This window comes from Leptodactylus fuscus, chromosome 3 (assembly GCF_031893055.1).
Source record: "Leptodactylus fuscus isolate aLepFus1 chromosome 3, aLepFus1.hap2, whole genome shotgun sequence".
Taxonomy (NCBI): Eukaryota; Metazoa; Chordata; class Amphibia; order Anura; family Leptodactylidae; genus Leptodactylus; species Leptodactylus fuscus.
In genome coordinates, this window is record NC_134267.1 from 121,480,772 (window position 1) to 121,552,860 (window position 72,089).

General features: G+C 42.5%; 1 protein-coding gene across 2 annotated transcripts; it reads left to right on the forward strand.

The window, feature by feature from the left end:
* The first annotated feature begins 1,991 nt into the window (after positions 1-1,991).
* CGA (glycoprotein hormones, alpha polypeptide) lies at positions 1,992-28,327 on the forward strand. 2 transcript variants are annotated; one of them, XM_075268273.1, is made up of 4 exons: positions 14,295-14,338; positions 17,842-17,948; positions 24,745-24,932; positions 28,036-28,327. In XM_075268273.1, the coding sequence occupies exons 2-4, from the start codon at positions 17,849-17,851 to the stop codon at positions 28,111-28,113; spliced, it is 366 nt and encodes a 121-aa protein (XP_075124374.1). In that variant the 5' UTR covers positions 14,295-14,338; positions 17,842-17,848; the 3' UTR covers positions 28,114-28,327. The 2 variants fall into 2 exon arrangements, with proteins under 2 accessions (XP_075124375.1, XP_075124374.1); XM_075268274.1 differs by lacking the exons at positions 14,295-14,338; positions 17,842-17,948 and adding an exon at positions 1,992-2,245.
* Positions 28,328-72,089: the final 43,762 nt, after the last annotated feature.

A 72,089-nucleotide genomic window follows, 5' to 3' on the forward strand; every position in this document is an offset into this window, starting at 1 on the left:
TTTTCAAGCCCCACCATTTTTGAGCAACAAGCACAGTTAGGGCTAGTTCACACGTGGGCAAAGGGGCGGATTTTGACAGCGGATTTTGCTTCAAAATCCGCCCCTTTACAATGGTGGTCTATGTAGACCGCCAGGCTTTTTTTTTTCCGCTAGCGGTGGGCTGCCGCTAGCGGAGAAAAGAAACTACCTGCCCTATCTTCAGTCGGAAGCCGCGCGGGCTCAGCCGCGCGGCTTCCGCCCCCGGCAACTCCCTCCTATGTCGGCTCATTCAGGCGGGTTTTGACAAGAGAGAAACGCGACTCGCCACGTCTCTCTTGGTGTCAAAACCCACGCGGGCAGTTCACGTGTGAACTGACCCTTACTTTTGGTGCTTGATGTGCTATTTAAGCTCTGTAATGTCAGAAGGGTAGTGTCAGGCAGGGGGTGTGATTCAGAGCTTCAATCAGAGGCAGTGTCAGAGCTCAGAATCACACCCCCTTGTCTGCTCCTGCCTGACACCACCCTTCTGAAAGTACAGAGCATATATAGCATATCAGTTAGAACAAATAGCAGCAGTGATTGCTCAGAAGCGGTCGTGGGTGCAAGAATTCCAACTGTGGCTGAATCAGTGCAGCAGCAGCTATTAGTTGATGTAAAGAGCTGAACTTGGAGGTGGTGAAAGGTTCTCTTTACGTTACTTGCCATTTGCTAACAGTAGTTTCTATGTAAAGTATTCCTCTCATTGTTTTTCTTAATACATAAAAACTTTGCTAACAGTAAAAGCAATGGGATATTCTATTACAAGTCAAAGCTCTGTTTTCTCATTCTAAGCATCAAAATCTGGTGAATATAATGACAGGTTTAAGACCTATGCCCATGGTCATATTATGGCTCTGTGCTGTATGGATACATAAAAGAATACCCATAGATACCAATCAATCCTTCTGTTTTCTAAAACTCATAAGAAAAATGGAAACTAAAATCCGATTGATTCTTATGGGCATTTGCTCCACCTTTTCTCCATTTCAGTTTTCTATGAGACCGACAATCTTAAAATATACAGGGTACAACCCATCGAATATGTTTGCGACATATTATACATTTTTGAAGTCCGAGTTATATCTTCTAGAAAAGCGACTGCAGCAAAAAATCTCCAATGGTCCACCCAATACATCTTTCTAACAAACATTTCAATACTACAAAGAAAATTTGACATTACAAGTCTACTGGGACTGGCCTGCATGATATCAAAGTAAGCCGCAAATTTAACCTCTAAACCAACTATGTAACGTATGCGTCACACCAAGTCACACACCAAGAGTGACCACATCATAGAAACTACCAAACCATAGAGACTACTTATGCTATTCTAGAGAACAGCATTATAACAAGATGCAGATTCTCAGTAGGCCTTCTGTAAAAGTAGTGCAAAAACCTTATTGTTGAAGAATTCTTCACATATCGTAGTACCTGTCACAATGGAAACAGCAAATGGATTATGTGCTTTTTGGTGTAGGTTCTTCAAGGACTCATGCTTAAAGCAGGCCCACTGGTTCCATGTGCCATGCGTTCACTCTGCACTCTCTTGTGCGACAACTGCTTGTCTCTTACATCCAGTTTTGCTTCACTAAGGAAGATAAAGAAGGCAAGGCTGCAGAATTTCCTTATGTGAAGCTCAGACAGTAGCAGTATAATGCAGGCTGGGCACAAAAACGCTCTCAAACCAAATGCTATTCAGCTTTTTCTTCGTCGTTGTGCAGTACTCCATTCACAATTCTTAAGGCCATTTAGCCCCCAGGTGTACTTTGTGCTTCCAGTATTTTCAGTCTACGTAGCAACATACTCAAAATTGTCTTATTTTTGCATTTTCTTTCCAAAGGCGACAGAGCCATAGTAGTTTGTGCAACCCAAAGTTTCAACTTCATTAATGGAATATTAATGGATTCCAATTTATTGCTGAAGGCATATACAAAATGTATACTTTTCCCTCCTCTTCAATTACTTCCTAGGAGCAGGAACCATACGTATGAAGCAAGCTGGTCTATCCTCTTCTGTTTCCTGATCTCCTGATACTGTGTCAGAGAGAGGTGGGGCCACATATTTCTGGTCTTCAGCTGTTTCCATTACACACAGGGCTGGAAAGGATGACGACCTGAATGGCAGAAGAACATGATAGCTGGGGAAACTGCAAGCAAGGCAAGGTCTGAGGAAAGAGCTGAGAGATTGCAATGCAAGGAAGAGCAGGAGGATTTCTTTTTGGAAAAGGGTGAAAAGCAGTCTTTCCACTTTACAAATAAAATTTCCTGATTTTCCTCTAGACTTCAGGTGCAGTGTTCAGGAAAGAGCTTGAAAGAATATACTGCTTGTGAAGGGGTTATTTTAAGGGTTGAAATGAGAGACAGAGGACTGCAGAGTAGGCAGAGAGGGAGCAATGAAGTGAAAGAGCTGAGCTGTAAAGGAAGGAGTGGTTACACTGTAGAAAAGGAGGAACACGAGGGAGGGGCTGCATGACATAGTGGACGAACACAGAGGGGGCAGAAATACAACATAGGCCCAAACGGTTAACAGGGAATGGAAAACCAAGATTTCCCCCCAAATCAATAGTACTTAAAGTATCAAGTAAACCACATCCACTATTCCTATATCCCATAATTTGTGACCACTTCCAACTCTTATATGTTAACTGGATCCGAGAATTGCTAAAACTTGTGAAAACACAATTTACACAAGGTCAATTTTCACTACATTCATATCTATTCCTCAACACTTTCAAGTCTCTACAATGCAGTTCTAACTTTTATGCCAACACGAACATCTAGAAATAAAGAATGGACTCATTTTTTAAGAAGTACAAATGACTTAGGAGTTGTTTTTAGAGGGTTGTATATATGGACCATAGCCAACCCTGGATATTTTTTGGAAAATATGGAAGTAGTTCCTAGACTGGGCAAGACCAGAAACCATTTCTTAATTTCTTGGTGGGTCTGGCAAAGTATAAGGAGGAGCATATTGAACAGCTATAGAAAGCTGTGTATCATATGCATCATCATACGTGAAGAATCATTAGCTCAATCCATGCATCCTTTTACGCTGGCAAAAAGGATGGCTTTAAAAAAAACAACCCTGTAATATAAGTTAGGGGTTAAATATATTAGGTTAAATATAATAAATATGGGCACATATGAAATACGTGCAGTTTATGGAGCCAATGGAGTTACGTGGCATGACTATATGGTAGAGAATCAAGAAGACATTCATGACATTGTGTCTAATGTATTGTATGGAGGCAATGTAATACAACACCTCTGGACTTTGCTCTAGATATTACATTGTTCAACTATCTAGTGTGCGTAAGTTTTAGGTCTGATAGATCCATATTGCTACAATGGTGTGTGCATTGTGTTTTGCGCTCTCACAAATATTAGACAATAATCACACATTCTAGTAGAGATCCTTTAGCTACCGATGTAACCAGACATATTAGAATGACTGTGCCGCATTTTATTCAGAAACACTGTGTCTGGCTGAGATAAGTGAGGACGCAGCTTCAGTATTTTCCAGCAGCTTTCCCTTCTCCGCTCGCTGGCAGTGAACCACAGAGCTGTTGCAGCTTGTCACTTCAAACAAGCTGCTTGTTAGGGCCATATTGCTTCACAACCAGAATTAAAGAGCTGGGGTTGTAAACTGGCATGTAATATCTGGCCAATATCACAGGTTGTACATTGAGCTGATATGAATATCTTGTACTGTATCTCCTTTCAAGAAAACCTAAATGAATGGTAAGAGAATATGACAAACAATGCAGCAAAATTCTATCTGTCACATTGTTCATTGTTATATCATCACACAGGGAAAGATTGTAATTTATGGATTGAAATCCTTGCACAAAAGGCTTTCTGATTTCAGTACTAACTAGAGGTACAGTATGTTCACAATTTCTGTTCTGCACATGTCTATGTATTACCCTATTATGTGTGAAAATACTTATCTCCTCCCTCTCTATGAAACAACAATCACTGAAAGGGCAACTTAAAAAAGCAATTTTTTTTTTTTGTAAATGAAAGCCTTGTTTTTGTTTTTTTACAAAATGAGTTGAAATTTTCATTGGTATAATACCTATATACATAATACACATACAAGATGTATTAGAGCTGAGGTCCTCAAAATTTTCAAACACGGGGCCATTTCACTGTGCCTCAAACCATTGGAGGGCCAAAATATAGTTTCAAGAAAAAATTAAGATTATTTGCTCCACAGTAGTGCCCCACACAGATATGCTCCAAAGCAGCCCCCCCACAGTATTATATGCTCCACAGTACGCCCCCCCCCCCCCCAGTATTATATGCTCCTCAGTTCACCCCCTCCCACATAGTATTATCGGCCCCTCAGTACACCCACCCACACTGTATTATATGCTCCTCAGTACACCCCCACACTGTATTATATGCTCCTCTGTACACCCCTCCCCACACACACTGTATTATATGCTACTCAGTACGCCCACCCATACACACAGTATTATATTCTCCTCTGTACGCCCTCACACAGTAATATATGCTCCTCAGTACGCCACCCACACACACACAGTACAATATATGCTCCTCAGTATACCCCCCACTGTTTTATATGCTCCTCTGTATACCTTCCCCATACACAGTATCATCTGTTCCTCAGTACACCCACTGTATTATATGCTCCTCAGTACGCCCCCTCCCACACAGTATTATCTGCTCTTCAGTACACCCCTCACTGTTTTATATGCTCCTCAGTATGCCCCCACCCACACACAGTATTATATGCTCCTCAGTACACCCCCACTGTCTTATATGCTCCTCAGTACCCCCCCACGCATAATATTATATGCTCCTCAGTACCCCCCCACAGTATTATATGCTCTGTAGTACACCCCCCACTGTATTATATGCTCCTCAGTATACACCCCACACAGTATTATATGCTCTTCAGTACACCTCCTAACTATATAATATGCTCCTCAGTATGTCCCCCCCACAGTATTATATGCTCCTCAGTACACCCCCCCCACAATATTATTATATTCTCTTCAGTACACACCTACACACACACTTACACACATACTTGCCTATGAAGAGCCGCCAGGTGTCCTCCTTCAGACTGCGGGTGCGATGACAGTATTCTTAGCTTTAAAGACTAATATCATGTTTGTAGCCCATATAGACTTTGAGATATCATCGGTTAAATTGGAGGTGCATCTACTCGCACTTTCAGGTTTAAAAAGTGTGCAGGAGATCATGAGCAGCTGACAGTGCAGGGAGAGGAGAAAAATACATTATCAATCAGAAGTATACATGCCAGTTAAACCCTTTATATGCTGCGATCACTGCTGACTGCAGCACCCAAGTTGTTTCACAGAAAATAGTAAATGCAGACTTTCTCCCTAACTGGTTAATGGAAATTTATTTTTTTTTAAAGTGATAATTTCGTGAGAGTTTTTATGTAATTTTAATATGACTGTTAAGGGGTTAAAATTATTACCATGATTTACTCCACTTGTGAATTTTACTTAAGAGGAAATTGAAATTTACCATAAAACTAAGAGAATCTTGGATGGTTTCCAACAGTACTGTACACATTTTACAATTAAAGGGAGTTTATCACCTTCTCCAAGCATAATCAGCTGACACCACTGTATTACAGAGCACTATATAGTAATAACATTTACGACACTTTTGTAGATTTGAAGGAAAATAACTTTAAATTCTTATGCAAATGAAGCAGTTGGTGCACTGGGGGTGGGCCTTCAGCCCTGGGTGCATTGCTCTTGCTGTAATGCAAGGTGGGGGGTCTTAGTGGCAAGTGCAGTGCTCCATTCAGCTAAAGACCTGTCCCCATTGCTTGAATTGTCTTGTTCTTAGGGATGAGCAAATCAATTCACAACAAATTGGAATTGAACTTTCCAAAAGTTTTGTTTATTTATGAAACTGAAATCTTTGTGATTTGTCTTAGGCAAACTAATATGACCATCACGACATGCATTGCAAGTTCAAATACAGAAGAGACAGAGGAGAAGAATCACACGTGCTTTGTGATGTTGGCTGGCTTCTGACATCACCAAACAGCCTCTCAGCCAATGAGTGGAATGTGGCGACGTTACAGTGCTGATGTCATAGACACAATATAAGATTTAAGCAGCGAAAGGCAGCCATTATGTGATGTGTAAGCTGAGGGCAAGTTGTGCATCATCATCACTGCATGACCCAAAGCAATTGTCTCAGTTTGCTACTGGACAACAATGGCAAAATTGCAATAGAACTACAGGAGGGGGACTAATGGAGTGAAGTTTAGTTAGAGTTACCGTATATACTTGAGTATAAGCCGACCCAAATATAAGCCGAGGCCCCTAATTTTACCACAAAAAAACTGGGAAAACTTATTGACTCGAGTATAAGCCAAGGGGGGGGGGGGGAATGCAGCAGCTACTGGAAAATTTCAAAAATTAGAATGGTGGGAGTTTTTGGGTGCAGTAGGTGCTGGGTGCTGGGGAAGCGGAGGGGGTGTTTTGGTTGTCTGTCTGCCCCTTCCCTGAGCTTGAGGACTGTTTTTTTTTTTCCCCACTTGGAATTCAGCCTGGCTGAATATATAGGGTATCTGCAGTGCTCCTATTAATCCCTTCATGTCGGAACAGGAGCAGTGCAGATACTCTATATTCAGTAGACCGGGCACTGTCAGACACAGGGATACCTAATGTGTATGTTTCACAGTAATTTTCTACTTTTATATGTATTCTAGGGAAAGAAGTGATTTAGAACTTTTATTTATTTTATTTTATTTTTACTATTTTATGAGCCCCCCCCCCAAAAAAAAAAAAATTCATAATAATTTTTTTTTTTTTTGCTTGACTCGAGTATAAGTCGAAGGGGGCTTTTTCAGTACAAAAGTTGTGCTCAAAAACTCGGCTTATACTCGAGTATATACAGTAATCAATTTTAGGCAGAAAGGTATAAATCATAGGCGTGAGGAGGGGGAATTTCTCCACTGTGCTGTGGTGTCAGTGTGAATCCAGTTGGCAATAATTTTGTAAATTTTTTTTGTTAATACAGCATTTATTTTTAGTGCAGTGTTTTGCTATTGACCATTACTATTGCTGTATATTCCTGCACTGTGATCTGTGACTGTCCACAGAGTGTCATACATTGTTTTTGTTGACAGTCCTGTTAATGAATTAAAAAGTGCCATTAAAAAAAAAAAAAAAATCCAAGCTGAGTTGTGGAATGTTTTCTAGTTTAATACTTGCTGACTAGGTTAACCTTTCAGTGCATATAGCACTTTGATAATTTTCTTGAAATAGTTTTTTGTTAGGAAAACAAAACAAAAAAAGATAGATGCAGAATCAGAATTCTTGTCAATTTCTATTATATAAGTTGCATTCAGTAAAATGACTGAAAAAAAAACAGGGTAGGGAAAAGCCTGAAGAAGAAGGAAACTCTTGTGCAAGTGTGAAGGTTGTAAATATATGATCACAAAAACATTGTTATCCTTAAAACTAAATTAAGTATAACTAGTTATGTTTCAAACTGAATATGATATTACGTGACACGATGACGCCAGCAATATCTGGATATAGCTATGATATGCCTTCTTCTCCCAGGTTGAAACTAAAATCATATGTCCATGCTGGCATCTTGTAATCCATTGTTGTCTGAGGAGACAACAGTCCTATTCCAGCTGATTTGAGCTGTCTGCTTTTGGCTGGAGACAATGGACATATACAGTGTTGGCCAAAAGTATTTTCTTCCAGAAAATGATTGCAATCACAAATTCTTTGGTATTATTATCTTCAATTAATTTGTCTTCAATGGAAAACCACAAAAAGAATTGTCAAAAAGCCAAATTGGATATAATTCCACAGCAAACATAAAAAAGGGGGTGGACAAAAGTATTGGCACTGTTTGAAAAATCATGTGATGCTTCTCTAATTTGTGTAATTAACAGCACCTGTTACTTACCTGAGGAACCTAACAGGTGGTGGCAATAACTAAATCACACTTGCAGCCAGTTGAAATGGATTAAAGTTGACTCAACCTCTGCCCTGTGTCCTTGTGTGTACCACATTGAGCATGGAGAAAAGAAAGAAGACCAAAGAACTGTCTGAGGACTTGAGAAGCAAAATTGTGAGGAAGCATGAGCAATCTCAAGGCTACAAGTCCATCTCCAAAGACCTGAATGTTCCTGTGTCTACCGTGCGCAGTGTCATCAAGAAGTTTAAAGCCCATGGCACTGTGGCTAACCTCCCTAGATGTGGACGGAAAAGAAAAATTGATGAGAGATTTCAACGCAAGATTGTGCAGATGGTGGATAAAGAACCTCGACTAACATCCAAACAAGTTCAAGCTGCCCTGCAGTCCAAGGGTACAACAGTGTCAACCCGTACTATCCGTCAGCGTCTGAATGAAAAGGGACTCTATGGTAGGATGCCCAGGAAGACCCCACTTCTTACCTAGAGACATAAAAAAGCCAGGCTGGAGTTTGCCAAAACTTACCTGAGAAAGCCAAAAACGTTTTGGAAAAATGTTCTCTGGTCAGATGAGACAAAAGTAGAGCTTTTTGGGAAAAGGCATCAACATAGAGTTTGCAGGGGAAAACAAAGAGACCTTCAAGGAAAAGAACACGGTCCCTACAGTCAAACATGGCGGAGGTTCCCTGATGTTTTGGGGTTGCTTTGCTACCTCTGGCACTGGACTGCTTGACCGTGTGCATGGCATTATGAAGTCTGAAGACTACCAACAAATTTTGCAGCATAATGTAGGGCCCAGTGTGAGAAAGCTGAGACTCCCTCAGAGGTCATGGGTCTTCCAGCAGGACAATGACCCAAAACACACTTCAAAAAGCACTAGAAAATGGTTTGAGAGAAAGCACTGGAGACTTCTAAAGTGGCCAGCAATGAGTCAGGCCCTGAATCCCATAGAACACCTGTGGAGAGATCTCAAAATGGCAGTTTGGAGAAGGCCCCCTTCAAATCTCAGGGACCTGGAGCAGTTTGCCAAAGAAGAATGGTCTAAAATTCCAGCAGAGCACTGTAAGAAACTCATTGATGGTTACCGGAAGCGGTTGTTCACAGTTATTTTGTCTAAAGGTTGTGCTACCAAGTATTAGGCTGAGGGTGCCAATACTTTTGTCTGGCCCATTTTTGGAGTTTTGTGTAAAATGATCAATGATTTGACTTTTTTTCATTCTCTTTTGTGTTTTTTCATGGCACGCAAAATAAATGAAGATATTAATACTAAAGAGTTTGTGCTTGCAATCATTTTCTGGAAGAAAATGAGTATTATCTGACAGAATTGCAGGGGTGCCAATACATTTGGCCAACACTGTAGGTGTTGGTGCCAAAGTGGTTAACATTTCAAAGAGCCAATACAATACACCAGGTCAATGAATAGACAATTCAAGAGGACATCTCTAAGCACTGGTGGAAAAACCAGTTAGGCTGTGATAAAGCATGAACAGATAAAATTCAATTAACCCCCAGCCCTCACACACTTAGTGGCTGGGGGTGGATGGAGCTCAGAGCTAAGCCAAAGCTATATACTAAACTAGGCCATATGTATATACTGTAATACATGCATGGGATTATGAAGATTGAAACTATAAAAACATTCCTGTGTATTGTAAGCTTTTGACAATGTACCAGACATCACGACAAGATGGCCTCTATACTGTGCTCAGGTGTAGGCCTGAACATGTGGATACAAGGAGATTCTACAGGGTTTCTCATGAGAGCATGGGAGGGCCTGGCACTCCCACAAAAAGCGTCATCACAGGAAGCCACGTCTCAGGAAGGGGTGTCGCAGAAGGTCACTGCCTTCCTGGACAGTGGCGTAACTATCGGGGTAGCAGCTGCCACAGGGCCTGGGACATTAGGGGCCCCGTGACAGCCGCTACCCCTGTGCCGGGTCAGACTGTCCTCATTTTGCCAAAGCAGATGCACTGGTCAGGGGCATGATCGGGATCTAACCAATATATATATAGAGAAAGGACATACCGGCGGACACCATTTGCAGCTTCAGTATTAGCTAATAGCTGCTTGTAATTCATTCACTTATCTGCAGAGCTATGGCTGCTTTCCTATGAAGTCTCGTCCCTGCTGCCCGGACTTCCTTCCTCCCCCTTCCCTCACAGTGAGACGTCTCTCACTTCGTAGTGTGTGGGGAAGACAGGAGCCGTCTGCTGTGATGCTTCACTCCTCTGGAATATGTGAGTATATTCTTTTAGTAAAATATATATGTTTAATATGTATATATGTGTACAAAATAAACACTGTTACTTACCTCTCCTCGCTCCGTACAGGCATTGGGCCTAGTTGTCTGATGTCACATGACAAGTGCAGGGGCCACTATGGGGCATAATACTGTGTGCAGTAGCCACTATGGGACATAATACTGTGTACTGGGGCCGCTATGGGGCATAATAGAGGGCGCAGGAATGCGGTGGGGGGTCAGTCGGTCAAGGTCATCGGTTTTGGTTAGGAAGGGGGGCCTCATGTCAAAAGTTTGCCACGGGGCCCCGTCATTCCTAGTTACGCCACTGTTCCTGGAAGTAGTGCCCTAGAGCTGATGTCACAGAAGGGGGATACCCTGACCAACCAATCAGACTCATGATAGAGATTGCTGTTGTTTACTTCCTGTATTTGGATCTAAAAACCTGCACGTGTGTAATAAAGGTCCCTTTGTGTGCACTGCTGAAACTAAGAGAGGAGCTTATGCCAAACTAGTGTGGTGTGAAATCTTCATTGCTAGCAACTTAGTCTTTGAATTTGGCCAGCCATAGTCACTCACAGTTACTGGACAGGTGACCACAAAGGCCCCTGTTTCTGACACAAGTGCTAACAGTAAGCATGTGGGTGGCAACAGCAACAATACTTATGGTTTTGGTGGTGCTACCAGTAGCCACAGGATTTTGTATTTCCTGAGAAATAAGATGAAGTTTTTGATTATTTAGCTCACACATCTCAGTCACAAGAAGATATTGCATCCGAGAGTGATGTGATTATGACTCAGGCTTCTGTGTGTATACTGCGATGCAGAAGTATTGCAGTATATTGTATGAATGAATAAACAAGCATATATTCAAACCCTCTAGGAGGACTAAAAATGAAAGTTAAAAATAGTAAAAAGAAAAATATTTTAAAACTATGAAAAATTCAAATTAAATAAAAATAAACAACAAAAACCATTAGAGGTATGTCCCAAAATGCCAAAGCTATTAAAGTAAAAAGTATTTATCCAGGATCAGGAACAGTATAATGGAAAAATAAATCAAAATGCAAATTTAGCTTTTTGGGGGTCACCTTGATTTCCTTAAAAAGGAGGCTATAGAAGACTTAGGGTCAGGGTACACGGAGTCTTTTGGCGCAGATTTTGAGGCTGAATCCGCCTCAAAATCAGCCTCCAAAAAAAGGTTCTATATGATGTGCAAAAACACACTATCATACAGAATAATGTCCCATGGCGGCCCCTCCACACAGTATAATGATCAATAGTAGCTCTTTCACGTGGTATAATGTCTCATAGCAGCCCCTCCACACAGTATAATGTTCCATAGCAGCCCCTCCACATGTTATAATTTCCATTAGCGGCCCCTCCACATGATATAATGTCCACATGGTATAATGTTTCATAGTTGCCTCTCCACATGGCACAGTGTCCCATAGTTGCCTCTCCACATGGTATAATGTCCCATAGTATCCTCTTCACATGGTATAGTATCCCAAAGAATTTTTCACACATTTTGGGTCCAGCCAAACCCGAAATATTTGGGGTTCGCCACTCACAAGCTTCTTATACTCTTGGGTCTCTTCAGATCCCAGAGTGTAGTATGTGGAGGGTCAGGAGAGGTTATCAAACATAATAAACAATGTTACTTACCTCTCCTGTGCTCTGGAGCAACTCTCTGCTCTTTTCGACACTTCCACCAGATACCAGCGACCTCTACTTGCATCTCAGGGGGTCACATCAGCGTCATTATGCCTCATAATGCCAACATTACCCCTGAGGCCTATGTACAGTAACTGCAATACATACCCCTGGAACATGGGAGCTTTACCTGGAGGAAGGCAACATATGGCAGCTCGTACATATAGTATACCACATATGAGCTGAGTCACCACATCAGCAGTGCTACTATAACAACAATTTGCATCTCTATAATATTTTAGAATATAGGAACTATTAGATGAGCTACCTATGGATTAGAAGGTTATAATGGCCAGCAACCAAACTCAGGGCAAATGCACCTACAGCAGCGTTATTAAACATGGGAGTTCCTCTAGTTCTTCAAACTCCATGGAGTAGAAACGGGACAGTTTTTTGATTGACCTCAAGGCTAAGTTCACACGTGAATTAAGTGTGGCGTAATTTGGTCCAGAAAAAAAAAAACGCTTCCTAATTAGGAAGCGGTTTTTGGACCTTGAGTTGTTTTTTGGAGCGTTTTCTGGAGCGTTTTTGGTAAAAACTACTTCAGAAAACACCAGGCAGATTTCCCCACCCTTGAAAGTGAATGGACCGTAAAAAAATTTGCTTCTTTTTTCCACTAGTGGCAACATGCCGCTAGCAGAAAAATGAACACTAGCGGTCTCCATAGACCACTATTGTGAGGGGGCGGATTATGACGTGTATTCTGCGCCATAATCCGCCCCCTCTGTGCCCGTGTGAATGGGCCCTAACATTCTATAAGGTTTTAGATACTTTTCAGTGTGTGTACACATTACTTCAACACTGTAAACAAAGAAATGAAAACCAGGCAGTTCTAATTATAGGTCCCTACAGGATCTGCTAGGACACAGTAAAAGCTGGGGTCACATCTGCGTTTGACTACCAGTTTGAAATCAGTTTTTGTAACCTTCTCAAAATCCTTTTCCAATGAGTTGTAAAATCCATCTGCAGGTGTGCGTTTGGAGCATTTCTGTCTGGTATCCGCTCTTCTGGGCAGAGAAAAATATTCAGATTTGCAGGACTTTCTCTCCTCCCAAAAACAAGGATATCTGACAGACAGTAACCAATCTGTTTTAACTTTGAGGTCTATGGAAAGCGGATTACAAACAAATTGCAAACGGATTACAAAGGAATAGTAGGGAAACGCTGTGCTGATGAGATCCAACCAGATCGAAACAGCGCTGTCCACAGCTGGGAAGTCTGTTCCTTTTGGAATAGACATATTAGTTTGGCAGTAATCCCACTTCATGATATTAGGCTTTCTGAAAAAGCAATGCCTGATTTTAAGGGGGTTGTGCTAGAGGCAGCAAACAAAGGCATTGTTTTCCTAATTACATCCTGGAAAACAGATTTGCATATTACCAGAATCCCCCAGTGTAAAGAAAATGGCTTGTAAGTCTCCATACGCCTGAAAAGGCACCTTCCTTAAGGAGTTTTCTTAGTCCCAAACGAATAGTAATCAGTTTGTGTCCATTTTGCAATCTGTTTCCCTCTGTGCATGTTCATAATGAAGAAGGGGAAGAAAAAAGGATTGGCCAAAAATGGACACAAACGGAACACAAATTGACTGAAACAGTTTTTTTTGCACCAACACCCATTGACTAATCCTTCTAAAAAAAACGGATTTGGGTATTCGCTGTGTAACTATTTTGAATCCTTTTTGTACCAAACAGTGGGGAAACACAGCTTTTTTTTGTTGCAGATTTTGTTGTGGTTTTTTGAGCCCAAGCCAAGAATGGCAGCAAAAAGAATAGAAAATCTATGTAAAATGCTTATACTTCTACCTTTTGCTCAATCCGCTCCTGGATTTGGCTAAAAAAAAACACAGAAAAATCTGCAACAAAAAAAAGGAAACGCAATGTGGGTCCTTAACCTTAAACGGATTGCATGTGGACTGATAGTAGCAGAAATCCGTTATAGACTTTTTGAAAAATGGAAGCCATGACACCAGTGCGAGCAGACTCTTAAGCTACTAGTTTATATAAATGAAGCATTTTTTCCCAAACCAATTTCTGTTCTGTTATAAATTGTTTAACCAAAAGCTAATATGTTTCAGGAAGGACATGATGCAAGCCGGTGACTCACAAATTATGTCGCTTGTACATCTTGACAATAATCTGACACCGGCAGCAGCGAGATATGAGGTGAATTTAATATGAATTTTAAAAACACAAAACGATTAAGTGGATATAAAAGTAATTACATCAAGAGCTACTCGGCAGCCAACAGATGGGGAGTTGATCCTCAGTTTATCTAGTATATCTAGAGTTATAGAAGCAGACTGATATAAAAGGGGAGAGCAAAATACAGTAGTTAGTAAATACAAGAGAAGTCCAGTCTGACAGCGAGAGAAGATCCGACTACAGGCTTATCCCTTGCCCCAGAGGATACAGGTAGAAGAATACTGCACTTCTATGCAGTGCTTTATATATGATATATTGTATATACATAATATATATATATATTATAATCTCTCATTTTAATACATGTAGTATTCACATTTTGACAGATTTGTGAAAGGGCTTATGTATACTGTATACATGCATACATACAAAGTTGTACTTTGTAATGGCACCATTCCATATCTTATACAATTCAGAATGAGATGGAATTGGAAAAAAAAGGATTTGCACCAATTTCTCATGGGTTTAATTTTTATGGCATTTACTATGTGTTAACAATTATATGTTACCTGTATTCTGCTGATCAGTACGATCACGGTGATACCAAATTTATATAGTACCTGAAATATTTTGATATCTTTTAAAAAATGAAAACTTGCCAAAATGGAAAATTTTTTAGCGATGTCATATTTTGACACCTGTAACTTTTTTTTAAATATTTATGTATATGGAGCTGGGTAAGGCGTATTTTTATACGGGACAGGATGACATTTTTATTGATACTATTTTGGGGAAAGTCTGATAGTTTGATCACTTATTATTCCATTTTTATAGGAGGCAAAAAGTTGACAAACAACCATTTAGCCATTTTGATTTTTTTTGCCACTACGCTGTTCACTGTATGGGATAAATATTTTAATATTTTAATAGTTTGGGCATTTTGCAGCGCGGGGATACGTAATGTGTTTATGTTTACGTTTATTTATTTTTATATCTGATTTAGGGAAAAGAGGGGGGGATTAGAACTTTTAAATGTTTTGTGTTCTTTTTATACTTTAAAAATTATTTTTCTTTTACTTTCAGACACCCTTGAACCCTTGGGGGTCTGATCACTCATACTATTCATTGCAATACTAATGTTTTGCAGTGAATAGTAAAATCCCTTGGCTTCTATTACACACTGCCTATGGCATAGAGCTATACTAATAACAAGCCTAGGAGCCTTCAATAGGCTCGTGGCTGTCATGACAACCGATCGCCACCCTGCAATGATGTTCTGGAGGATAGCGATTGAGTAAAGATGGCAGCAACCATTGCATCTGTGCACTTTAGATGCCGCAACTGAATTTGACGGCAGCAACTATAGTGTTAACAGCTGTGATTGATGTTGGCGTTGATCAGGGCTGTTAGCGGCAGGTGCTGGCTGTATTACACTGCCGTATATTGAGGCCGGGTTCACACAGGGTTTTTCGGACCGCAATTTGACGCGGAATCCGCACCAGAATCCGGCTTAAAAAAACTGCTTCCCATTGAAATAAATGGGAGCCGGTCATTTCCTCAGGCGGATTTGCCTCACGACATCCGCCTCGCAACACTTCCCTCCCGACTTGTCCCACTGCACTGCACCGGCATCCAGTCGCAGCTAGTTGTTTTTTGGACTGGAATCTGACATGGCCTCTGCACCAAAAAACCCTGTGTGAACCCGGCCTGAGAGAACTCAGCTCCTGAACCCTCTCCATACACCCCTTCACACCTAATCATGTACATGTATGTTATTTTACGTGAAGGCGTTAAGCCGTGGCAAAAACGCTGCATTCTACGTTAAATGCAAATTTACATTAATTGCTCACGTTTTTGCAAATCACAGCATGTTGATTATACCTCCAGAAACGCTGGCGTTTTCTATATAGATATAATAGAAGTAGAAATCTCTGAGGACTTTCTGTGAAAAACTCTGTGGAAAAAATTGTGATGTTATCGTCTTTTCCTCTGTGTTTATTTGCAGAGATTTGCTGCGTAGGGCCTTAGCCTAAAAGCATGTGACCACCTGTAAAGTATACCATCATTTAGCACAGGACCTGGTAGAAGTGTATGGAAGCCATGTCTATCCATACTGACGAATTGTATGGCCTCTCTGCATTACTGCATAGGTTCTGTTCCTGTGTGCATAAGCCTGTAACCTGGGATAATTTTTTACATTGCCATATGTAAACTTAACAAGGTTAAACATGTGAATCCTAATGTAAATGAAGGATATTTCATGCTAGAGACTAAAAGAGCTTGTTATAAAAAGTCATAGCTACAAGATGCACATTTAGACAGGGTTCATGGCATTAAGAGGAGAGAACTTTACATCTTTCTCTAGGTGCCTTTTCTGCTCTGGATTGGTATCTGGTTTTGAAAAGGAAAAAAACATGCAGAAACATTATCCACCCCCCCCCCCCCCCCCCTTATAAAAGCTTCTATGAACGTCTTCTTGTGCAAAATCTGACAGTATCAAACTGGAGGGTGCCTTCTAGAGATGAAGCTGCTGATCTTCAATTACATTAATGTAAGCGTACACTATAGTCTGCCACTAGGTGGCAGTCAATCCTTTCTTCAGTAGGTTAATGGCAAACAATAACAATACCAATATTGATTTGTAACATTCCAATTACTGACACAAACCTCTAATTTACAAGCAATCTGCCGCATATTTACGCTGCCTTGCCTGTGAGCAGTATACAGTAGTGTCATGCATGCTAATTGTAGAATGTAAAAACGTGTTGAATTCTGGCTAAAATAACAGATTTACCTTAAAGCGTAAACGTTTTGACAATTTCTGATTTTCTGGCAGTATTTATGTCATTAATAAATTCTGTAATATATTTGTCCTGTAATATACTAGTATTTATGCCCATATAAATTGTGTCTCCTTTCCCTCCTACATTTGTTCACTATTCCCTTGATTCTACATTGAGAGCTTTTCCTGCCTCTCACTGAATGTTGCTGTGTATGGAGTACAGGGCTGTGTAACATGTAGGGGGTGGGGAAGGGTCAATTCATACTCTTATATCGCAGACATGATAAAACATACAAACTTGATTTTTGTGTCTTATTAAAGAGGAGGTTCTCTCTGTGCCATCTATATTATTTCTAGGATTGAGGCTATCTTGAAATTTCAGGATCATTTTTAAAATCCAATTTCTGATCATTTTTCATTCGAACCCGATCCCAATGCAAGTCAATGGGATTTTTTTTAATAATCGAAGATCGGATTTTAAAAACGATCCTATTCACTACACAGCATGTAGTCCAAAAATTGTTTAAATTTTTGGACTCCACGCTGTGTAGTAATGAAAAAAAAATCCCCTGGCTACTTAGCCCCCCTGGTGTTCGCTTACCTGCACAGATCCGCTGCCGCTGTCTCTCCAAGTTCTTCTCGTTCTAGTCCTCTCTCATTGACATGCCTTCAGAGCCCCGTGCGCGCCCCCACCTCCCTAGGCTAGTGTTAGAGATGATGGGAGTTGGCGGGGCTTGTTGTTGCTTAGGAGGGGTGGGCGGGGTGACGTGAGAACATCACTCACGTCAACCTTCCCAGTACCTGCCCACACTCTCATGCAAACTCCCCAAACGGATTACCAAACACAGATGTGAACGAAGGGTAAGGGCAATGAACTTAACCTTTTACCTTTTCCTGGGTAAAGGAAAGCCTAACTTCATCTCTGTGTGCAGTATGTCCTTGTCTATGTCTGTATGAACCAAATTGCTTATTTTATTTTTTTTTATTGAAGGAGAACTATGGATTATTATGGAAAGTACATAGCAGTTGTCCTGGTATTTTTCTCCATCTGTATGCATGTCATTCATTCCTTCCCCGAAGAGAATCTACTGTCTTCAGGTATTATTATTATTTATTTTTATAGCACTATTAATTCTACAGTGTTGTATATTTGAAGAGGATTTGCATATAAAAAACACAAAATGCACAAATACAAAAACAAGTATAGTAGGCTAAGCTGAGTGCACTTATGTGTTGTCTCCGCATCTACTCAGTCAGTTTTTGTGATCTGTCAAAAGATCATAAAAACTGATTAGAACAGGTAGTTTAAAAACCCATTGATGTCAGAATTTTTAACCCCTTAACATTTTTTGATTTTTGTTTTTAACTCCCCTCCTTTCAAACCCCATAACTTTTTTTATTTTTCTATTCACAGAGCCATATGAGGGCTTAAAGGGGTTGTCTGGGGTTAACACTAAAATAAAAACCTCCTCCCGCCTAACTTCTAACTTACTTTATCAAAAAATGTATATATACCCATATTGCTGGGGTAGTCATGTGACCACCCCAGGAACATTTTCTGATTTTCCGGTGACGTTCCATTTGTGGAACTGGAATGTCACCAATACTACCCCCCTCCACCCCATCATACATACCTGTCTCCATGTCCTGATCTTCTGGGCATGGAACGTCACTTCCTTCAAGGAAGTTGCCTCCTCCTCTTCTTGAAATCTGCTGGCTTCCATGCCTGCGCAATAGAGCTGGAGTGCCGGTACTCCAGCTGTACTGCGCATGCGCTAGCAGACGTGAACAGGAGAATTACAGAAGGAAGTGATCTCCTGTGCCTAGAAGATCCGGACAGGAAGACAGGTAAGTATGATGGAGTGGGGGTTGGCTGAGTTAGGTAGGGCCAGTTGACCGCGGGCTAGCAATGGAAACAGGGAGGGGGTGTGAGGGAGTAAGAGAGGGAAGGGGAGGGAGTGATAGGAAGATCTAAGTGAAGAGCAATGCATCATGGTAATTGTAGGATAAAAGAACAGGAAGCTACTCATGTAAACAAATGCAGAGGATGCCAGGAGCTCACAGTGAAACCCAGGAATCACACAAAACACTACTAAAGGTATTTGGGAGCACTTATTAACCCATTAATAGCACTAAAACACATTTATTATTCTGTAATGTTCTGGGAAGCTGGAAAACATTCTGAATGAGGTAGAATTGGAGAAAAAGTGTATTTATGCGATTTTTGTTACAGGATTAATTTTTATGACGTTCACTCCACAGCCAAAATGACCTGTCTCCTGTATTTTATGTTTTGGTAAGATTCCATGGATACCAAGTTTCTATAGTGTTATTTACATTTTAACTCCTTAGGAAAAATATAAAACTTTTCAAAAACGTTCTAAAAGTCAACATATTCTGACACCTGTACCTTTTTTATATTTCCGTGTATGGGGATGCAGAGGTAATCTTTTTTTCTGGGGGTGTACTTTTAATTATAACATTTTGGAGAATGTTTATTGCTTTCATCACTTTTTATTACATTTTTTATCAGAGGCAAAACAGCAAAAGAAACAGCAGTTCCGAACTTTCGATTTTTTTTTTGTCCTGTTACAGTGTTCACTGTATGGGAAAAATAATTTTAGAAGTTTGTAGACTGGACTGGACTCGGACACAGAGATACCTAATATGTATGCATTTCACTGTAATATGTATTCTAGGGAAAGGGAGGTGATTTGAACTTTGAGGTCGGTGCCCTACGGGATGTAAATGCTGCGATTTGCCCACGGCGGTTTACAGTCAGGGCAAAGTGGTTGGGAATCTAGCAAATCTCATGCCCACCTTGTGGTAAAAACTGTGGTGCGGACACGCCATGATTTCCAAAACCAGTGTGGTTTTGTAAATCGCAGCATGTCGATTATACCTATGGAAACGCCGATGGTGTCCCCATAGGTATAATTGTAACAGAAAGTCCTCAGAGGAAACCTCAGCAAACTTTCTGTCTAAAGCATTGCAGGAAGAACCGCGATTCATTGCGGCCTCGGTTTTTCCCACACCACTTCTTACTGCAGGACGTCCCATGGGGCCTTAGCCTTGTATCTGATTTTTATACATATATTTTTTATTGCATTTATTAGACCCCCTAGGCATCTTGAACCCTAATGCATTGCGATGCATTGCAAAATATCGGCATTTGAAACAATAATACCCACTTATAAATAATAGTTCCCCCTTATAAATACCCCATTTAACAATACCCTCCTTCTAAAGTTTCCCTCTTATAAATAAAAGATCAAATTATAATAGTCTCCCATATAATGTCCCTCTTATTATAGGCCTATTATAGTTCTTCCCTTATAAATAATAGGCTGCCCTATATATCACAGGTTCCTCTTATAGTAGCCCCTTATAAATAGTTCTTCCCTTTTGCATAACAGCTCTCTTATAACAATCCACCTTATATATAATAGTTCCTCTCCTATAATAGCCTATACATACAGTGGGGCAAAAAAGTATTTAGTCAGTCACCAATAGTGCAAGTTCCACCACTTAAAAAGATGAGAGGCGTCTGTAATTTACATCATAGGTAGACCTCAACTATGAGAGACAAAATGAGAAAACAAATCCAGAAAATCACATTGTCTGATTTTGTAAGAATTTATTTGCAAATTATGGTGGAAAATAAGTATTTGGTCACCTACAAGCAATCAAGATTTCTGGCTCTCACAGACCTGTAACTACTTCTTTAAGAGTCTCCTCTTTCCTCCACTCATTACCTGTAGTAATGGCACCTGTTTAAACTTGTTATCACTATAAAAAGACACCTGTGCACACCCTCAAACAGTCAGACTCCAAACTCCACTATGGTGAAGACCAAAGAGCTGTCAAAGGACACCAGAAACAAAATTGTAGCCCTGCACCAGGCTTGAAAGACTGAATCTGCAATAGGCAACCAGCTTGGATTGAAGAAATCAACTGTGGGAGCAATAATTAGAAAATGGAAGACATACAAGACCACTGATAATCTCCCTCGCTCTGGGGCTCCACGCAAAATCTCACCCCGTGGGGTCAAAATGATCACAAGAACGGTGAGCAAAAATCCCAGAACCACGCGGGGGGACCTAGTGAATGAACTGCAGAGAGCTGGGACCAATGTAACAAAGCCTACCATCAGTAACACACTACGCCGCCAGGGACTCAGATCCTGCAGTGCCAGACGTGTCCCACTGCTTAAGCCAGTACATGTCCGGGCCCGTCTGAAGTTTGCTAGAGAGCATTTGGATGATCCAGAAGAGTATTGGGAGAATGTCCTATGGTCTGATGAAACCAAACTGGAACTGTTTGGTAGAACCACCACTTTACGTGTTTGGAGGAAAAAGAATACTGAGTTGCATCCATCAAACACCATACCTACTGTAAAGCATGGGGGTGGAAACATCATGCTTTGGGGCTGTTTCTCTGCAAAGGGGCCAGGACGACTGATCCGGTTACATGAACGAATGAATGGGGCCATATATCGTGAGATTTTGAGTGCAAGCCTCCTTCCATCAGCAAGGGCATTGAAGATGAAACCTGGCTGGGTCTTTCAACATGACAATGATCCAAAGCACACCGCCAGGGCAACGAAGGAGTGGCTTTGTAAGAAGCATTTCAAGGTCCTGGAGTGGCCTAGCCAGTCTCCAGATCTCAACCCTATAGAAACCTTTGGAGGGAGTTGAAAGTCTGTATTGCCACGCGACAGCCCCAAAACATCACTGCTCTAGAGGAGATCTACATGGAGGAATGGGCCAACATACCAACAACAGTGTGTGCCAACCTTGTGAAGACTTACAGAAAACGTTTGACCTCTGTCAGAAATTTTGTTACTGACCAAATACTTATTTTCCACCATAATTTGCAAATAAATTCTTACAAAATCAGACAATGTGATTTTCTGGATTTGTTTTCTCATTTTGTCTCTCATAGTTGAGGTCTACCTATGATGTAAATTACAGACGCCTCTCATCTTTTTAAGTGGTGGAACTTGCACTATTGGTGACTGACTAAATACTTTTTTTCTCCCCCTTATGAATACCAGTTCCTCATTTGGTGTAACAAACACCTCATTATATATATAACAGTTCCTCCTTTATACATAAAAGCCCCTTATATACAACAGTCTCCCCCTTATAACAGCCAGCCTTATACTGTATATAACAATTCTTCTCCTATAGTAGCCCCCCTTACATATAACGGTCCCACATTATAATAGTGCTCCTTATATATAATAATGCCTCTCTTATAATAGTGCTCCTTGTATAAAACAGTTCCTCCATTATAAATAATAGCCCCCTTATATATGTCTCCCCTTATAATAGCCCCCTTATATATATGTTCCCCCTTATAAAAGCCCACTTATATTTAATAGCCCCCCTTATATTTAATAATTTCTCTCCTCTAATAGTACCTTTTATGTTTAATACTTCCTCCATTATAAATACTAGCCCCCTTTTATTTGATAGTTTCCCCACTATAAATATTAAGCCGCTATAAATAATAGTTTGCTTCCTTAGCAGGTGATCCCTTTACCTTACCAGAAAACAATAAATCTTGTACTCATCTTACTGCGCTCCCACCCCACGATGAGTGGAACAGCCAAAGATTCTCCCTGTAGTAGTGGCATAGGTGGTGCGATGGTGTAGTCATGTCATCATGCCACCTGTACCGCGACATACTGTGTGCACTACTAGCAGTCCTCTATGGCAGAGTTGGGACCTTTCAGCTCCTTGCTCTGTCATAGAAGCAAACATTGGAGCTTCGGGATCTGGAGCACCAGGCTAAAAGCCTGATGCTCCGAATACCGGGGACCCCTTTTGGGACAAGGCCTGGAGCAGTTGCCCCGTTTGCCTCCCCATGCCAGCCCTGGATAGAGGATTGGTATCTCAGTTCCTAAGACCATCGGAAATATGTGTTTTCTGATGGTGTTGTGCACCATACAACCCCCAAAGGGTTCACAATCCACAGGTTGAGAACCGCTGCAATAGACTGAGTTTTAAAAAACAGAAGTAAACAAAGAAATGGTCAGGGTCTTGCTGGGCAAACTGTTTTCTGGCTGTATGAGCCTTCATACGTGGTGCCTTCTATGTTTTTCTGTTGCCCACATTTACCTATACTCCCATACTAGTACTGGTTTCTTTACATTCTTTAATGTAATTTTGCTAGGAGTAACTGTAAAATGACAAACAAATAGCTGAGAAAAGCCCAAGTATCCAGAATATCATAGATCTAGACACTGGACTGCAAATACAGATTATGATGTAGCATAAACACAGCTGCTTGCTTTACATGACTAACATCCCATCACCAATAACAGAAACAGCCAGCAATACAAGTGAATAATAGACCACTCACGCTAAGTTTACAATGACCTCACCTGTCTGGTCGTTCGGAGGACCAGAATAATGGACAGATGAAATGCTGAAATTACATACTTAGACCAATTGCCTATTGGGTCCATTGGGTGTCTGTTTTCAGTTGGACATTGTAACAGAGTCTCCATTGGAGACTCTGGTGGAAATGTGAATGAAGCCCTACATTGTATTCTGTGAGATATTGCAGAATGCTCTCAGTTCAGTGTTCAGAGAAAGCAGTTTGTAGATGTTATATAGTTACATAGTAGATGAGGTTGGATGAAGACATCAGTCCATCAAGTCCAACCTATAACTCTACAATGCCTACAGTGTTGATCCAGGGGACGGCAAAAAACCTTGTGAGGCTCATGCCTCAAAAAATTCCTTCCCGACTCCAAATCTGGCAGTCAGTATAAAAACCCTGGATCAACATGTCCTTAAAATCTAGAGTCCATAACCTGTAATATTGTTCTCTTCAAGAAAGGCATCCAGGCCCTCTTTGAACTTGTTTAATGACTTCACCATGGGGCAGAGAGGTCCAGAGCCTTGCTGTTCTTACTGTGAAGAATCCCCTTCTGTGTTTTTGGTGAAAACCTTCTCTCCTCCAGACGTAGAGGATGTAACCTTGTCACTGTTACTGACCTAGGAGTAAAAAGAACCTTAGAAAGTTCTTTGTATTGTCCCTTCATGCATTTGTACATTATTATTAGATCTCCCCATAGAAAAATATCCCCTCACCTCTGCATTCATTGTGTGAAAAGACCAGTCCCTCCCCTCTCCACTTACAGCGAAGCCATCTTGCTTTTCTAATGGTGTCTGTGGGACCAGACAGGACTTCCCTAGTAACAGTGAGTAAGCAGCAAATTAGATAGAAGGGAGACACTGAGTGGCAGCAAATTTATAGTTTTTTTCATTCAGTAATCAGCAACCTTTCATTTTATTTTTTTAAACAGTGCTTTACATTTTTATCCAGAATCACAAGCTCAATAAAATTAGACTAAGTTGTATGAAAAGTTAATGTAATCATTTAAAGAAAAAAATGCTCAAATAAAAATATCAATAACATAAGAACAGGATATGGAGGTCTGTTATGTATGAAGAATAGAGCAAAACACGATCATCTCTCAATATTACATAAAAAAAGAGTGAAATAGAGGAAGAAAGAAACCAAAGCAACCTCTTAGTTTCCATCTCCCTGTGAATAGGGAATCCAATGTGAATATGTCCTGGAGCAAACAAAAATCTACGAGTTTTCATTAATCTAAATATATGAAAAGTTTAAAATCTGTTTCAGGCATTTTCCAAGATCTGGCAACCTGCTAGAAGGAAATATTTTATGTCAGTGTAACATATTGTAATAAAGACATTTTTAATGATTTGTGAGATATTTTGAGGGATTAGAATATGACATTACTCCAACGACTCAAATGACGTTAGTGACAGTTCTCATCCCAAGGATATGACTCATATAGAACCTCTACTATTTGATAAAATGAATATTAAAGTGGAAATTTATTCTGTGTTAGGTTGTCCAGAATGCAGACTGAAGGAAAACATGTATTTTTCAAGGATGGGGAAAGGACCAATTTTTCAGTGCAGTGGATGCTGCTTCTCTAGGGCTTACCCCACCCCAATGAGATCAAAGAAGACAATGCTGGTGCCAAAGAACATCACCTCTGAAGCTAAATGCTGTGTGGCAAAAACACAGTACAGGGTAAGGAGTGGATTTTGTCTACCAATAGTCCTCAATTATTGTATACTGTACCTAAGGTAGATCAGGACTTTAGTAAGAATGAGTGGAATATGTATTTATGACTACATGCCTGCCACCAAACTTTCTCTGAAACTTATAGCTTGTCCATTATGAGTCAGAAAGCTGTATATTTATAGTATTTAAAGGCAAAAGAGCAATATACAGTAAAGGGAATAACTTGTTCCTGAACGTGATTGGTTCACTCTAAGGTAGAAAAATACCTGACAGGTTCCCTTTAGGCTGAGGCCTCACAGTGCGGAAATGCAGCTTAGGGCAGGTTCGCATCTGCGCGTCGGTCTCCGCTTTTAGTTTTGCGTCTTCTGCCCGAGAAACTGGACAGGAGACGGAAACCGGCGGTCACTTTTCAAACCGGTTCATTTGAATGGGTTTGCAAAGTGTCCGCCTGTGAGCGTTTTGTAGTCTCTGAGGCTAAATCATTTTTTTTTTAACTGGACTTAAAGTCGGACATGCAGGACTTCATGTCCGGTTAAAATAAAAAAAACGATTTTCCTGCGGAGACCACAAAACACTCACAGGCGCTCATGGCTCGACACTGCCGGGTTTATGTCTCCTGTTGGCAGAAGACGGAAATCTAAAAGCGGAGGCCATGGCGCAGATGTAAACCCGCCCTTATTTTGCTGCAGATTGTGCTGTGTTTTTTTTGAGCCAAAGACAAGCATGGCTACAGAGGGAATGGGAAATATATAGGAAGTTCTTATACTTCTCCCTTCTGCTCAGTCCACTCCTAGTTTTGGCTCAAAAAACCGCAACAAAATCTGCAAAAAAAGAAGCTGCGTTTCCGCAACGTGGGACCTCATCCTTAAGGATACTGCCTTTGCAGGCCACTTTTTTTCAGATGTGCAGATTTTCCTCTAGGCCCACCTGTTGGTAGATTCTCCCTATAGATTACTACCTAACCTTTAGGAAGCGTACTGACAGGGAATTGGATTAAACCCAAAACAGAATATCTTCTCCAAATGAAAGAGAAGTCTATCCCCCATTCCCTCATCATGGTGAAGCTGGGTCCACAAAACGGCCTCTAACCTAGACAACTAATACTCTGATTTGCATTGATTAGTACTGTTTTAACACATTAGTGGGCCCAACACAAAGGTTTCATAAGTGTCCCCCATCACTGCCCTCTATTATACCCATCTGAAAGCTGCCAAAAACTAGGATTTTATATGGTGACTTTCAATGGGTGAAAATGTATTATGTGACTAACTCCTGTCAGAAGTATTTTATACGTTTATCTCTGCTAATAATCATTATTGCTATTATTGTAGTGTGTAACGGATATTGTTATAGAGGCGGTCGGCATATTTTATACTATAAAGATCAGGTATGGACAGGATAGGGATAATGAAAAAATGTAAACTTTATTGATGACTTTGAATATGGGTTGTGTAAGTGGTGCAACTCTTTTGGCGCTGCCACCTGAACGATGGTAAACATCTGTGTCACAGCACCAATAAACTTCCTGGTTAAGTTCAGAGGGGAATTACAGAAGAATACCCCTGTGATTAGGCTCAGAGAGGTATTACATTATCCCTCTGTGTGACAAACAGAGAGCAAAAGTATATATGCTCTGATTGATAAGAAGGGGGAAACATGGACAGAAGTCCTCACTACCCAGAGAATGTGTCTCTGCAGTCTTCAACTCTGCTCCATCCCCCTCCTTCCTCCTTCTTTTAACTCACAGCCCTAAGATGCTGCCTGAGGCAGGAGGGGTGTAGACTTTTTAGTACCCTATCTAAGGATCTGTTAGAGCTATGAAGATGAGCTTGGATTCATTTTAAAAATAATACCAAGATCATCATGATAGACCTTACAGATTCAGAGTGATTCGCTGTTACTTGCATTGGAATCTCAATGTCGAACATCATTTTCACCAGTGAATCACTCCAAATCTGTAAGGGCTGTCAGGATAAGATTCTTATCTTTAAAATGAATCCAAGGTTATCTTCATAGCCCTACAGTTGACTCCACAGTTTACTGTCCCTCTCCTACCACACAAAAATGAAAAAACAAAACACTAATACTGACCTTTCTTCGCTCCCTTGTTATCTTCAGGGATCTGCAGGCGCAATGTAAGTGACGTCATAACTTCACATCTGCAGCTTCCGGGGAGGAGAGGGGAAGAATGATGAAGTAGGGAGGGGAAGGCTCCCTGCTTCTTTGTTATATGCAACTGAGGTAGCCCGGAATGGCAGAACAGCATATGAAGGACTGTTCTGCTGTCCCAACAGGGCCCCGCTACCATAGGGCCTGGTGAAAGTGTACCCTTGGCCCTATCATTAAAGTGGCCCTGGCACTGATGAGGGGCATTAACCTTGAGATAGCTCTGCATGGATGGTTCTCTCTTCCATTTGCGTAGGTTATTCTAGTTTAGCTTTAATCCTTTGTCACAAAGCGTCCTGAAGGCCAGGCACTGATCTATAGAGAGCTACCTTCCAAAAGTGGTGCTAGATGAACAATTTTCCTTTTTTAAATTAAGGAAAACTTATTTGTATACTCTCTCACACACAGATGGAGTGTAGTCCTCACTGTGAGACACTCAGAACAGTTACAGGAGTTTGCCATTTTGTATAAGGAAAAATATCTTTGTACGGTGTTAGCCAGTGGATATGAAATATAATTTTTTTTTTTTGAGGAGCCTTCAGTAGTCGATACCTTTTTTTAATGGCTAACTAAAAATGATGACATATTGCGAGCTTTCAGGACTACTAAAAAGGTCCCTTCATCAGGAGTTTTCCTACAATGTGTGTTTGGGTTCCTGATACTCAGCCGGGTTAGGCCTTAAATGACCTCTTTTTATTACAATTTTATCGTGTAGCTGTTTTCTTTAGATGCAATTATTCATTCATACAAAATTGCCATAGTGCAACATGTTTCATAATTCCAGGTCGTCACCTTTGGGAAAACGATGAACCAAGCAATGATCATGCTACAGTACAAAATAAGGAATTGGTTTTTCTCATTGGAATTTGCATAGCTTTTGTATATAGCGTTTACCTTCTGCGTTGTATTATAGACTTTTCACATTTATTTCTTTAACTTTCAGGTCACGTTGATGGATACTGTGAAGATTGAGAATCACACTGCTTGTCACTGCAGTACATGCCTCTATCACAAATCTTAACTGTTACACCTTATGTAAAAAACTCACTTTTAACATCTCTTTTGATTTTTATAACATCAAAAATGTTCCTAGTCTAATGTGTCTGAACATCAGTACATTTATTCTTCTTCACTATAATTACTGTCAGTGCATTAAAATAAAACTGAAAATGCCTTTCTGTATAAAATAAGATAGAGTTGATATTTTATTTAGATTTCTTTACTTTATTAGGGATGTGACAATGTAAGCATGTGATGTGTCTTTTGTAAATCACTATAACTTGTCACTGTCGACAATTGCAAATAAAATAAATCTGAGATAAAAAGAGAATGGTTCACAAACTTTATCCCATATAGGGAGCACAGAAAATATCTGGATATGAACACATTTGTCTACAATTTACGTATTGTATAGTGGGGTCTACAACTTTTGTCTCTCCACTGTAGTTGTTGCAAAACTACAACTCTCAGCAGTTTTAACAGCCTATAGAGTTATAGTTTGACAACTATTTGGTCCATATGCTTAAGACTACTAAACCCTCGTTCACATCTGCGTTTGGTAATCCATTTGGGAAATCCGCATGGGGACCCTCCCGAACGGACTACCGAACGCATTTGCAAGCGCTGTGCAGTAAAAGCACACAGACTTCATAGACTATAATGGGGTCCATGTGCTTTCCGCACACTGTATGCACAAATCATGTGGACAGGAAAGTAGATTGTGAAGTACTTTCCTGTCCGCATGTTCCCTGCGGAGATCTGGCGGCACACACACGGACCCCATTATGGTCTATGGGGATCTGTGTGCTTTCATCACGCACCGCTCGCAAATGCATTTGGTATTCCGTTCGGGGGAGGGGGGTCCCCATGCGGACTCCCCCAAACGGAATCCAAAGGCAGATGTGAATGAGGGATAACATAGATGTACACTTACTATGTGAAGGAGTCTAAAGCAATCTGCCCAATTTAATACGTTTATGATACAGTCAGCATAATATTCTACATCACAGTGTCGTAATGCTTTATTATTACAATGTTGATTAGTATTATTTATATTCTAGGAAGTCCAGTGTCTCCTAGGGCATACGTATACCTTAGGTAATATAGTCAACTTATAAATCTGTAAATTAAAATACAGACACATAAAACCTTATAATTATATAAATATCTAATATAACCTATATCTAATCAGATTTGACTCTTATTATGACTTGTATGTCATTTTTGGTGCCTAAATAGGGTTTGCCTGAAGCCACAGAGGACAATACAGGTTGTACCCCTGTATTAATGGAGTGATGGTAGCACAAGCACTCTTTTACTCTAATAATTTTTATGGGACTACTTGAAATATCACAGTGAGTGCTCTGCTATCTCCAATAGTTTCATAGAAATGAATGGAAAGGCATCATGACCTTTACTGCATTCAAATGGAGGTGCAAGAGAATTACTTTTTGTTGTTTGTTGAGTGGATAGAAGTTAAATTGTAATCATGAGCAAACCCCTTTAAGGCTAGGGCCCCACGTAGTGGGACACAGCAAAAAAGCGCTGTGGGAAAAACCGCAACGGCATATTGCAGCATTTCCACTGCATGTATTTTCCTGCAATGTGTGGATGGAATATGTTAGTGACTGTAAAACGTATTTTTCTGCAATGTGTGGCTGGGATTTGCTAGTGACTGTAAAACCAAGTCTATACTACGTGGGACCCCAGCCTAAGGTTATCTTCATAGTCTTGCTTTGGACAAAATCAGGCTATACAAGGGGGGATGTTCTACTTTAAGCATGTTTTTCAGGCTTATCATGTATATATCATTAAATATTCTATGTCTAATTAATTCACGGCTGCCATGTTTTTTTATGTAGAGAATCAAAGGTTGTAAATCAATTAGGGTAGATTATACTGGTATGTTGGATTATAGACTTATGTTCACAACCAATTTTTAGATTGCTTTAAAGCACCGTCACTGAAATATGAATCAACATTACAAATCATTCTTATTAAAAGAAAAAAAAACAAAAACAAAGTTTCCTTGTATTCGGTTACTATGGAAATAGACTACAGACCTAAGGACCCATCAATAGTAGAAATTGGACAATTCCTTTAACAATGAACCCATCCATATGTCTGGTAATGAATCTGTATCATAATATGCCGTTCATTTGTCTATGTGAGCTTGGGATGAATTTTAGTAATGCCCAAGTAATTTGCATGCAATAGCAAATCACAGCTTGGTACAAATTCTTACCAGCTGAAGGATAAGATATATTTTTGTCTACTATAGAATTATATGTGAATGTAAAAAGAATTGACCTCTAATACAATTTACTATATGTAATACAATCTCATTCAGTATAATATGTTGAGAAAGCTGACAAGCTATTCTTTGGGTGTGACTACATGTATTTCCTTCAACTTGATGCAACATGTTTGCTTCTGGTTCAGTGTTTGTATTGGCTATATATACTTGATTTCCATTCTGGCAGATTTACCAATCCCCTAAACAGAGATCATTATAGTATAGGAGTGTATTAGTCAGCAGTGTGTCAGTTCATTCCAGTAATGACAAGCAAAAATCTGATTATCTGTAACACTGTATAATCAAGCTGTAATAAAATAAAGTATTGCAAAGCCACTCAAATTTTGTATATTAAATGGAAAATTATGTCAAAGTATATAATTTATGTGTACTGTTATGCTAAATCCACACAACAATGTGCAGTTCATCCGTGTGCCCCCATGCATAGGCCATGCTTCTGCAGACCCATTCATTGAATGAATAAGAGCCAAGGAAGCATGGCTGCAAAACCAGAAAGGAATAGGACCTGTCCTTAGTTTTACGGCCAGGACTGCCAGCCCGCACACTGATCTGATTAATATACGGTCAGATGCGTGGGCTGACAGAAATTGTTCAGTTTGTTGTCCAGGAAAAACCCGGATAGCTGACACTGACCTAGCGCACTGTTGTCTGCAAGGGGCCTTAGGCTGAGGCATCACATTGTAAAAAAGCAGTTTTTTTTTTTGTTGTTGTTTCAGATTTTGATGCATTTTTTGAGCCAAAGCCAGGAGTAGATTGATCAGAAGGGAGAAGTGCAAGTACTTCTTATGTATTTTCCATTCCTTTTGTAGCCATTCTCCGCTTTAGCTACAAAACAATCAAACAAACAAAAAAAACACAGCAAAATCTGCAACAAAAAAAGCAGCATTTCCACAAAATGGGGCCTCTGCCTAAGATGGACTTTGCAAAGGGATACAGTAATTGTTTGTCCTATTTTTTTGCTACAGTTTTACTATTTGTATATCTTTAAAAAGAGGACCTTTCATCAGATTGGGCACAGGTAGTCTTATATACTGCTGGAAAGCTGACAGTGCGCTGAATTCAGCACACTATCGGCTTTCCCGATCTATGCCCGGTGTAAAGCGCTATCGGTCCCGGTACCGTAGTGCTTTATAGTCAGAAGGGCGTTTCTGACAGTCTGTCAGGAACATCCTTCTCCACAACAGCACCTATCACACTGTACTGTGTAAGCGTGGAGGAACGCCCCCTCCCTCTGCTCACAGTACTCGTCCATAGATGAGTATTATTAGCAGGGCCGGCGTCAGCGCACGGCATAGTCGGGAAAGTGCCGGGGCCCACAGAGCCTCTGGGGGCCCCCCGGCACTTGCCTGTCAAGATTTCAGCTCATCTGCGTCCGTCCGCCGATGAGCTGGAATACATACGCGATTAAAGCAGGAGCTGTGAGTTCAGCTCCTACTTTAAAGCTCCGGCCCGGCTTGCGTGTGTAGGCGCGATGACGTCATCACGCATACACACGCAAGCCGGGCCGCAGCTAAGCAGGAGCTGAACTCACAGCTCCTGCTTAGCTCCGGCCCGGCTTGCGTGTGTAGGCGCGATGACGTCATCACGCCTACACACGCAAGCCGGGCCGCAGCTAAGCAGGAGCTGAACTCACAGCTCCTGCTTTAATCGCGTATGTGACCGGAGAGAGGAGCGTCGGGGGATCGATGGAAGGTGAGTGATGGAAGGTGAGTATAAGTGTTTGTTTTGTATTAAATATAAAGGTGGAACATAATGAAGGGGGCCCATGAAACTGGGGGGCAAATGAAGGGGAGGGGGGGAACGGCATGACACTGGGGAACATGAAGGTGGTGGGGAGAGAACGGCATGAAACTGGGGACAAAGATGGAGGGGGCCCAATGAAACTGGGGGGCAAATGAAGGGGAGGGGGGAACAGCATGACACTGGGGCAGATGGGGGGGTGGAACAGCATGACACTCGGGCAGAGACGGGGGACATGAAACTGTGGGCAGATGAAGGGGGAGAACGTGATGAAACTGGGGACAGAGATGGAGGGGGGACATGAAACTGGGGGCAGAGGAAGGGTGTATATGAAACTGGGGGAGAGATGGAGGGGGGCATATAATTTACGGGTGACTGTAGGAGGATTGTACTGTGTGGGAGCACATGATAAATGAATGAGAATGGGTGGAATCAACAAAAGTGGGTGGAGCCAAATTTGCTGCGGCGCGCAAAGCACGCCGCACATTTTGCTCCTCTTTCTTCTCTTTAAAAATTGGGAGGTATGGCGTTGGTGACGCCACACTCCTGCATGACGTCACTTGCTTCATCTACGACGCACAGTGTCTCGACTCCCCCCGCCTCCTTTACAAGGGGGCCCACTGAGGCTCTGTCGCCCAAGGGCCCATAAAAACCTGGAGCCGGCCCTGATTATTAGGAGGGGAGGGGGCATTACTCCCTGCTCACACTGTAAAGAGCTACAGCACCAGGACTGATAGCACTTTACCCGGGGCACAGATCAGGAAAGCAATCGGCTCACACTATTTAAAGGCAAGTCCCCGCCCAATAGGGGCGGTGGTTATGACCTCACTGCTCATGCTCAGTAGGGACAAAATGGCACTTAGCTTGCGAGCGGCTCCAATAGGTCTGAGCATGCTCAGCAGGCTGAAAGCTGGACTTACACTCCAGACACCTTACTATCCGAGGGCGAGAGTTAGATTGACCCGCAGGTGGTGCTGTGTGCTGAGCGAAAACCCTACGGGACCCAATCTTAACACACTGTCAAACCAGAGAAGGAGTGGGGACTCCAGGAACTGACTGGAAGTTAAATATGAAGTCTGTACTCCTCTTATCGGTGCACTGAGCATTTCCATCAGTAATGGGGGTACATAGGGAAGTTATTAATTTAAACATGCACTTGGGCATATTATTCATTATGGGGGATTATATTATATATTTTATAATTGGGGGTGTTGGATGGATGTGCAGGTAAGCATAATGTAAATTAGTGACTGGAAAAGTAAGGAGCCAAAGAATCTGTGCTGCAAACTTTACAAAGATTGGAAGAAGTGGCCAGGATCGGTCCAGATAAAAGAGATAGGGAATGTAAACGATTAGTCAGAGACATCCCCAGTAAGTCACTAAATGTAACTGCACTGTATTCATCTAAATCGTCTGCAGAGCCCTGTGTAGAGCCGCTACCTATTAATATACAGTCACTGTATAGTGATAATATCTGTATACCTAAGTTGGAGGCCCACTTGGACATGTTCGCCACCCCCTGTGCTGAACCCCTAGCTACACCTCTGAGTTAGGCCTAGTTTTGTGTAATATACTGATGTGATACCAAGAATAAAATATATGATTTTTGGTTCTTTGATCATTATTTGGGGCATTGTACATGCTTCCTGACTCCATTAGACACTTTAGACTGCATTCTGTATACTTTTTTCTTTGTGAGGACCATCTCTACCATTTTTTTCTGTGACAATTTCAGTGGTCATCTCAAAGAGGTTTCACTGTATATGCATGAGAGAAGAGACATACATGAAGGTAAGATTAGGTATGTATGTAAAAGGGGCCCTATGAAATGTACATGTGCCATCTATGATTGAGTTGGCCTCATTCATGTAACATCGCCTTGTCGTGGCTACTTTTATACATTTGGCTGACTTCCATGTTATGTCAGTTACTAGTAGTTATCTTTAGAAAGCTTTTTTTGGCACAATCGCTCCCACAGGCATCTACATTCTTGAAAGTCTTCACTCTTAGCTACACACAGCTAGAAAACATGGGTCAGTTCCTCTCTTCTTCCAGCAAGAAAACTCTGCGGGCATAACAAGTACTTTCTGTCAGTACGGTGGATCCAGAGATCTTAATTATATCATTCCTTATTTAGTAGCCCTGATTAGAAAAGACAGCCTTTACTAGCACTCAAGGAACCAGTGTAGACATGACTATAGAAGGAAACAGACCTGATACTTGTTTACGCAGCCAGAATTCAGCTCTATTGCAGATAATGAGCACAGCCATGACAGAAAGCCTTACCATCCATGTGATGTGTGAAGTTTGCCAGTGTAGCTGAATGCTATCGGTGAATTATGTTGTAAAATTTGTTTTCTTGAATTATCATTTCTGTAGAACAAGTTTTCTTGCACAAATGATTTTTTATTCAAGAGGCCCCTTATTGAATTTAATGTTTATGTATTTAGCCTTATAGTCAGTAAGGCATAACATGTAATATAGGAGTCACAAGCTATCGGCAACGATATCAAGTTAGCACTTAGCAAAGGAAACAGGTCACATATAAGTTATTTTTTATTCCGTTGAGTAATGAACATAGAACAGATTTAGTTTGAAACAGTCAGGCATATTATATAAGATTTGGAGAAAGATGTGCTACAGAGATCAGAAGATTACCAGGATTGAAGATATACTATGTATTATTAACGCCTGGAGAGTTCCTAAACACTATGAACCGCCACATAATGGGAGAGTACAAAGTACACACGGGGTTACATGGTACACTTAGACTGGGTTCTCATATGTTTTGTTTAGTTCGTTCTTCCGCTCTGGTGTAGGAATAACACTCTAGGACTAAACAGTAAAGAAGGATGTGTGTAATGATGGACAACAATGTATACCGAGAGACCACATTGACTATAATAGGGACTGTTGGGATATGTTATTTTTGCAACCATTAAGCCAGGTGAACAGGATTTTTTTTCTCTGAGATTTTAGATGGACTCTATTATGGAGATATCAAATACTTTTTTAATTCTTTCAATTCTTGTTGAGATGTGCAAATTAAATTGCCATGGTAGGAACTTTCTTCTTAAAGAAGTTGTTACACAGAAAGTCCCATGTGCTAAGCCACTCTATTATCTGTTCCAGAATGTGTGTGCTAGTTATCTACACCTGCAGAGTCTCTGCTGCAATATCTTTCACAGTATATGTTTCATTATATTCAGTGGGAATCAGAAGGGCGTTCACAATGCAAGAACTCTCACACTGACTGTTGGTTATGGAAGGATTGCTGGATTGATAGTCCCTATGAACCTATTACTTACTGAGCAAGGAAAAAGTAATGAAAAGAGTGACTTTACAGAAAATTCCAGAACTGAAGTAGCTGAACCCCTCTAAAAAAAACCCCCAAAGGTTTCTCAAACAAGCTCTCTGGTTCCTTTCCTCTGACACTATGCAAATTAACCAGGGAGCACTAAAGAAGTGTACTAACATACAGCATCTGTCACTGTTTTCAGAGCGTTTTCCTTCTTAGGCAGGTAATATGTTTTTTTTCTTTTTTAACATTAAAGTCTATTGAAAGTTTTTCAAAACATTTTACAGTAGAGGGAGGTGGGGGAAGGGCGGGGAAAAGGGCATGGGAGAAGAAGAATAAAGGGTATGGGGGGGGGGGAGAGCAAGGGGCAAAGAACAAGCCCTGACGCAGCAGAGTCAACTGCGCCCGGGCCTCCATTCTGCAGGTTTCCATTTCCTGCACAAAACTGGGCCGAAGACGGAAACCTGCTGGCATCTTTCAAATCCATTCATTTGAATTGGTTTGAAAAGTGTCCGGCCGTGAAAGCTGGTGAGCGTTTTATGCTCTCCGTGGCAAAACCATTTTTTTTAAAACCGGACACAGAGTTGGACATGCAGTACTCTGTGTCCGGTTTAAAAAAACTGGTTTCGCCGCAGAGAGCATAAAACGCTCACGGCTGGACTCGGCATGAAAGGTTTCCGTCTTCTGCATGCAGAAGATGGAAACCTGATAACGGAGTCCAGACGCTGGTGTGAACCCAGAGTCAAATCAACAGTCTACATGTGAAATAAGAACATCAAATGTCAAAAACAATAAACGTGGGGATGTTGGAGTATAAGAAACAGGAAAACAAGAAAAATAGACAACATTACAAGGGTACAGAGGGGAAAAGGGTGCGGAGGTAATATGTTTTTAAGGGCTATCAATCCAGGAGACAGGTCCTCTGTTGCTGTAGAGTTGCCTCTAGGGCAGCTCTTACTGGGTCACCTGGACTGCTATGGTGAAATCTCATTTGACCATGAGGTTGCTCTTTTTAGAGTGGGTATATAGCACCTCTTTTGGTACCTTTTTGGATGTTCGCGATCCACAAAATGTTATAATATTCTAGGATCTCCTCAGACATCAGATAATGATAAGTAGAGGCCCAGAGGAAGTCAGTAAAAATACCATATACTCACCTTGCCTCACCTCTCCTAGGCATCCTCTTCAGGCCTCCTCTGACATCATACCTCCCGGGTTCACCGCTGAGACCAGTGATCACATGATTTCAGTGCTCTCCTTCTTATTCTAAACTACATATATAAATTAAATAACAAAATACTTAAATAGATTAGATAAAATAGATTAAAAAATATATGTATCCATACAATGAATGCCATAGTGGGAAAAAAGTCAAAATGGCCAAATCATCACTTTTTTCTCACCATTTCGCCTCCCAAAAAATTGAATGAAAAATTCACATGTACACTATAGGGATATGAAAAAGAATGTCAGCTTGTTCCAACAAAAAGTAGTAGATGGAACAAGAAAAAAACATTTTTTTTATATAATTTTCTTAAAACAAAGCAAAAACTATATACATTTGGTATTGTCATGATTGTAATGAACTGAAGAATATACATAACATGCCAGTTTTACCTTATGGTGAACACTGGAAAAACTAAACTTGTAAGAAAATGGGGCAATTGTATTTTTATCCTATTGTAGCCCATTCTGAATTTTACAATTTTACCAGAGTTCCAGTACATTGCACAGAATATGAAATGGTGCCATGATGTAGTACAATTTGTCCTGCTAAAACAAGTAGTAAAAAGAGCAGAAAAATAAAAAAAAGTTTTGGATTTTGGAAGACAGGGATTACAAAAGGAAAAATGGTTGCAGCAAGAAGTGAGTAAATTGACCTTCTCCTGCCTAACTCTGTGAATTAAAACAAATTGTGAAAACATATAATTAAGTAAAAGTACCGTTCTTATGTTTCCCATTAATTGTATTTGATCATATAAAATGTTATTTACATATTACAGAAGAGAAGAATCTAATTTCTTTTGCTTCATCTGATGTCTGTTTTACTCCTATTTTAATATTTGCTATGGTAATTATTATTTTAGATCTAATTCTGAAATAAGCTATGTATAAAAACCAGATGGTCAAGGTTCAAGTTGGTTCATTATGTTTGTTCCTTTGGTTTTTATTGTTTCATTATATTTTATGACTTATGAGTCATTTTATGCACTCTAGACCTGGGTACTAAACACATTGGAGTCATTTATGAACCATTCATATAGACAACATGCGGCCTTAACTAAATTGGAATCATGTAAATGGTTTGCCTATCAACACCAACACTAAATGTAATGTTACAGAAAGATAAAAACTGAGATGAACAGAAGGCCATTGTGAATATGATTATGTGTACAATTATTTATGCCATAACAGCCAATGCTGATGAAGTCAACTGGCAAGATCTGAAAACAAGAAGTCTTCTTTGTAATTAGAAATTAGGAAGGAATTAGGGAAAAAAAGTAAGCAAATACACTTGGATGACCAGATATTATAAGGATGCATGAAGCTTCTGTAAAACATGGAATTTTTTTTTTTTTTTTTTTTAACAAAAAATGTTCTTCAAGCAGCCAAAGTGATCTCTTTATTAGTTGGATTTAAAGGGGCTCTATCATTGGGAAAAGCAATTTTTAGCTAATCACATACATGCATAGCCATTAGAAAGGCTATTCCACACATACCTTTAGTATGTAAATTGCCTCAGTGGTTTCTGAATAAGTCCGTTTTTATTCATATGCTAATTAGCTTCCAGCCAGCAAAGGAAGTTCCCAGCAGCCTCCTCTCTCCTATTATCTCCTATCTGTGTGTGCAAACAGGAAGCAGGAAGTCATCATCATCAGCAGCAGCAGCCTGTGCTGTATACACCCATAGGAAACAATAGCACTGATGAAATTTACATACTAAAGGTAGGTGTGAAATAGCATTTCTAAAGGCTATGCAAGGATGGGATTAGTTAAAAATGACTTTTCCCAATGATAGAGCCCCTTTAATTATAGTAAATAGGCTACTTTCCCTGTGCCATGTGATAAAACAAGTGAACATTAATAATAAAAGATGTGCCCTGGAGCCAGTTGAAGAAATAGATCTTGAACCTCTAATGTTCAATTTTTAAATACAGTTAAAAACAAATTACAAAACCATCCGTCTTTCCAGATTTAACTTATGAGTTATGACTATGGAAACATACTGTATATACTCGAGTATAAGCCGAGTTTTTCAGCACAATTTTTGTGCTGAAAAAGTCCCCCTCGGCTTATACTCGAGTCAAGCGCAGGGGGGGATATTGTTATATACACTCCAGACACTGTATTGTTTGCACGGTGTAGGTTGCACTCCAGCCAGAAGGTCCACGGGGAGTGCAGCGGGATTCCTTCACTATCCGGCTCCTGCAGCAGCTCCTCGCTCTCCGCCTTCAGCTGCCGCCAGTCCGGACCCGCGGAGAGCGCCAGCATTGTCACTAACTGTGCAGAGAGTCATCAGTTTCGGCGTCGAGTCCACAGGAAGATGGCGCTCCCCGCGGGTCCATACCGGCGGCAGCAGAAGGCAGAGAATGAGGAGCAGCTGCACCTGAACAATCACCAGCCTGCCACAGGAGCCGGACAGTGAGGGGATCCTGATTCTGCGCAGTGCGGGGTCCACAGGAAGATGGCGCTTCGCGCGGTTCCATACCATGCCGCAAAAACTGCTGACGCTCTGCGCAGTTATGGGACGAAGATTGCCGGGGTCCACAGGAAGATGGCGCTCCCCGCGGGTCTGGGCCGGCGGGAGTTGAAGGCAGAGAGCGACGAGCAGCTGCACTTGAACCATCACCTGGAGCTGTCGCAGAAGCCGGACAGTGAGGGCATCCTGCTGCACTCCCCCTGGACCTTCTGGCTGGACAACCTTCTTTCCCTGGAACAACGGCAGCAGAATGTGAGTACACCGTGTAAACAATACAGTGTCTGGAGTGTATATAACAATATCCCCTTCCACCCCCACCCCCCCTTGAAATGAATAAGTAAGAGTGATCTTTCAACTATTTATCCCCTATCCATAGGATAGGAGATAAATACTAGATTGATGTTGATGGAGGGTCAGGGTTTGGGGTGCAGTAGGTGCTGGGGAAGGGGGGGGGTTTGGTTGTCTGTCTGCCCTTTCCCTGAGCTTAAAGGGGCAGACCCCCACCACCATCACTTGGAATTCAGTCTGACTACAGCCAGGCTGAATATAGGGTATCTGCAGTGCTCCTATTCCGTCGGGAATGGGTTAATAGGAGCACTACAGATACCCTACATTCAGCCAGGCTGAATTCCAAGTGGGGGAAAAAAAAAACAGTCCTCAAGCTCAGGGAAGGGGCAGACAGACAACCAAAACACCCCCTCCCCTTCCTCAGCACCCAGCAACTACTGCACCCAAAAACTCCGACCATTTTAATTTTTGAAATTTTCCAGTAGCTGCCACATTTCCCCCCTAGGCTTATACTCGAGTCAATAAGATTTTCCAGTTTTTTGTAGTAAAATTAGGGGGGTCGGCTTATATTCGGGTCGGCTTATACTCGAGTATATACGGTAAGTCAAATAAAATATCTGAAAGGTAATTGTGATACTTGACCTATTAATTTGAGAACTCAATGCATTGTGAATGAGTCTTAAAGATGTTATCAAATATGAATTGAATATTAAACTAAGAACAATATACTGAATATTAGAAAATGCTGTGGAAATTGCAAGAAAGGACAAATCAGAAAGGATTTCTCATAGACTCTTTACAATGAAGTAGATTTGTCTATATAAAATAAGATAAGATAAAACAATCCTTTAGTTGTCCCACCATGAGGAAATTCAGTGTGTTACAGAAGCATGGATAATACAGTAATATATTACAAGAAAGAACACATACAAGCTCATTGCAGATAGAAAAGATACTAGGAGTCATATCAACTAAGAAGAAAAGAAAGAATTCAGGATCATTTAGTTCTCTGTGCGGAATGATCTTCACTTAGCCTGGTGTTGATTATACAGCCTCACCGCGGTTGGGAGGAAGGATCTCCGATAGCACTGGTGCGAACTGCTCTTCTCTTGGCCTGATGTAGATTATGTAGCCCGATCGCGGTTGGGAGGAAGGATCTCTATTAGTGCTCCTTCTCACACTTGGGGTGAAGCAGTTGGTCACTGACAGTGCTGCCAAGTGTCATTAAGGTATCATACATTGGATTGGATTTATTCTCCAGCATGGAGCTCAACACAGACAGTATCCTTCTGTCACCCACCACCTGTACTGGGTGCAGGGGGCTCCCCAGTGCAGAGCTGGCCCTTCTAACCAGCCTGTCAAGTCTATTTCTGTCCCTGGCTGGTATACTGCTCCCCCAGCAGGCCTCTCAGAAGAAGACGGCTGATGCCACTATGGAGCTGAAAAGGCCTTGAGAAGTGCCCCCAGGACTCTGAAGGCCCTCAGCTTCCAGAGCAGGTAGAGTCTGCTGTCACCCTTTCTGTGCAGCACATCCATGAGATCCGCCCAGTCCAGCTTATTACTGAGGAGCACACCCAGGTACTTATAGGTCTTCACTATCTCAATGCCTGTCCCTTGGATGTCCACCGGATTTGGAGCACTTCTCCGCTTACTAAAGTCCACCACCATCTCCTTGGTATTCCCAGCATTAATCCTGAGGTGATTCCACTGGTAGCATTTCACAAAATCCTGATTTAAGTCTCTGTATTCCCTGTGGTTTCCATCAGTGATGAGCCTACTATTCAGAGTCATCTGAGTACTTTTGTAAGTAACAGCTAGATGAGTTGCACCTAAAGTTACTGCTGTACAGTGTGAAGAGAAAGGGGGCAAGAACTGTACCTTGTGGTGCCCTTGTACTACAGATCACAGTGTCTGACAAACAGCCCCTGGCCTCTCACATACTGAGGTCAGTCTGTGAGGTAGTCAAGTATCCAGTTGGACAGGTGATGGTCCACTCCAACAAGGTCCAGCTTATTATATTTCTTGAATATAATTTGAAACCACAAAAGATAGTTTTATTATTTCATTGTTAGTTGAGAAATGATGAACTTGATGCATCCATGTCTTTTTCAACCTATGTAACTATATATGCGCTTCTGGATGGTCTAAGAAGCATTTTCTGCTTAAAAATGAGATGACTTCTGAAACAGTTGAAGAGTAAAAAAAAAATTCAGTGCCACATGGATCTAGTCTGGCTTTGGCAAACGTGTTCCATAGACACATCTAGCCACTAAGGCTGTGTACTTTGCACATGGACTTTTTAATATGCACTAGATAGCTGGAATATTATAAGGAACTTCCTTGTGGTGTTGAATTTGATTCTACAGTTTGGCTATTCCACATATTGAACTCTGCACCATACATGCTGGGAATGTCCTGCAGTAGAGCGATAAGCTGTCTTAATACAGTTATTGACTATGGAAAGGGATTGTCTTAAAAATAAGTCTAGCACGGGCAACATGGTGGCTCAGTGGTTAGCACTGCAGCCTTGCAGTGCTGGAGTCCTGGGGTTGAATCCTGCCAGGGTTGAACATCTGCAAGGAGTTTGTGTGTTCTCCCCATGTTTGCGTGGATTTCCTCCCATACTCCAAAGACATACTGATAGGAAAAAAAAAAAAAAAGCACATTAAAAAAAATAAATAAATTAATTAATCTATCAAATAGTTCAATTCGCTTCCTGACCGTTTCATTTGTGTATTAGGATAACATGCTCTTGCATAATTCCTCTTTAACAGGATGTGATTATAATAGAAGATAGTCTTTTCTGCAGGAAATAATATTTATGTTTTTTGAAGATGATATCTAAGTATTATTAGAGCCTTGTTTTTATTTTTATACAACTGTCGGGTACTGTGCTTGGCAAATGTCACAATGTCCTTTTAAGAACGGCAGCTGTGGTGATGCCCATAAACCTGCAGGCTAAAGAAGTACATCATGCGGAAAATAAATCAGCCAATTGCTCACTATTTTTATACTGTGCTTCAGAACATCGAGGTAATAGTAGATAATCAATATAGATTTCACAAATGAAATGACTACTGACGGACAAAATAAATACTACAGTCTGAATATTATAGAAATAGTTTTGTGCTGAGTACATAACTGGTTTTATCACAAATGCTTTTAGCTGCATTACTTGGTAAGTAACCATAGTTATTTCATATCCAGTTTGCATATAAAATAGAGATGAATAGAGGCATATGAAGGATACTTTAAAATAGTCCACTATAGCCTTTTCTTTTCCTAGTCAATGAACAACCCCTTTACAAGTTTTATACAAGGGGCCAGAAGTTTTTAGCAGACACCCATCAGCAAACGTAAGGCTGGGTTCACATGGAGGTTTTATGGAATGGATTTTGAAGCAAAGGCCACCTTAGAATCCAGTCCAACACATGTCTAGCCACGTCCGGATGCCAGTGCAGTCGAGTCGTGGCATTCTGCTCTGGATTAGGCCCAAATGAATGGGCCTTGTCAGAAGGGGAGTGTCATGGACTCTGTGGCGGATTCCGCTTTGGAATCCATGGCAAGAAAGGACAGCTTGCTTCTTTTTTCCACGAGTGGGAAAATGCCACTCACGGAAAAAAGAAGTGAATGGTTTCCATTGAAGTAGATGGGAGGTGGTTTTTTGGAGTCGGATTCTGAGCAGATTCTGCGTCAAAATCCAAACTTATTCCAATTGCAGTAGTCTAACTTCCTCTTTTTAATTTTATTATGACAACAAGGTAAAAGGGGAAATATCTATATACATTGCATAAATTTCCATGTTTTACAGGTGATAGCTCGATATATAATTCCCCTCTAGCCATATCTCATTCCACATCTTATCAAAGAGAGTAGTAACTTTCCCTACTGATTTAAGTCTAGCATAGCTGAGTCAGACTAGATGCAAACTATGGTCAATCTAAGTCTTTTTATTGGAGCAACCGGTGAATGTTAAAATTGAGCAACTAATTTTCTGGCTATTAACAAAGTTCTTAGAATACTTGTTTGGAATATCTGGAAATATGAAACTCTCAAAAACACCAAAATGCATTAAATTATTTATATAGCTTCAATGTGTAATGCATCCTCAGACAGAAGGTGACAGGAAGTGGCTTAACGAGCTTAATCTATTCTTCAATAGATTTGACTCCAAGCCAACGCTCCCTTCACCAACATGTCAGTCAACCCCCCTCCCCTCACACACAAAGACCCAACCCCCACCGACCTGCAGTCAACTGCAATCTGACTATCTGATCCTCAAGGAGTCTCAGGTATGTAGGGAAATCAAGAGGATTAAAGCAGACAAGGCCGGAGGACCTGACAGAATAAGCGCAAGAGTTCTTAAAATGTGCGGTGACCAGCTGGGTGGTATTATTTTTTATTTTAAATTTGGTTTTTATTGAGAAGAAAAAGAGAGGGTTTTACAATATATAAAAAGGGAAAAGAAAAACCAACAGGAAATCGTACATGAAAGATATAAACAGAAGGAGATTGCTCCATACAGTACATGGGCACAGCCTGGCTGACTGGTATACCAGTCAGCCAGGCTGTGACAATATTGAAATAGTGGTTGTACTATACCCCTGTGAAGAATACAGTACATGGGATACAAAATTCACCTACACCCACAAAAAAAAAAAAAAAAAGAATAAATAAAATTGCATGGGAGGACCAGAAAACAAGGCATGCATGTACTCCTCAGGCCATTCCCAACAAGGTCCCCGTAAAGAGATCAAATAAAGTCTGGAGCAGGGAGGGAAAAGGAAACCACAGGGGAAGGGAGGGGAGGGGGGAGGATAACAGAAGGGGAGGGAAGGGGTAAGAGTAACCATATAAGAAACAAAAAGAAAAATCAAACCACAGTATCGGAACAGTATACCTGGACAAATTCCTGGCGACACAAAGGGCACATGAAGTATGAGACAAAGGAATCGCAAGGTAGGTAAATAAATATCAGCCGCCAAACCTCACTTTAGAGATCACATAAAGCCACCTGTTACCATACTACAGTTAAGAGGTCATGATGGGACCAGGCAGGGAGTGGGAAGGGCAGGATGTCTTTCTAGTTTCCATGTAGGAGGACCAAACGGACCACTTGGATCAAAAGCTGGCAAAGGTGTGGTTCCCATTAGCCAGCATACACTCTAAAATAAAGGCGAGATCGACATGGTGGATTAGTTCAGTAATGGTCAGACAGAGTGCAGATTTCCATTGACGGGCAATCATGGATCGAGCCGCCAGCACTATCTGACCCAACACAACCTGTGTACCTGAGGGGAAAAGGCCAGTGTCCAAGAAGCACCGGGCTAAACTAGGCGAGGGCTGTATGGTAAAACGGCTATGCTGGACATGAATTGAAATACAGCTACCCAAAAGGCCAGAATCGGGGGATACTCCCACCATAAATGTATATAAGACCCTACGTGACCGCATCACCTCCAGAAGAGTTTCGAAAAAGAAGGGTCAATGTGCGCCAATTGACTAGGAGTCCTATACCAGCGTAATATTATCTTCAAAGCAGTCTCCCAATGTAACGCTCCCCTACAGACACGTTTGACAAACCCACTAGCCTCATACCAGTCCGTCAAAGAAATGGGCCTGGCAAGATCCTATTCTCAGCGGAGAAGGTGAAAAGGCTTGATCTGCTGAGTGGGAACAGAGAAGAAACTGTAAAACACAGAAGTCCCACCTTTAACAGGTGAGGCTCAATTCCATAACTTCAGATCAAGTCTGGGGAAGACTAGTCTTGAGGGTTCGTGGGTTTGAAAAAGGTGACGCAGTTGTAAGTATTTAAAAAAGGCAGATTTGGGGAGGTTAAACTCAGATTGGAGAATAGTGAATGATTTAAATCCTTCCTCAGAGTACAGGTGAGCAATTTTATATATCCCTCTAGATACTCAACCACGGAGTCTCAACTGGGGAAGGAAGGCGGTCGCGTATAGTAATGGTAATTTAGTCATTGGAGCCAAATCATCCCTAGAAGAAATAGCGCCATGCATTCATGGAGGCCTTGATACTTAACAATGGAGGGTGTATGATAGAGGGACCAATATCTTTAGGGTGTAAAACACTCAATCTCAGCCCAGCGCCACTTAGAGGTCTCATCCCATCCAACCTTAAGTTGTTCAAGGACAGACACCATATAGTATTTCCCAATGTCCTGAACACCTGCTCCCCCGCTGGTCCAGGGCCTGGACATTACTTTAAAATCAAACCCTAGACTTCTTTCCTTCCCGTAAAAAGTTAGAAAGTAAACTTTGAAGTTTGGGGAAATATGAGTTAGGGAGAGGGATAGCTACCGTGCGGAACATATATAAGATCAAGGATAATGCCATCATTTTGACAATGGCAATTCTGCTCGCCCAGGACAACATTGGTTGAGAGAAGGCTGTTAGGAGAGAGGAGATTTTGGCCAGAGGAGGGACATAATTTGCAGGAAATAGATCCGAACTCGGTGCTGTCAGAGAGATGCCAAGGTACGTAATGCGAGAATCATTCCACTGATAGGGAAATCGAAGACTAAGGTCTTGTCTCAAAGGGGGTGGGATGACAATAGGCAGTATATGGGATTTGGAAGGGTTAACCCTATAATAGGAGACCCTACCAAAACTTTGAAGGGCAGCAGTAGCCGCACTCAAGGAAGAACTAGGGGAAGTCAAAGCCAGTATAACATCATCAGCATATAAACCGATTTTGTGTTGCTGACGTCCCACAGTAATACCTCCAATATTCCCATCCACTCGAATGGACTCCACCAGGGGTTCCCTCACTAAGGCAAATATGATGGGAGACAGGGGGCATCCCTGATGGGTTCCATTCGAGATCTGAAAGGTGTAGGACAAGAAGCCTGAGGAAAGCACACGGGCCGAGCGCTGGGAGTAGAGAGACAGTATAGCAGACTTAAAGACAGGGCCCATCCCAAATGTATCCAGAGGGCTATCAAGATAACTCCAATGGACCCTGTCGAAAGCCTTTTCGGCGCCCAGGGTCAAAAGTAAGAGTAAAAGTAGTAAGCTTTAAAGGGATTCTACCATTCAACTACCTTTTTTTCTAATGAACACGTCGGAATAGCCGTAAGAAAGGCTATTCGTCTCCTACCTTTAGACGTGGTGTCCGCCGCGCCGTTCCGTAGAAATACCGGTTTTAACTGGTATGCAAAAGAGCTCTCTGCAGCAATGAGGGCGGGCCACAGTATAAGTATAAGAAGTAATCATACATGCTTAGTTTCAGTCATTGCCTCATCCTCATTCACGTCTACGACAGTCTGGAGATCCCATACATGTTTCAGTGGGATATTATGGCATGCTAATGTATAAGAGCTGTTTTACTTAATGCAATTAAAAAACTCTACTTAGCTCAATGTCTATCTATTCATTTATCTATCGAGCTATGGATCAGATTTACTAAGTAAGTGCAAACTTAGACAATCGGTTGCAGATACCGGATGATAAGGGTAAGTTCAGATGGGGTTTTTTGGTCCGGAACCTGTAAATTATGTTAACCCGCAACATAATCCAAGGAATAGGACTGGTGTGATGGTTCTTTGTGAAGGCATTGCCCACATGGTCTCCAGCTATCATGGCACTTAAGACAAAAGCAGAACTCATTGCTGAGGAGGACAGATCTCTATTCTAGCCTCCATTGCCATCCTGACGTGCATCATAATAGCCTTTGAAAACAGTGGTTTGAGGTCAATGGAACCCCTGTAGATGGACATCTGACTTGTAGCCCAATGCCTTCTGACAGCGCCGCACCTCCCATGAGGCGACCTGAAGCGACCGCTTCAGGCGGCCCTATGCCGGGGCCCCAGGGGAGGGCGGCATTTTTGCTGACAAGATTGGGGCGGCCCTGTGGACGCAGCGCTGCTCCAGCGGCTGCCCCTCACGCTTAGCAGAGAGCAGGTCCTCTCCCTGACTGCTAACGACACTCGCTCCGCCCCCTCCACTTGGCCCCGCCGCTTCCTCCGGGGGGGGGGGCTTTCTAACGTCCGCCTCAGGCGGCACAAAAGCTAGGTTCACCCCTGCCTTCTGATAGTGCGTGTTGACACTGTTTTCACCCTAGGCTTGGTATGTGATGTCCAATTCACACTTGTAGATGATCCAATCATACAGAGGTAAATCGTGAACTTTAAATCTTGTCCCTCCTCAGTTTGTGACAAGTAGCGATAAGAGGCATGTCATTAAACAGGATAAGATAAGATAATCCTTTAATAGTCCCACAGTGGGGAAATTTCAGCATGTTACAGCAGTATAGTAATACAGATACAGGATAATACACAGTAATATATTACAGACGTAGACACACATATGCTGAGAAGAGAAGATATACTAGGAGTCCATAGCAGCTAAGGAACAGAAGAAGAAAGAAGAAAGACTTCATAGTCATAATCATTAGTTTTCTGTGCGGAGTGATATTCGCTTGGACTAATGTAGATTATACAGCCTGGTTGCGGTTGGAAGGAAGGACTTGCGATAGCGCTCCTTCTCACACTTGGGTGAAGCAGACAGTCACTTACAGTGTTGCCAAGTGCCATCAAGGTCCCATACATGGGGTGGGATTTTTTCTCTTGCATGGAGGTCACCACGGACAGTATCCTTCTGTCACCCACCACCTGTACTGGGTCCAGGGGGCTCCCCAGGACAGAGTTGACCCTTCTGATCAGCCTGTCAAGTCTATTTCTGTCCCTGGTTGATATATTGCTCCCCCAGCAGGCCACACTGAAAAAGATGGCTGAAGCAACCACAGAGTTGAAAAGGGTCCTAAGAAGTGGCCCCTGGACTCCGAAGGCCCTCAGCCTCCTGAGCAGGTAGAGTCTGCTGTGGCCCTTTCTGTGCATTGCCTCCAGGTGATCAGCCCAGTCTAGTTTATTATTGAGGAGCACACCCAGATACTTATAGGTCCTGACTATCTCAATGCATGTCCCTTGGATCTCGACCGGGGTCGGAGCATGTCTCCGTTTACTAAAGTCCACCACCATCTCCTTAGTCTTCCCAGCATTAATCCTGAGGTGGTTGTGCTGGCACCATTCAACAAAGTCCCGGTTTAAGTCTCTGTATTCCCTATCGTCACCATCAGTGATGAGGCCTACTATTGCAGAGTCTGGGTAAAAAATATGCAAATCTACTCTTCAGGATGTAATTAGGAGAACAGTGCACTCTGTACGCCACCCTCTAGAGGGCAGCATCCTTAACATCATGCATGACTCAGTTAAAAAGTCTACTGTCATGAAAAGTCTACTGTCATGATGCGGATTTAATTGCCAAATTAATATTTCTATTCCAAAAGGAACAGATTCCCAGATATGGACAGCGCTGTTTCAGCCTATTGGGCCTCCTCAGCATACTGATTTGGTAGAGTGAGAGACTATAGACCAGGGTCAGGGGATAATCGTAAACATCAGGGAGAGTGTGTGCCTACATAGGCAGTACGGAGATTTACAATTCATTCCTGCTCTGCTAGGGATTCTGGGTGCTGAGGAGGCCCAATAGGCCGAAACATGTGGGCTCTCACATACTGAGGGAGGTTTGTCAGGTAGTCTAGGATCCACTTGGACAGGTGATGGTCCACTCCACCAAGGTTCAGCTTCTCTCTCAGTAGCACTGGCTGAATGGTGTTGAACGCATTGGAGAAATCAAAGAACATTATTCTCACAGTGTTCCCAGGTTTCTCCAGGTGAGAGAGAGCTCTGTGAAGAAGGTGGATGATGGTGTCATCTACCCCAATGCCCGGCCGATAGGCAAACTGGAGTGGGTCCAGAGCTGAGCTCACTAGGGGCGTAGGTGTGTCAGGACCAGTCTCTCTAGGACCTTCATCAGGTGGGATGTTAGTGCTACAGGTCAGTAGTCATTGTAGCCCATCGGGTTGGGTTTTTTTGGGACTGGTACCACACAAGATGTCTTCCACAGTTGAGGTACCACTCCCAGCTTTAGACTCATATTGTATGTGTGTGTAATAATACCACCCAGCAGGGGGGCATGGCGTGGTATTTCACCCCAAACCCCAGTGACTGGTTTGGGGCGTTATTCCCCTCTTCCCCTGGGCTGTCGGACCCCCTTCTATCTGAGGCCTACCTTCACATTGGGAAGCTCCGCCATCTTGCCTGTAGGGCCTTCATCCTCCTCCTGGTTGGCTGCCGTCAGAACCCGGATCAGAAGCTTCCTTCCCTGGTGGAGGTGAGTGGAGACACTCCAATCCCCGTGTGCCGCCTCCAGAGCGCTGCTCCGGTCTCCTGAACAAGTGGAACAGTGCAGCCTGGAGTCTGCTACTGCACACGCAGCAGCGTCCATTTTGTGAGGGGACACGCAGCGTCGCTTCTCCTCCTGCCCGGCCCATCTGCTGCATTGCCTGCCAGTACCCTGCTGTGGAAGCCCTGCTGCCTGTGCCTCTGTGACCAGAGGCATAGTGGATTTTACTAAAACAAAGATGTGGCCAGCTGCGATCTGGGAAAATAACATTCATCTGAATGACAGTTTGGCTGATAGCTAGCTTACTTTTATGGCAAGATTTTGATACAATAGCACCTAAAAAAATCTTAATAAGTAATAAGTAAGCAAACAAATAGTACACAAACAGATGCAATTTTCCCATTCATTTATTAATCAAATGACCTAAAATGAAGTACTTATTTAAAACAATATTGTTTGCTTTTAATAACTTGAGAAAACTCCTTGGAGAAGATTTATTATTCCTTGTACGCCAGATTTTGAAACATAAGGTATAAAAGTTGCAATTTTGTAAACAAACGGGGTTTTTGCGCTAAAAAAAAAATTAGGCTTTTTCTTATTTTGCACCAACTTTAGCACATTCCCTAAAAGAGGGCATGCAGGGGATGGGATGGGACCATCACATTTTATATAAAGAACACCCTTTTGGGTTATGAAGACTGGGGTTTATAATGCCAGTCTTTATAATTTTCCCCCTTTGCCTTCAGCCATAGATTTAGTTTAACAGTAACTTGCATGTTTTTGGCCTTTCTAAAATGTTTCCATCATTGTTTAGTGGTGCAACACGAACAATTGGGTATGCATTTGTGGTTAGGGATACGGATATTCAGTAAGTTTGTTTGGCTGTTTGATTTTTACCTTTGCTTATGTTTGTTTTGAAACCCCTTTAATTCCCACCTTAGCATTATGCATGCAAGAAACAAATTATAACAGAACGCACTGCTTACCTTTGGATACATTGTAGTTTGTAGAGAAAGTTTAGATGTGATATTTTGTAAATGCAGGACACGTTTTCTGGTAGTGTCATGACCTTGTAATTGTGTTGTAAAATGAATGTAAAATATAATTATATCAAAGGAGACTGCAGCAGATTTGGTGGTTAGTCCATAATCAGTCAATTATGAGACAGCGTTGAGGGGAATTAGAGCACAAAATCAATACTATGGTGCTCTTAGATGACCTGATCCAGAAATCCCTCAAGGCATTAGTCAGGATTTCTCAGTTCTAACAATGTTAATGTATTGGTGAAAAACACCATCACAGCTTAGGCCTCCAAGACAAGAGATTATGATTCTTACATAGAAATTGATGGCAGCTGGTTTGGTAACACAATAGAATTTACTGTCATATTAGAAGATCTGAAGTGCTCTGTCATGCTGTAGTGATAGTTCCATAAAAATGTGATACATAGTGACTTAGATCCTCCAATCAAATAACTATTAATTGCTTACTAGAGATACTGTAATGTTAAAATTTTAGTATAAAATTGTACATTGAAATTGTAGGTATTTACTGCTGCTATACCCATATTAAAGGCTTTTTTTCAGGGATAAAGCTATTGATGACCTATTGATGACCTATCCTAAGTATATATGATAGGAATATAACATATAAGATAGGTATGAGCAGTGGAATAACTTGAGGGAGTGCTGAGGGTGCAGTCACACTGGGGCTCAGGAGCCTTAGGGGGCTCATAAGCACTGGTATCAGTATTGAGATTGCAGCTTCCATCTGGCCCATAAGCCAAGGAGACCCACAGATTACCATAACCACATTAAGGTTGATTAAACTCCTTAGCACCCTTAACCATCACTATCAAGAATTTGCTATAGGGATGAGGGTCCCGGACAAAAGATTGTAGCGGGGCCCACAAGACTTTAGTTACGCCACTGGGTATGTGTCCCATAACTAGTAGCCCCTAGTCTCAGCAGCCAGCCATGCTGGAACTAACACGAAGAAATAAAGCCCATGTTTGAGTGAAAGATAGTCTGTGTGTGTTTGTGTCTAGGAGTGTAATGATCGTGGTCGGGTAGTGTGACTGTGACCGGGTCTGGAGGGGTACAGGGTCTGCAGTCAGCTGGAGATGATGGCTCCAACCACCTTGAAAGCCTGGTTCCCCAATCGCTATACATTTCTTTAATGGAAAGGTATGATTTCTGTACATGCCACTGGACCCCTCTACAATAAAAGCCTACCCAGAGGACGTGAGTAAAAATAAAGAATACTTAATACTCGACGAGCATAAAGTGAACAAATGTATGGATTTATGTATTTAGTTTGCAGGGAAATATAGAGAGGAGAAGAGCAGCAAGGTTGTTCCCCAGAGCAACACCCATAACCATTTCGACAATTCTAGGGGGACAATTCAAGGGGGAATTTCCACCAAATATGTAGCATAGATCCCCCCACACTCTCTTAACCCGCCCACACTCTCCTAACCTGGCAGGGAGGGGGCAGCGAGGCGAAGAAGACTGCAGCTGGAGTGGCGAGGCGAAGAGCAGTGGAGTAGCCATCTCTAGAGGTAAGTAGCTACTAGAGATGTTACTTTAGTCTCCCATTAGAATGAATGGAGGCAGCCGGCGTGCAGGGGGTTAAGGCTGTGTGCCGGTTGCTTCCATTCATTCCTATGGAACCGCAATGGAGCCTTCACACTGAGTATACACTATATACTCAGTGTGAAGGCATTGTGGGAAATACTACTGATCTCGATCCCACCTTAAAAGATCGTGTTCGGAATTCTGATCGCGATCGTGAAATTTTCTCGATTGCCGATCGGAATCCGATTTTTTCCGAACACGATCGCTCAACCCTACTCTTGAGCTTTGCAAGAGATTGAAAACTTGTGGAATGAATGAAAATCAGACAGCCATACATCAGGTGGAAATGTAGTGTCGAGATCCCTCTCCCAACCTAAAGTGAAAGCCAGCAGGGGAACATCAGTTGAATCAGAAAGTAGGCATAAATGTTTGAGATGGTATGTAAGGGTGCAGAAGAGGCTCTACATAGTTTTTCAAACAGGAGTAAAGGTCTTTGAAGGTTATGTATGTGTTTAAGGGAGGTGTAGAAGTGATGAAGCTGAGCGCATTGTCAGCAGAAAGTGAGACACTGTGACCAGGGCCACCAACAGAATAGGGAAGGAGTGTAGAGAAGGATACTACTTGGGAGAATGTGAGGGGAAAGGAGCCAGAAATGTGTGGAAGGAAGGGCTGATGGAGTGCTTTGGGGAAGTCTACACTAATCTAGGGAAGATGTTTATTTTAAGAAGATTGAAGCGGCTTAGACAGTAGAAGCCTCTAGTGTTCCACCTAGACCGTTTGGAATGAAAGATGCGTAATGTGGGGAACAAGTTAAGAGAATAGGTTTGTGAGAGGGTGCATGGGAGGTGAACATCCAGATATCTGATAGATTTTGGGTACCATCAGAAAGGAAATGCAGAACAAAGGGAGGTCACCAGGAAGTTTCGCAGGGAAACGCTAAGGGTGCTATTAGCTAAGTTTATTTATAGTTGCTGAAATAGCTATAAGTAGTGATCTCATGAAAAAGAGAGAGAAGTTCGGGTTGGGTGAGATATATATAGAACAACGTCACATGGGGGTGATTTTGATAGAAAAGTTTTGCAAAGTGAAGCTCGATGAATCCACTCTCTTAAAGTAGTTGGGCCATGGTTGCTTAATGCAAATTATTTGAATACCATCTTTATATAAGTATATGATAGTGTGGGGGGGGGGGGGAGATCTCTGCCATGGTCCCAAGGTCATCTTGGATATGTATACAGAGGATACATACATTACACATCATATGTACCACTACTGTTACTTTGGACTCTTGGCAATTCACATGTGCTGCAATATGAAGATCGTTTATGCGGTCATGCGTCATTACGTTTTCTTGTATGCCAGAGGTAATAACTAGCATATATCTCTTACGAAGTCCCCTTGGAGCCCTCTTCTATTTTGTCACTTCCACCCTCTTTACATCTAATGGGTGCCTATCCTATGAGTTTGTGACTCTTTCTTGCTTTATAGGAAATGGTGCTTTTAACCCTGATCATGGCTACAGTTTATGTTCATGATGATTGTCCTTTTCATATTATATTGCAGATGATTATTTGTATATCAGAAGGATTGGTTGCTCCTGGCAAGTCCTTGCTGAGTTGCTCCGGCCCATCATCGGCCCTGCCCACTGGTGGGATGGTCTGCTACTCACACGTTGATTGGTTTGAGTGGTGGGTGGGCGGGGATGTGGAAGGTGGAGCATCCCTGGCTCTGTCTATTTAGAGCCGGGATCGTACAGCACTCAGCGTCTATCCCTTAGTAGCGGGACCAACCATTGTGGTCCCGTGAACAACAAATTGATGCTGCTACGAAACACCTCCTGATGAACTTTGACTAGGGAAACACGTAGAGGGCAATAGCTATATGGTGTATATGGAGCGAATAACTGTTACCAGGGGTGATCTTGAAGAAGCTGAGAGCCAATAGGGGATTGACTGGGCTCATGATAGCATACTAAATCTATGAACATCCACATTGTAGCAATTCCTCTCCTCCATCCGATATCATTTGCAGCACTGGTTTTAGCATCAGAGTACCTTTGCGGGGGAAACAATTAACTCTCACTCGCTAGATGTATACAGGTGGGTTTATACCATCTGAATCCTAGGGCTACAATATACCTGGACAGGGCTAGACTAGATCCTGGATATAATGGGCTTAAAAAGACTCTGGCCCTTAAACCAATATACATGCGTAGAGTGAGCCCCTACATAGCATTGGTATACTCATACTGGAGCAAGTACTAGTCCCTAAATCTTTAGACACATACAGATGTGTATAGGCAGTGAAGTCAAGAGGTGCAAAACATTCCAAACTTACTTGACACACACCTGTTCTTGGATTAGGGAAGTCCTAATAGAACTGTGTTAGGAATTGTTGAGTATATCTTGCTCGGGAATCACTGGGGTATTATAGGGGAGATTCGACTGCTTTTAATAGTTGAAATAAAAGTTACATTTTAATCCTTTTTGTTATATGTGGGGACATTAGTGTATATATTTGCAAGCCTCCCTACACCCTGTGTGTGTAATGGTTCAAATAAATATTGCTGGCACATATCTCTTCTGGCATATGTACCTTTTAATCCGATTTAACACATTTTAACCTTAAACCAGTAGCATTTCATCCCTCTCTGCATTCCTGCTCTCATAACTTTTGAACTTTTATTTCAATGTAACTTTATGAGACCTTGTATTTTGTGGGTACTTAAGACTTTTTGATCAGTTTTTATTACTATTTGTTTTTGAGATGTGAGATAAGGAGAAAAAAATCTATTCTAGCACCTGAATTTTAAGGGATGAGCCTTTTTCTCAAAACCCTTAGCAGGGTCCATTCAAAGCTGATAGGGAGGGGGAGTTAAGACAGTTTTCATAAATCTGCCTGAATGTCCTGACCACAGTTTCCTATGTACCAGCATGTACCCAATATCTATATCTGTCAATAGCATAATTAGTAAAAAGTATACTGCCTTTGAAGATTGAATGAGAATTAGAAGAGCACTGTTGCAATGAAGACTTGGTTAACCACTTCAGTACCGGGCCAATTTGTGGTCCAGGACCAGACACATTTTAGGTTTATTTTGTATGTGCAGTTTTAAGGTCTGTAACATTTTTCTCATATGTCTCAGTCAACTAATTTTTGCGTCTTTTTTCGGGGACACATAGGGCTTTATTTTTATGTTGTTTTTATTTTCGAATGTGTCTTAATTTTTTTTATATCCGGGAAAATATAAACATAATAGGAGGGAAATTGTGTCTGGTTTTCAATTTATTATTTTTTTTATTTAATAACAGAAAGTGTCACTGAAAAACTTTATAAAATAGTTTTTCCTCTGCGTTACGGTAATTTTTATTTTGTATGGTGTCGTCAGGGGTGGGGCTATAACCTTTAATAACGGCGTTTTATTAGCGTATAAATTTTTTTAAATATTATTTTATTTACATTTTTTAAAAACTTTTTTTATTATATATATATATATATATATATATATATATATATATATATATATATATATAATTTTTTTTTTTTCAGATTGTGTCCCCATAAGGTGATAAGAGACCTTTGGGGACATCTGATCACTTTTTTTTTGTATTGGAGGCTGATTTCTCCTATAACTGGGGCTGCTACATTTAACCCCAGATGCAGGAGAAATACAGCCTCCTGCACGCTGTATATACAGCTTACTGAGCTGAGCTGGGTCCTGTAGGACCCAGCAGCTCTTGTAGGACGCTGCTCCCAGCGGATCACGTGACCACCGGGTCAGAGAGCAGCTGAATTATGGCAGCGTCCATAGCTGTGTATACAGCACTCATTGAGCGCTGTATACACAGCGATCGAGAAGGCAGGGGAGGTAATAAATCTTCCCTGTCTTCTCTCTGGGAGCTCCAGCTGAAGTTACAGCTGGCTCCCAGCTTCAATAGCTGCACGATCTCCGTGCAGCTACTGTGTTCTGACTGGACGTACCGGTACGTCCTGTCAGAACTAGGCAACCACTATCCAGATGTATATAGTCTATGGGCGGTCCAGAAGTGGTTAAGGGATTTGCAAAAAAAAAAAAGCCTGAATGTCTATTTAACTGAATTCCGGCAGAGTTGTTAGCAGAAAACCTCTCCAAATTTCCATCAAACTTCCTATTTTTTATTAATAAATACACAAATATTGATCAATGTTTGCCACTAACATGAAGTACAATGTGTTACCAAACACAATTTCAAAATCACTTGTGTAAGTTAAAGCATCTCAAAGTTATTGCCATATAACTTACACATATCAGTTTTGAAAAATGAGGTGTGTCGTTAAGGGGTTAAAGGGGCTCTATCACTGGGAAAAGTCATTTTTAACTAATCACATCCTTGCATAGGCTTTAGAAAGGCTATTCCACACCTACCTTTTGTATGTAGATTGCCTCAGTGGTCTCTGAATATGTCTGTTTTTATTCATATGCTAATGGTTTCAGCCAGCTCAGGAAGTTCCCAGCAGCCTCCTCTCTTCCAATTATCTTTTATGTGTGTGAAGCAAACGGGAAGCTGAGTCATCATCATCATCATCAGCAGTCTCCCATAGAAAACAATAGGGAAAGGTGTGCACGATCTATCATGCACCAGTCTAATTAGCATATGAATAAAAACGGACTTATTCAGAAACCACTGAGGCAATCTACATACTAAATGTGTGAAATAGACTTTCTAAAGGCTATGCAAAGGTGTGATTAGTTAAAAATGACTTTTCCTAGTGATAGAGCCCCTTTGAACAGAAAAAAGTTAATTCAAATTATTTATTTTCCTCCCATAGTGTTCATGTGTAACAATATCTGCCTGTTCGGGTCACTGAACCACCCTCTGCTCGCATGCTGCGGCGCAGGAGGCATGTGCAGTTTGAGAATCTGCTTAAAGTTTTTAGTTGCACTGTGTGAACACGGCTCTAGTCCTTAATTGGATTTGCACCACACCCGTCTTCTGCCAAGGTTGCCTCTGTCCATTAAGTGGTTAATCTGGCCTTGCCCTGTGATTGACAGCTGCCTTTCTGTGAACTCCATGGGCGGGTTCTTCCTCCCTATTTAGCCTTGGTTCCCATTCACACCAGTGCTTGTTATTGCCGTGCGCATACCTGCTCTTACTGTCCCTGTTTGCTTATACTATTATACCTGACCTTTGGCTTTTCTCATTGACTACTCTCTTGACTCCGATTTGGCACTGCATCACTCTCCTGTTACCGAACCCTGGCTAGCTGACCTCCCTTTGTTGTTGTTCGTCTTGTCTGCGTTTTGTGTTTCACATATTCAGGGAGGGACTGTCCTCGTGGTTGTCGCCTATTACCTAGGATAGGGCCTGGCAATAGGAAGGGAAAGCGGGGGGCTTCAGCTTAGGGCTCACTGTCTCTTGTGCCCCTCCCAGGGTTTAACAGTTCTGGGAATTGCTGTCTTAGCAATTCCCTTACATCATGTCTTTGGTTCCCCACCATCTTTATACATCTGGTGGGAGACAAGGAGTGGCAGGGAACTTAAGTATGGAATAGATTTCCCTTTATCATTTTCAGGATTTCCTGTGAAAAGTTTCTACTTTACATTCAGTACGTGTATATGTACCGCTACCATTGAGTTACATTAGACTATTGTCACATAAATTTTAAAAAATAGAATATGAAGAATAGCTATCTCTAGGATGTACAAGGTTTTTTGTACTTGATTTTATAATCTTGCCAATGTCTTACAATAGGTCTCAAGTATGATCACAAATTGCTGTGTTCATTGTTATTTTACAAGAAAGTCAAAGCATCCTTTTATCACATATTATCAAAGCCTGATAAAAGGAAAGTTACCAGGAAATTTTTCTGACATGTATCCTATAGAGATGATACAGACTGCACCATATCCTGGCTCAACATGCCTGTTTATTTCAGAAACTGCAGGTCTTTCTGTAGGGATATTTAAAAGGTCTTTACAGCGGGATGAAGCTTTGCTATTGTAAAGTTACAACATTTTAGATAGCTGGAATAATAATACAATATTCAAAGGGAATTGTTTCAAAAAAAAAAAAGTAGTTTAACATAATCTATTTAGAGCCCTAAAAGTGAAAGTGAATATATAATATTGCGATTTGCCAGTCCGGCAAATTCCTTTTTCAAAACTCCGAAAATATATTTATTTTTATTTATTAATTAAAAAACATGTATTACTGGTGATTAACACTAACATATAAAAGTAACAGTAATGTAATCCCAATGTATTTTTCTAATGATCAGTAGAACTTTATTGTTAAGACCAATTTATATCACACTAAAAATGGCATCACATTGGGCCAAGATATTTCACCAGAGAATCTTCAGCAGGATACTACTGTCTGTTGCCAGGCCTGTCAAAGGAACCCACTAATCAATACTGAAGATAATACTGGTGTAAATTAAGTACAATTGCCAGAATAATGCTGCCCACTACAGTTTAGGCAGCAAGTGGTTAAGGAATTGCCTGTTGAGCAATTCCACAGTGTTTAGCTTCTGCTAAACTTGACCCAGCCCCTGTCCTTGCCCACTTGCCTCAACTACCCTAGGCGCTAGCAGGCAACTGAGTGACAGTCCCTTCTCTGGAAAAGTGTTTACACCGGGGTGCCCAACACGTCGATCATGATCTACCAGTCGATCGCAAAGGAAGTATGGGTCGATCACGGGACATAAAAAAAATAGATGTCAGCCTATCAGACATCCTCACTATTAGACTGCTCCCCACTTTCCGTGTCCACCAGGTCCGCCCAGGTGACGTTCTGTGGCAGCCAGAAGCGTTCATTCCAGAACCAGGCCGAGAGCGCAGACATCTTCCCTCCGCTCCATCGCCGAGACACACGGGACAAAAGCAGCAGCAGCTCCATGGGGTGACGCACTCCCCGCTCTCCAGTCTGACACGGAAACTAGGTGGGGCTGACAATGCTGCAGCCCAGGCCCCGCCCACACAACAGTGGGTGGTAGATCATTTTGACTTGGTCATTTTATAAGTATACACAGGACAAGACAAGACAACACAGAACAAGAGTCAGGAAGCCAAGGCCAATCCAGACAGACAAACAGTACCAAATTGAAATCCAAAACAGTAGTAACAAGGAAAGCTAAAGATCAGAAGTAAGTAAATTCAATACAATAGCAAGAGAAGCTCTTAGCAAGGACAAATTCACAATAGCCAGCAAAGATGTGTGAGCTGTTGACCTGTTTATAGGAAGTTCAAAATCTGCTACAGATTTGATTAGTGGATCGGCTGTCAATCACAAATGTATGGCTAAGATTAGGAGCAGAGGGAAAACAAGGTGAAGGAGATGGATGTGGTGGAAAATCAATTACATAGGTGAGGAAATAGGACAGTGTTCAGATAATACAAGAACCTAGAGCTAGGAATCATAGTTGGACATGCCTCCTGTGAAGTACAATACAGCTAGAGGATGGCACAGAAGTTTGAGTGGGTGCGGATGTAACACAAACATAAGGTCCAATGTATGTTATTCATTAAGTGTAGTATTCATTGTCTCATTCTATTAGAGTATCATTGGGAGTTACATTGAATTAAAAGCAGTGCCAATACAGCCTCTTCTGACATGTTTCTCCAGCAGCCTGGTGTCTTTTGGGGTGCATGGGACTATAATGATGTCACACCTTAATGCTCATTATAAAATAACCTCTGAAGCCAGTCCACAATTACCAACCTCATCACAGTGACCAATTTCGTATATACAAGGGTAAAGCCACCTCCCTCCATTTTCAACTTAACACCAATAGCAAGTATAGTATCAATATTATATAGATATTCCCCATTCACTGTCTCTTCCTAGCACATATGCACAAGCTCCCTGATAACCATGCATGCACAACTATGTCAATTGTCTCTAATCGGCAGAGCGATTGCATAAGAAAACCTACATCATTTGTGAATGTGCTGTGGTACTGTGTGAACACTGCTCTATAACCTATCTCTGTAATTGAATTTCCACCACACCCATATCCTGCACCTTGTTTCTCCATGTTCATCAAATAGTTAATTCTAGCTTTGCCTGAGTGATTGACAGCCTGTCTTCCAATCAAGCCTAGGGCAGGTCTTTTGCTTCCTATATACAGGCCATCAGCCCACACAGGCTTGCTGGCTATTGAGATTATGTCCTTAGACTTTGTCCCTTCCAAGCTCCTCATTCTGCTACTATTACATTACTGATCTCTGACCTCTGTATTCCCTTGTGACTATTCTCTTGGATTATAATTCTGTACTACATTGCTTGACTGTTTCCAGACCCTTGGCTAGCTGACCTACCTTTGTTGTTGATTTTCTTTTCTTGTCTGGTCTTGTCACATTCCTGACTGAGTTTTTAACTATTGATATCTATTGTTCTGTTATAGCTAATAGTCCAGTGTTTGTAGAATATGATATGTGATACCAAAATAATTTTTCTAGGTTGTATAAAACCAAACATCTATTTGAAATGACCATCCTCACTTTTGGCAAATGCTCTACAAGCTGTATTAAATAAAGGTACACAGACATCAAGACGTTGTCTTGCTAAAAGATTCGTCTCATAGTCCAAAACATATAATAACTAATACACAACACTCTACAGCTTCTATTGTTGTACTTATATGTGCAACCTATAAAATGCCAAATATTACAATTTTTTTTAATTAAACAAAATTACAAAAATGACAGAAATAAAGTATGCCAAAAGGTGTAGCATTTTTAACATTAACAGATTTACTTACTGGAAGGCCTTTATAGGTGGTCAAGCCTGTCTCCTGAAACATATTGGAGCTCATTTATCAGGCCTTGGATGGCAGTTTTCTTGCATACAAGGCATGAAAGTTGCAATTTTTGCCACACATGCATGTATTTTTGTGCAAAAACTGCATATTTTTCTGTTTTGCGCTCCACTGACCACTTTTCAAAAACATGGGCAGAATGCGGTGGGCCAGGAGTGTGGCTTGTCAGATTGACTAGAACTTATGCCAGAAAACTGGCACATGATTTCATTTCGGGTGCACTGGACCTCCCTATAATGCTACAAAATTAGTAAGAGGCTAGAGCACCTTAATAATTCTGGCGTATCTTGCGCTAATACACAATTAGTTTGAGGATGGGGCCCCACATTGTGAAAACGCCACAATTTGGCATTTTACAGTACCTGCAAACTGGGTCGGATGCTGGCTAATTCCATCCACACACTACAGAAAAATATCCGCAGGGGAAATGTTGCGATTTAAAAAACCATTGCATTTTTGTAAATCGCAGCATGTCAATTAATGTCAAGAACAGTGAAGGTAGGGGCCACACAGTAGCTCAGTGGTTAGCACTAGAGATGAGCGAACAGTGTTCTATCGAACTCATGTTCGATCGGATATTAGGCTGTTCGGCATGTTCGAATCGAATCGAACACCGCGTGGTAAAGTGCGCCATTACTCAATTCCCCTCCCACCTTCCCTGGCGCCTTTTTTGCTCCAATAACAGCGCAGGGTAGGTGGGACAGGAACTACGACACCGGTGACGTTGAGAAAAGTAGGCAAAACCCATTGGCTGCCGAAAACATGTGACCTCTAATTTAAAAGAACAGCGCCGCCCAGGTTTGCGTCATTCTGAGCTTGCAATTCACCGAGGACGGAGGTTTCCGTCCAGCTAGCTAGGGCTTAGATTCTGGGTAGGCAGGGACAGGCTAGGATAGGAAGGAGAAGACAACCACAACAGCTCTTGTAAGAGCTAAATTCCAGGGAGAAGCTTGTCAGTGTAACGTGGCACTGACGGGCTCAATCGCCGCAACCCAGCTTTCCCAGGATCCTGAATGGAATACACTGTCAGTGTATTCCCGTATACCCGATATATACCCCCGATACCCGTTCCAACGGTGTGCCCCCCCACCTTCACCCCAGAAATACCCTGCAAGTCCCCTAGCAATAGAATTGGGGCTATATACACCCACTATTTTTGCTACTGCCATATAGTGCCATTGTCTGACTGGGAATTCAAAGAATATATTGGGGTTACGTGCACCCACAATTTTTACTACTGGTATACAGTGCCAGTTTCTGACTGGGAATTCAAAGAATATATTGGGGTTATAAATACCCTCATTTCTTGCTACTGCCATATAGTGCCAGTTTCTGACTGGTAATTCAAAGAATATATTGGGGTTATAAATACCCTCATTTCTTGCTACTGGTATATAGTGCCATTGTCTGACTGGGAATTCAAAGAATATATTGGGGTTACGTGCACCCACAATTTTTACTACTGGTATACAGTGCCAGTTTCTGACTGGGAATTCAAAGAATATATTGGGGTTACAAATACCCTCATTTCTTGCTACTGCCATATAGTGCCAGTTTCTGACTGGGAATTCAAAGAATATATTGGGGTTACGTGCACCCACAATTTTTACTACTGGTATACAGTGCCATTGTCTGACTGGGAATTCAAAGAATATATTGGGGTTATAAATACCCTCATTTCTTGCTACTGCCATATAGTGCCAGTTTCTGACTGGGAATTCAAAGAATATATTGGGGTTATAAATACCCTCATTTCTTGCTACTGGTATATAGTGCCATTGTCTGACTGGGAATTCAAAGAATATATTGGGGTTACGTGCACCCACAATTTTTACTACTGGTATACAGTGCCAGTTTCTGACTGGGAATTCAAAGAATATATTGGGGTTACAAATACCCTCATTTCTTGCTACTGCCATATAGTGCCAGTTTCTGACTGGTAATTCAAAGAATATATTGGGGTTACGTGCACCCACAATTTTTACTACTGGTATACAGTGCCATTGTCTGACTGGGAATTCAAAGAATATATTGGGGTTATAAATACCCTCATTTCTTGCTACTGCCATATAGTGCCAGTTTCTGACTGGGAATTCAAAGAATATATTGGGGTTACGTGCACCCACAATTTTTACTACTGGTATACAGTGCCATTGTCTGACTGGGAATTCAAAGAATATATTGGGGTTATAAATACCCTCATTTCTTGCTACTGGTATATAGTGCCATTGTCTGACTGGGAATTCAAAGAATATATTGGGGTTACGTGCACCCACAATTTTTACTACTGGTATACAGTGCCAGTTTCTGACTGGGAATTCAAAGAATATATTGGGGTTACAAATACCCTCATTTCTTGCTACTGCCATATAGTGCCAGTTTCTGACTGGTAATTCAAAGAATATATTGGGGTTACGTGCACCCACAATTTTTACTACTGGTATACAGTGCCAGTTTCTGACTGGGAATTCAAAGAATATATTGGGGTTACAAATACCCTCATTTCTTGCTACTGCCATATAGTGCCAGTTTCTGACTGGTAATTCAAAGAATATATTGGGGTTATAAATACCCTCATTTCTTGCTACTGGTATATAGTGCCATTGTCTGACTGGGAATTCAAAGAATATATTGGGGTTACGTGCACCCACAATTTTTACTACTAGTATACAGTGCCAGTTTCTGACTGGGAATTCAAAGAATATATTGGGGTTACAAATACCCTCATTTCTTGCTACTGCCATATAGTGCCAGTTTCTGACTGGTAATTCAAAGAATATATTGGGGTTACAAATACCCTCATTTCTTGCTACTGCCATATAGTGCCAGTTTCTGACTGGTAATTCAAAGAATATATTGGGGTTACGTGCACCCACAATTTTTACTACTGGTATACAGTGCCATTGTCTGACTGGGAATTCAAAGAATATATTGGGGTTATAAATACCCTCATTTCTTGCTACTGCCATATAGTGCCATTGTCTGACTGGGAATTCAAAGAATATATTGGGGTTACGTGCACCCACAATTTTTGCTACTGGTATATAGTGCCAATTTCTAACTGGGAATTCAAAATGCGCAAGGCTCCCAGAAAGGGACGTGGACGAGGCCGTGGGCGAGGTCGGGGGAATGGTTCTGGGGAGCAAGGTAGCAGTGAAGCCACAGGGCGTCCCGTGCCTACTCCTGTGGGGCAGCAAGCATTGCGCCACTCCACAGTGCCAGGGTTGCTTGCCACATTAACTAAACTGCAGGGTACAAACCTTAGTAGGCCCGAGAACCAGGAACAGGTCTTGCAATGGCTGTCAGAGAACGCTTACAGCACATTGTCCAGCAGCCAGTCAGACTCTGCCTCCTCTCCTCCTATTACCCAACAGTCTTGTCCTCCTTCCTCCCAAAATTCCCAAGCTTCACAGAACAATAACCCCAACTGTCCCTGCTCCCCAGAGCTGTTCTCCGCTCCTTTCATTGTCCCTCAACCTGCCTCTCCACGTCACGATTCCACGAACCTAACAGAGGAGCATCTGTGTCCAGATGCTCAAACACTAGAGTCTCCTCCATCTCCGTTCGATTTGGTGGTGGATGACCAGCAACCCACCCTCATCGACGATGATGTGACGCAGTTGCCGTCAGGGCATCCAGTTGACCGGCGCATTGTGCGGGAGGAGGAGATGAGACAGGAGTTGGAAGAGGAAGTGGTGGATGATGAGGACACTGACCCGACCTGGACAGGGGGGATGTCAAGCGGGGAAAGTAGTGTGGATGTTGAGGCAAGTGCAGCACCAAAAAGGGTAGCTAGAGGCAGAGGCAGAGGTCAGCAGCTTAGGCGAAGCCAGGCCACACCCGGAATCTCCCAAGATGTTCCAGTTCGTACCCAGCCCCGAAAAACTCCCACCTCGAGGGCACGTTTCTCGAAGGTGTGGAGTTTTTTCAAGGAATGCGCCGAGGACAGATATAGTGTTGTCTGCACAATTTGCCTCTCGAAATTGATTAGGGGCTCTGAGAAGAGCAACCTGTCCACCACTTCAATGCGCCGTCATTTGGAATCCAAGCACTGGAATCAGTGGCAGGCAGCAATGGCAGGACAAAGGCCGCCTGCCGTTCACGCCACTGCCACTGCCTCTGCCACTGCCTCTGCCACTGCCACTGCTGACTGTGCTGGCGATGCACTCCAGAGGACGAGCCAGGACACCACTTCATCTGCCTCCGCCACTTTGTTGACTTCTCCCTCATCCTCCCCTGTTCCTGTCTTATCTCCTTCTCCTGCACCATCAAAGGCACCATCAGGCGCTTCTTTACAACAACCCACCATCTCTCAGACATTGGAGCGGCGGCAGAAATACACTGCTAACCACCCACACGCGCAAGCCTTGAACGCCAACATCGCTAAACTGCTGGCCCAGGAGATGTTGGCGTTCCGGCTTGTTGAAACTCCCGCCTTCCTGGACCTGATGGCAACTGCGGCACCTCGCTATGCCGTCCCTAGCCGTCACTACTTCTCCCGGTGTGCCGTCCCCGCCTTGCACCAGCACGTGTCACTCAACATCAGGCGGGCCCTTAGTTCCGCGCTTTGCACAAAGGTCCACTTGACCACCGACGCGTGGACAAGTGCATGCGGACAGGGACGCTACATTTCACTGACAGCACACTGGGTGAATGTAGTTGAGGCTGGGACTGCTTCCCAAACTGGCCCGGTGTACCTCGTCTCCCCGCCTAACATTCCTGGCAGGGACACGAGAAGAACACCCCCCTCCTCCTCCTCCTCTACCGCCTCCTCCTCCGCCACCGCCTCCTCCTCCGCCACCGCCTCCTCCTCCGCTGTTAGATTGACCCCAGCTACGAGTTGGAAACGTTGCAGCACTGGCGTTGGTAGACGTCAGCAGGCTGTGCTGAAGCTGATCAGCTTGGGGGACAGACAGCACACTGCCTCCGAGGTGAGGGATGCCCTCCTCGATGAGACGGCAATATGGTTTGAGCCGCTGCACCTGGGCCCAGGCATGGTCGTTTGTGATAACGGCCGGAACCTGGTAGCAGCTCTGGAGCTTGCCGGACTCCAACATGTTCCATGCCTGGCCCACGTCTTCAACCTAGTGGTGCAACGTTTCCTAAAGAGCTACCCCAATGTTCCAGAGCTACTGGTGAAAGTGCGGCGCATGTGCGCCCACTTTCGCAAGTCGACAGTAGCCGCTGCTAGCTTAAAATCTCTCCAGCAACGCCTGCATGTGCCACAACACCGGCTTTTGTGCGACGTCCCCACACGCTGGAACTCAACGTTTCAGATGTTGAATAGAGTGGTTGAGCAGCAGAGACCTTTGATGGAATACCAGCTACAAAACCCTAGGGTGCCACAAAGTCAGCTGCCTCAGTTTCTCATCCATGAGTGGCCATGGATGAGAGACCTTTGTGACATCCTACGGGTGTTTGAGGAGTCCACAAGGAGGGTGAGCTCTGAGGATGCGATGGTGAGCCTTACAATCCCGCTCTTGTGTGTTCTGAGAGAATCCCTGATTGACATCAGGGATAACTCAGATCACACAGAGGAGTCAGGGATAGCATCCGATCCGTCACAGCTGGAGAGTAGGTCCACACATCTGTCCGCTTCATCGCGTTTAATGGAGGAGGAGGAGGAGGAGGAGGAGGAGGAAGAAGAGTTGTCCGATGATGTGATGGTGATACAGGAGGCTTCCGGGCAACTTCGAATCGTCCCATTGTTGCAGCGCGGATGGGTAGACATGGAGGATGAGGAGGAAATGGAGATTGAACTTTCCGGTGGGGCCAGAGGAGTCATGCCAACTAACACTGTGGCAGACATGGCTGAGTTCATGTTGGGGTGCTTTACAACCGACAAGCGTATTGTCAAAATCATGGAGGACAACCAGTACTGGATCTTTGCTATCCTTGACCCCCGGTATAAAAACAACATCTCGTCTTTTATTCCGGTAGAGGGGAGGGCCAATCGCATCAATGCTTGCCACAGGCAATTGGTGCAGAATATGATGGAGATGTTTCCAGCATGTGACGTTGGCGGCAGGGAGGACAGTTCCTCCAGTAGGCGACCAAGTTCTCACCGGTCCACACAAACGAGGGGCACACTGTCTAAGGTCTGGGACACCTTGATGGCACCCCCTCGCCAAAGTGCCGCCACAGAGGGTCCTAGTGTCACCAGGCGTGAGAAGTATAGGCGCATGTTGCGGGAATACCTTTCCGACCACAGCCCTGTCCTCTCCGACCCCTCTGCGCCCTACACGTATTGGGTGTCGAAGTTGGACCTGTGGCTTGAACTTGCCCTATATGCCTTGGAGGTGCTGTCCTGTCCTGCCGCCAGCGTCCTATCTGAGAGGGTGTTCAGTGCAGCCGGTGGCATCATCACTGACAAGCGCACCCGTCTGTCAGCTGAGAGTGCCGACCGGCTCACTTTGATAAAAATGAACCACCACTGGATAGAGCCTTCATTTTTGTGCCCACCTGTGTAAAGCACCCCAACATGAAACTCCATGTCTGTACTCAACCTCTCCAATTCCTCCGCATCCTCATACTCATCCACCATAAGTGTTGCACAATTCTGCTAATACTAGGCTCCCTCCAACATGATTTCCCCCAACTCTGCTGGTTAGAGGCTCCCTCCACCCTGATTTCCACCAACTCTGCTGGTTAGAGGCTCCCTCCACCCTGCTTTCCCACAACTCTGCTGGTTAGAGGCTCCCTCCACCATGAATTTGCCCAAACTGGGCTGGTTAGAGGCTCCCTCCACCATGAATTGGTCCAAACTGGGGTTTTTAGAGGCTCCCTCCACCATGAATTTGCCAAAACTGGGCTGTTTAGAGGCTCCCTCCACCATGAATTGGTCCAAATTGGGGTTTTTAGAGGCTCCCTCCACCATGAATTTGCCCAAACTGGGCTGGTTAGAGGCTCCCTCCACCATGAATTGGTCCAAACTGGGCTGGTTAGAGGCTCCCTCCACCATGAATTGGTCCAAATTGGGGTTTTTAGAGGCTCCCTCCACCATGAATTTGCCCAAACTGGGCTGTTTAGAGGCTCCCTCCAGCATGAATTGGTCCAAACTGGGGTTTTTAGAGGCTCCCTCCACCATGAATTGGTCCAAACTGGGGTTTTTAGAGGCTCCCTCCACCATGAATTGGTCCAAACTGGGGTTTTTAGAGGCTCCCTCCACCATGAATTGGTCCAAACTGGGCTGGTTAGAGGCTCCCTCCACCATGAATTTGCCCAAACTGGGCTGTTTAGAGGCTCCCTCCACCATGAATTGGTCCAAACTGGGCTGGTTAGAGGCTCCCTCCACCATGAATTGGTCCAAACTGGGTTTTTTAGAGGCTCCCTCCACCATGAATTGGTCCAAACTGGGGTTTTTAGAGGCTCCCTCCACCATGAATTGGTCCAAACTGGGGTTTTTAGAGGCTCCCTCCACCATGAATTGGTCCAAACTGGGGTTTTTAGAGGCTCCCTCCACCATGAATTTGCCCAAACTGGGCTGTTTAGATGCTCCCTCCACCATGAATTGGTCCAAACTGGGTTTTTTAGAGGCTCCCTCCACCATGAATTGGTCCAAACTGGGGTTTTTAGAGGCTCCCTCCACCATGAATTGGTCCAAACTGGGGTTTTTAGAGGCTCCCTCCACCATGAATTTGCCCAAACTGGGCTGTTTAGAGGCTCCCTCCACCATGAATTGGTCCAAATTGGGGTTTTTAGAGGCTCCCTCCACCATGAATTTGCCCAAACTGGGCTGGTTAGAGGCTCCCTCCACCATGAATTGGTCCAAACTGGGCTGGTTAGAGGCTCCCTCCACCATGAATTGGTCCAAATTGGGGTTTTTAGAGGCTCCCTCCACCATGAATTGGTCCAAACTGGGCTGTTTAGAGGCTCCCTCCACCATGAATTGGTCCAAACTGGGGTTTTTAGAGGCTCCCTCCACCATGAATTGGTCCAAACTGGGCTGGTTAGAGGCTCCCTCCACCATGAATTGGTCCAAACTGGGTTTTTTAGAGGCTCCCTCCACCATGAATTGGTCCAAACTGGGGGTTTTAGAGGCTCCCTCCACCATGAATTTGCCCAAACTGGGCTGTTTAGAGGCTCCCTCCACCATGAATTGGTCCAAATTGGGGTTTTTAGAGGCTCCCTCCACCATGAATCTGCCCAAACTGGGCTGGTTAGAGGCTCCCTCCACCATGAATTGGTCCAAATTGGGGTTTTTAGAGGCTCCCTCCACCATGAATTGGTCCAAACTGGGCTGTTTAGAGGCTCCCTCCACCATGAATTGGTCCAAACTGGGGTTTTTAGAGGCTCCCTCCACCATGAATTGGTCCAAACTGGGCTGGTTAGAGGCTCCCTCCACCATGAATTGGTCCAAACTGGGTTTTTTAGAGGCTCCCTCCACCATGAATTGGTCCAAACTGGGGTTTTTAGAGGCTCCCTCCACCATGAATTGGTCCAAACTGGGGTTTTTAGAGGCTCCCTCCACCATGAATTTACCCAAACTGGGCTGTTTAGAGGCTCCCTCCACCATGAATTGGTCCAAACTGGGGTTTTTAGAGGCTCCCTCCACCATGAATTTGCCCAAACTGGGCTGTTTAGAGGCTCCCTCCAGCATGAATTGGTCCAAACTGGGGTTTTTAGAGGCTCCCTCCACCATGAATTGGTCCAAACTGGGGTTTTTAGAGGCTCCCTCCACCATGAATTGGTCCAAACTGGGGTTTTTAGAGGCTCCCTCCACCATGAATTGGTCCAAACTGGGCTGGTTAGAGGCTCCCTCCACCATGAATTTGCCCAAACTGGGCTGTTTAGAGGCTCCCTCCACCATGAATTGGTCCAAACGGGGGTTTTTAGAGGCTCCCTCCACCATGAATTTGCCCAAACTGGGCTGGTTAGAGGCTCCCTCCACCATGAATTTGCCCAAACTGGGCTGTTTAGAGGCTCCCTCCACCATGAATTGGTCCAAACTGGGCTGTTTAGAGGCTCCCTCCACCATGAATTGGTCCAAACTGGGTTTTTTAGAGGCTCCCTCCACCATGAATTGGTCCAAACTGGGGTTTTTAGAGGCTCCCTCCACCATGAATTGGTCCAAACTGGGGTTTTTAGAGGCTCCCTCCACCATGAATTTGCCCAAACTCTGCTGGTTAGAGGCTCCCTCCACCATGAATTGGTCCAAACTGGGCTGGTTAGAGGCTCCCTCCACCATGAATTTGCCCAAACTGGGCTGTTTAGAGGCTCCCTCCACCATGAATTGGTCCAAACGGGGGTTTTTAGAGGCTCCCTCCACCATGAATTTGCCCAAACTGGGCTGGTTAGAGGCTCCCTCCACCATGAATTTGCCCAAACTGGGCTGTTTAGAGGCTCCCTCCACCATGAATTGGTCCAAACTGGGCTGTTTAGAGGCTCCCTCCACCATGAATTGGTCCAAACTGGGTTTTTTAGAGGCTCCCTCCACCATGAATTGGTCCAAACTGGGGTTTTTAGAGGCTCCCTCCACCATGAATTGGTCCAAACTGGGGTTTTTAGAGGCTCCCTCCACCATGAATTTGCCCAAACTCTGCTGGTTAGAGGCTCAATCCACCCTGATTTTCAAAACAAATGTTGGTGCCAACCTCAACTTACTACAAGGGCCAAATTCACTGCTGGTGACAAGCTCTCCTCACTGCAAGTGCCAAATACACATGTTTCAAGGTGTTTTCCTACTGTCAGAGAGGTGGTATTGAGTGTGTAAAGTGTGTAGTTGTTAGGCTGTGATGTTGGGGTAATAGAGGGTCTTTGGTGTGTTAGATGCCCCCAGACATGCTTCCCCGGCTGTCCCAGTGTCATTCCAGAGGTGTTGGCATCATTTCCTGTGGTGTCATAGTGGACTTGGTGACCCTCCAGACACGGATTTGGGTTTCCCCCTTAACGAGTATCTGTTCCCCATAGACTATAATGGGGTTCGAAACCCGTTCGAACACACGAACAGTGAGCGGCTGTTCGATTCGAATTTCGAACCTCGAACATTTTAGTGTTCGCTCATCTCTAGTTAGCACTGCAGCCTTGCAGCGCTGGAGTCCTGTGTTCAAAACCATCTGCAAGGAGTTTGTATGTTCTCCCCATGTTTGCATGGATTTCAATCCCATATTCCAAAGACATACTGATAGGGAAAAATGTACATTGGGAGTTCTATGTGGGGCTCACAATCTACCTAAATAAACAATGAAGGTGATTTAACCTATCGTCAATTAAACTTGTTTTACATTTTTTATAACAAAAAAAATCAAATATATGAAAAATATTTCACAAAAACCTGAGCTTGTAATTCATTTATTTCTTTACAGAAATTTTTTTTTCTGTCAAATGAAAAACATAATGAAAGCTTGTGGTTGTTTTCTTTGAAATGAGACACCGAGCCTATATCAGATACTGTACTCAGTGATGCCCATGTGTTATTTTTAGAAGTGAATATTATTACGAGTAAATACGCCCAGTAGGACAACACACAATTCACCACTTATTTTATTTTGACACCTCATCAAAAATCACAGATTCACTTATAATTTGCCATTACACGCTGGTTACCTAGGCTGCAACTGATAAGGACTCTCCCAGGAACAAACAGATGACATACTAAAGGATGCTGTGTTCAGTGGAGCTATAAACCATATTGATGTGGCTACAATACCATGAAGACAGATAGATGTATGTTGGAGACATAACTCGTAAATCTTTTTAAAACATAAATAGGATATAAACAATTGAAGCTCGACATCCTAGCAACGGCAATGGATAGGGCGACCTTGCTCTGCAATGAACAACTAGTCCTCTAAAGCAAACCATACAATGTGCTGTTAACGATGGAAAAATACATTACCCAAATGCTGCCAAGGACATGGACACAACTCCACAGCTAGATTATAATACAGTGGCCATGTACGCAGCTTATTTCTCCTACAGGCTTCTTGTTTAGTATATCTAGAGAGGCAACTGTTGCTACAGCAGAATAAAAGATAGAGATACAAAGGAATAAAACACAATAGAAATGAATATTATAGCCTGCCTGTAATAAGCACAGAGTTTGTTCATTGAAATGCAGATAAATGCTAAAGATAA

What these genes read in the sequence shown, in the direction of transcription:
- CGA (XM_075268273.1), top strand. Translation starts at nt 17,849, where the DNA reads ATGGATTATTATGGAAAGTACATAGCAGTTGTCCTGGTATTTTTCTCC. An exon ending in AGAGAATCTACTGTCTTCAG is followed by an intron (nt 17,949 to 24,744) that starts GTATTATTATTA and finishes ATTCTGTGTTAG; the next exon opens with GTTGTCCAGAATGCAGACTG. An exon ending in TGGCAAAAACACAGTACAGG is followed by an intron (nt 24,933 to 28,035) that starts GTAAGGAGTGGA and finishes TTTAACTTTCAG; the next exon opens with GTCACGTTGATGGATACTGT.